Here is a 72,089-nt window from a genome sequence, read left to right as displayed (position 1 = left end):
TAACAGAATCCAGTTGCAATGCCTGTCTCTAAGCATGAGTAAGTGAGTGAGTGAGTGAACGAACAAAGCATGTAGGAGGAAGCACATTAGGGCAGGGAGTTGCATGCCTACAGGGGATGTCTCTGCACTGTTATGGGTTATGGTCCCACCCAGTTTTGGTATGTGATTAGCAATTTGTTTCCCCAGATTTAATTCAAGCCTTGGGCCAAAATAGGGCCTTTCCTTTTGTTTGCTGGAAGGTATATTGTTGGAGAGAAAGGGGGCGGGGGACCTCTCTTTGACCAAAATGAATAGTACAAAACAAAATAGGACTTGCATATAAATAGGACCTGCAACAAAATGTTGTGCAAACTGTTCCTGTTCAGTTTGTGTGCCAGTCAGCCATGTCCTCTTCCAAGTCACTACATTCCATTCTCCTCCCCATGGTTTCCTGTCTCTCCGCTGCTGCTATCACTACTTTGAGCATTGTACTCTCTTTTTTTTAAGGCCACTGAACATTATCAGTCCTCATCAGTCTGTTTTTGGATCTCTTCCCTTAGCAATTTTGCCTGTAAGGTTATTTTGTATTACTGCAACCCTTTGGTCTTAAAGTTTATGGATGTTCTCACGAATTGCTTTGACTTGTATTACCAAGAAATGTAATTTGTTATACTTTCTTTTGTTTGCGAGTACCATTTTACAAAAGAGATTCCCTCCTGTGTAAGAGTAAAGAAGAAATTAATCTGATAGATAGACAGGCACCATTGCACTGCAGTTAACAGTTTTTAACTGTATTATTTAAACAAAGTTGTGCCCTGTTTCTTAACCAAAGAATCATTGAAACAGCTATAAAACCCAAACCTGACTTTGAAAAATACGATTTTAATAACAAATGCTTTCCTAATGTTTGAAACCACCTAAAACTATCAACTGTAAAGACACTGAAAGAGAACTATTTAAAAAATTGGGGAGAAAAAAAATTCAAAAATTTCTCAATATCACAGTGTCCTGAACATCACTGGCCAAAATTAAACCTGTATTACATGATTCTATGAAATATAAATGTACCTGTCTGAAAATGTGATCCTCTATGATCACAAAGCCTTTCAAATTTAATGCATGTGGAAGTATGATTTGATAAATGAAGCACAAAAGATTTGTAACCGACCGACACACTGTTTGCAATTGTAATGGATGATGGATATTTTATGTTTTGTTTAAAAATAAAAAAAAATCAAATTTTTTTTTAAAAAAGCAAATAGAACAGAACAGAACAGAACAGAACAGAACAGAACAGGACCTTGGAGGGCTTCTAGTTCAACCCCTTGCTCAAGCAGGAGATCCTATACTATTTCAAACAAATGACTGCTCAGTCTCTTCTTATAAACCTCTAGTGATGGAGCACCCACAACTTCTGAAGATCCACTGATTGATTGTTCTCACTGTCAGAAAATTTCTCCTAGAAAAAAAAATCTATGAAAAAGAACCAGATGTTTTCATTTTAGAAGCCACATCTACATATCAACCAATGGAGCAGTGACTCTTGTCACTGCTCCATCAACATAGATCTATAATCTTAGTGTGCTATGCACTCAATCATAACTAAGCATTTATTTCTGATTTTTATTCAAACAATCAGAATTTTTTTGTCACATATCTCCATCTCTTTTCAGAAACATGTTCTGTATACTGTTACAGGGTTGCTTTCATTTAGTCTGTTCCCACTCTAAAGATTAAACTGATGATCTTTCTTATTAATATGAGACCAATCATATGTTTCATTCTATTCACATACAGCCACATGTCCTTCTCAGAATTACACTCAGCTATTTCCAGCACTTCCATCACACTTATAATAACAAATTCTTCCCATATTCATACATTCATCCAGGTATTCCATGATTTCAGAAGCAAGTACCTAAATATAGAAATCTCAGAATATCAAAATATGAATGTCCATTCTTCTTGCTAAAGCATCCTTCAGTTATACACTATTATTCACACAGAAATCATTGGGGCACCTTATCTTTTTCAAATGGGCAAGATCCTGATCATTCTTTTTACCAAATTTTGGTGGGATATCTAAAAGTTGGAAGTACAGAATGCAAAACAGAACTCTCTCTCTCTCTCTCTCTCTCTCTCTCTTTTTCTCTCTCTCTCTCTCTCTCTCTCTCTCTCTCTCTCTCTCTGTGTGTGTGTGTGTGTGTGTGTGTCCTTCTGCTTGCAAACTCTCCTGGATGTGAAATTTTTTTAAAGTTCCAAATAAATTACCTTTGCTCAAAGGAAGTATGTGATCTGCTCATCTTCATATTCATGAACAGTGTGAAATCAATACATGAATAGTGGCTAATAATAGGAGGTAAGAATACAATGGCACTGGCAGGCAACTTGCCATGATATACCAGCTGTAAGAAGTAAGAATACTAAATGATTGTTCTTCTGTGCATTTGTTTCTTTTTAACAAAATACGGACTGTGCTGTAGTTATTTATTTATTTATATTCTTTTATCCCATCTTTATTATTTTTATAAATAACTCAAGGTGGTGAACATACCTGATATTCATTCCTCATCCTATGTGTAGTAACACTTGAAATGTAAGAATTCAGTATATATGTGTCTGCATCAATACGTGAATCAATAAATAGCAGCTTAATATTGGCGTGATTTCAGACTGCTGATATTAATAGTGTTCATTTTTGACAGCATATATTCAAGTAGAACACACTGATGATTAAACATGTTTTTCAGACAGCTGTCATATGCTTTACCTTTAGCTTATAGACCTTTAACTGCACAATTGCTAACTCAAAATAAGGATTCTTTTCAAACAAGAAATATTTATTTGTCCTTTTATTTAGGATTTTATTTGTATTTTGCATTCAAATAACTCCTGAAGTGTGACACGGTCAAACAAATGAATAATAAGCCAAATAAAATTACAAAATTAAAACCATAAAATGGCACCGCAGCTGTTCATTTGCCACAAAAAGTAATATTTGCCAGGAGAAATCTCATTCTGTACGTACTATTAGAAAGATGTGATTGCTGGTTTACTGGAAAGGTAAGTATCGATTACACATGGGATTTAAAAACATGATAGAAATAGACTAGGTTTATTGTTAGGATAGGTGCCCTTGGCTACTGCCGTCTGTTCAGTGCCACTATGAAAGGATTTTGCAAAAAGTAAGTACAAGGAAGAATCCATATTGCTATCAAAGGTTCCCCAGAGATCCATTTAAAGATGCTTTACATATGAAAGACAGTTAAACTGCTGAGCCAAGCAAATTAACATTGGAAAGTCAATGAGGACTGAACGTAGCATAGAGCATGCTTTACAGCTAGGTTCTCTGCGAAGAAAGGGAAAAAAATTGACCCATGGATACAGGCCGAGTCTGATATTTTATTCTCAAAATTAACAGCCTGTGGCAAATTAAAATTTGGCAGCCTAATGTTTACTCTCGGAGACTAATCTTTCTTTCCTGAGACCATTTTGGGAGGAGGTCCAGTCGTACAAATGTCAACAATACGTTCCGTTGTCTTCCACTGGACTGATTTTCAAGTCAGAGATAATTGCAGATAAAACCCAGCCATTGAAGCAAATGAGAATACCCCGTGCGCTGCAACTATTTTCACTTCATAAAACAATAATATTAGCAATTCGCAGAAGTGATTTAAAAAAAAAAAAAGCTTGGAGACTCCTGTATTAGGAAGAAGCCAAATTTAAATGGTGAAGTGCATGGGCATTATTACATATCCTATATGAAGGGTGAGTTAAAATGGCCAGTTTCCTGGCACCAGAAATGTCATTGACTTTCCTGCTTGCCCCCTATGTTCAATAAAGACCCGCTCCTAAACTCATGTTCCTGCCATAGCCTAGTAGTGAGGGACTCCTTTCCCTTTGTTTGTGCCCTAGGTCAGGGGTCTCCAACCTTGGCAACTTTACAACTTGTGGACTTCAACTCCCAGAATTCCTCAGCCAGCAAAGCAAAGCTGGCTGAGGAATTCTGGGAGTTGAAGTCCACAAATTGTAAAGTTGCCAAGGTTGGAGACCCCTGCCCTAGGTGGAACAACCCCAGCTTTCAGCCTTCATCTGATCCTATGTTCTGGTTTACCCTGACTTCATTTGCCGTTTGGCCAATGATCTGACAATCCAAGACAAGATCACGTTTTTTTCCCGCTAACGCTACCAGGTCTCCTTCAATTGAAAATGAGAGGAGAAGAATAAAAATAGAGAAAGGAGAAATTGAGCGCAGAGGAGAAGATTAAAAAGACAAAGAGAAGGGCAAGAAGGGAGAAGAGGAAGAACATTTTCCACCTACTTTTGACATTGGACGCACAAAGCAAATTAAATAATACCTTTTCTTGGCAGCTTCCACTGTAATAACTTTTTTTTTAATAAGAAAGAAGACCTATTGTTTTAGCTGCTCATTTCCTAGACAAAGGTGTCAAAGGGAAAATCAGCTCAACACATACTTATATCTCTTCCAATATTAAAAAGCTAAAAGGAAGATAGTTTTCTGCAGTAATTGTGATCATGAAGTGCTTTCCTTATTTAAGATCTAAAGTTGTTTGGAAGTGATCCACAAGGATGTTGAAATGTGCTGCATTTCTGTTCCTCTTTTTCTTTTGCAAAAGGGAAGCACCCAGAAAAAGCTCACCATGCTGACACTGTGATCTGTCCAGCGGGGCTGCTGATGCTATAAAGGACTAGATGTCCTCTGTCCATTCAGTGGCATTAATTCTATCTGCTGTATGGGGAACTATGGCTTGCTGCTATTGGAAAGTTGAATTAATGCTCTTCCATACAAAATGTAGAAAACCATGAAGAGGAAGTCCTTGTCTTTTCTGCTTGAGATGCCAGCTCTTTGTATTTCTCTATTTCATCTGATAAACCTCAAAACATGGTTCAAGCTAGTCACATCTGCTAACACCTCATTGAGAATTACCGTACTTTTTGGAGTATAAGACGCACTTTTCTTCCCCCTAAAAGAAGGTAGAAATGTTGGTGCATCTTATACACCGAATACAGCTATTTTTGGCCTCCCAAAGCCCCAACCCATGCATCCCAGTTTTTGCAAAAACAGGGCACGCAGATGCTTTCGGAGGCCTGCAGAGTGCTCCTGTGAGCTGGGGAGGGCAAAAACACCCTCATTTTTGTGAAAAAAAGGGCCCATTCTTTGCAAAAATGGGGCGCACAGAGGGTTTGGGAGACCTGCAGAGTGCTTCTGTGGGCTGGGCAGGGCAAAAACTTTTTTTCCTTGCTTACCTCTTCAAAATCTTGGTGTGCCTTATACACTGGTGCATCTTATAGTCCGAAAAATACAGTAGCTCTTAGATATGGATTCAGTTCAAGGATTAGCACTAAATAACAAAACAACCACCAGAAAAAAATCATAACATCATCTGTCATGACATACGACCATACTAGGCAGGCTCCATTGCAGTCGTATGTTGAAGACTACCTGTTAAAATAAATTAAATTAAATTAAATTAAATTAAAAATCTACATACAGTACTTTACAGCAGTCATGATTTGTACAATGTGCTGCATGTAGCATGTCAAAAATTTGTTTTGATTGCAATTCATTTGGCCTCTTGATCCTAAAGGGATAGATCACACAAAATAAGTAACTAAGACTGAAGCAATATCTGGCACTACCTAATCCTGAGCCAAGATATATATTTAAATACTTACTTATAGCTAGCAAGGGCTGAAGCAGAAGTAATTGCCCAATTGATCCAAACTTCTAAGAAGCTTCAAGATACTCTACAAAATTTGGCATTGTGGATTAAGTACATTTCTAAGGACCATTCAGTACCTCTGTACTTCTTGGAAGCGATCATCATATTGAGATTATTTCTAATATATATTAATTCTTTTTACTCTCTAGCTGTAATGCATCCTTCTGCAAGTTTTTTAATGAGTTTTAACTAACTTTAGTTATAGTATTTGTATCGGAGCTGAAAATCTCTACAAAAAGTACTAACAATATGTAGTCCTTAATGGAACTACATCTACACGGAGAGAAGTAAGCAGTGGGGTACCCCAAAATTCTGTCTTAGGCTCAGTACTCTTCAATATCTTTATAAATGATCTTCATGATTTAGATGAGGGAATAGAAAGAGAACTCATCAAATTTGCAGATGACACCAAGCTGGAAGGAATAGCCAGCACCTCAGAAAATAGACTCAAGATCCAGAAGGATCTCAACAGAAGAATCTTTTGAACACTGGCCCCTATCTAAAAAATGAAATTAAATAGTGAGAAAAGCAAGGTTTTACACATAGGTGAGAAAACCCAAATGTACAAGGTATAGAATTGGTGGAAACTGGCTCAATAGCAGCAACCATGAGAAAGATCTAGAAGTTGTGGTAGACAACCCCTTGAATATGAGTCAGAAGTGTGCTGCACTTCTGCCATAAAAGGCCTCCAATGTCCCTTCCAACTCTATTATTCTGTTATTCCTTAAGTGTGGAAACTGATGGCTCAGTAGCTGGATCAAATGTTTGAAGCATTTTCAAAATCTTACTGACTCTTTCATTACCATATGAACGGTCTTCCCTTAGAAACTTTTTTTCCTTTGACACTTTTTTTTAAAAAATGATAATAGAGACAAGGAGATGGGTCCCAATGGTGTCTACTATGCCAGAGAAAAGTATACTCCAAAGAGCTGGTAACAGCATAGGAAAAATCCTGATCAGAGTAACTATAAGATGACAATGCCATGATACTTAAATAAGGAATTTGTTTAGGGAACATGTAACTTCCAGATCATTTCCTTTTAAAACAAAAATAAACTTTAGAACTTTTTACTTTCTGGCTACCTGAGTTTCACGTGAAATCAGCATCATAATGGTCGTTGCTCAATGGAGCTACTTCCTCTAACCTAGAAGAATGACTAAATCGACTGATAAAACCAAGGACATTTTCCTAGAAGTGCGTGCTTATACAATTGCAATATTCTAACTGCTAGGGCCAAATTAAACGTGACATTTGTCACATACTGTCTCACTTGCATCATTGTTTAACACAAATCATCAAAGTAGGCAAACCGATCGGTAGTGTGCATTCTCCACAGCACCTTCTACTTGTAGTGGGGGTTGGGGAGCTAAAATTTTGCGAAAGAGAGCTATCTTGTGCAAACAACAGATGAATCCAATCAAGCCAGCAGTAGGCAGTGTGCATGTAGAAGAGCATTGAGGGAGAGTTTGGGCAACACAGAGTTTCCCCAGAGATGCCTGGATTAAAAGACTGAGCAGTCCTGAGCTGGAAATGGTAGGGGGGAAGAAGTTCAGGGTAACCACTCCCAGTGGTGAAATGTAAAATTTGTTACTACCGGTTCTGTGGGCGTGGCTTGGTGGTGGTGGGGGGGTAATGTGACTGAATGGGCGTGGGCAACTTTTTTTTTTACTTTTAAAAGCATTTTTTCTACAACTTTAAGAGGTTATAGAAAAAAATGCTTTTAAAAGCCTCTGACGATCCCAGCTGAGCCGCGCGATCGTCAGAGGCTTTTTTTTAACTTTTAAAAGCATTTTTTCGGCCGAAGAGGTTGTAGAAAAAATGCTTTTAAAAGTTTAAAAAAAAGCCTCTGATGATGGTGCAGCTCAGCTGGGCATGGGGGGGGGGCAGGGATTTTTGCTACCAGTTCTCCGAACCACCCGCCGCCATCGCTACCGGATCAGGCGATCCGGTCCGAACCGGGAACATTTCTGTTGCAATGTTTTCAGGATCAGACTCAATAAATCATTTAAGAGTTAAGAGTTCAAATATATCTCTCTTTATTTACACAAGGCATTCTATATTCACTGAATATTCACAGATAGAAGTGAGGAATGGGTGCGTGCAGCTCCTTATATATACAATGGGTGGAGCTAGATATGGGAGTGGTAAAGTATGAATACATTAAGAAGTGAAGAATAAATTAACCCCTGATATCCTGTTCATATACTATTTACATATTGGAGAATAAGGCATTTACTTGTGACAATTTCACCCTTGACCACTCCCTATAATCTCTATCTAATAGCTTAGAAGGTGATAGCTGTAGTTAGGCAAGATTGATGTCAGGCCCAAGTCCAGAGATGGTAACAGCAAAAAAATCAATTGAGTTCAGTTCCTTATTTGCTTACATCTAATCTTGCCAAAATAAAGGAATACGTTTCTACCCTGAGATAGTATAAGTTCTCCTGCTTGAGCAAGGGGTTGGACTAGAAGACCTCCAAGGTCTCTTCCGACTCTATTATTCTATATTCTGATTCATATACCTGACTAGACATATTTTAACATCTAAATGAAACTGTTGGGTGAGATCATTCATCAATTCAGGGTTCAATATCAGTACAGGTAGTCCTCAACTTATGACTGATCATTTAATGTCATAACAGCCTCAGAACAGATGTTATATGATCCATAAAGCATTTCCAGCCACCATAAAACACCTGCTTTCCCAGGTCACATAAATATAGTATATCTGAGGTGCTTGGCAATTATGATCCGTTGCCACCTGTCCTGCAATCATGTGATTGCCATTTGTAATCTTCTTTGCTAGAGAGTCAATGGGGAAGCAGGCAGGGAAGGTTACATGTGGAGGGGATGTTAGATTTGAAGTCCATTCCCCCAATGCACAGAGAGATCTCTCTTTCCTCCCTCCATCCCCCTGTGCACTAGAAGAACAGATCTCAAATCTGATAAAACCCTGGTGAACCCCAGTGCTCTGAGCTTTTTAGTATGCTGGCATTTGCTAGTGTTTTCCTTCCAAACACCAGCATTCTCAAAGATTCAGACCTCAAAAATCATGCATAACGGCTTCAATGGAATGATTCAACTCTAAGCATTTATTGCTAGGTTTAAATGTTCTTACTATTGCAGTGATTGTTTTGATTCAGTTTTGCATTGATCTGGTGTGTTTTTAATTTGAAAAAAAAAAACCTGGCACCTTTGTTTCCTGAAAACTGATGAACCTTGGGATTCTTGTGCTATCTCAAGCAAAGTTTGAAATCAGATTACATACGGTTCAAATTAAAACCTGAGGATTTCATTTATTACTCCGGAATGCTGCTCTTAATATGATTCACAGCGTTTGATAAAACCTACTAATTTGGGATTGATTACAAGATGTTCCACATGAGGAACCCTCTCAGGTTAAGTAGAGATTTTTTTGAAATGCAGCATGGGTTTTTCCTCTTATTCTTGACTATAAACCTAGCTATTATGCTAATTTATACAGGCATTTTAACAGATGTCACATCAGATTGTGCTTTTTTTCTCCTAATGAGCAAATTCCCTAGAGAGACAGTGCCATTCCCCCATTCTCCTTGCATGCTGTTGGCATAATCAAAACGAAGCCAGATCAGTCCTACTGTTAAACCATATTGCTCTTTTTTTGGGGGGGGGGATGCTGCTTCTTTTACCAGCAGGGCTAATAATAATTTTTAAAAAGCATCAGCACCTTCCCATCTGTTATTATACACTCTCCTTACGTGGGCAGCAAATAAAGACCCTGGCTGTTTTAGAGAATGTCACAAGTATCTTAATCTTCACAAGCAAGTAATCAGTTTATTGTTGTGACTGCAGGTTATAATATAACATAGAAATGCTAGGTGCAAAATTACTAAGCTGAATTAAAACCAGTGCTACAATTTAGTCATAAAGGCATATTTCTGAATTTAAAAGGCACTGTGGGAAAAGTATCAAGTCGACTGCTAACAAATCCTGTAGGACCACGTCCTCAAGAAAGCAATTCAATCATTCTGCGCCTGATTCCTTATCTGAATCAGTGTTTTCCCGATTTCATCATAGAAAGGGCAACAGAGAAATAATGGATGACGTTGTCCATTGCATTGGCCAGTGCCCCCAAATCATTCCAAAAGTTGCCATGGAACATTTTTTCTTAAAAACACAAATAAGATGAGGAAGTTGAAGAATTCTGTACTTCTTCATTTTTAATTTTTTAAAAAAAGTAATGGTGAAATCTCGATACTTGGAAGAATCATGACAGCTGAGAAGCATGACATCACTTTCTCCTCAGAATGAATGCAGAAAAAGGAAGTAAGAGCAGCATAAGCACAAGACACCTTTAGCTGTCCAATGTAACCTGCCAAGGGACATGTTAATCTTAGACTCTTCTGTAGAGGTGCCTATGTGATCGTTCCAAGTTCTGGAGTTTCCTGATAGTTCTTTGGCTTTTTGGTTTGTTTTTATAATTTTTTTTTAATCAGGAAGACATTGGGTCAAACAGGTTTTGACTGCTGAATTTGGGGAGTTGTTGGGATATCTGTTCTTTTTATAACTGTATTTTTAATTTCTTTCAGAATATGGATTTCATTGTTACCTAGTTGCAGACTGATGTATGGATCATAGCATAGTTATTCATTAGATTTCACATAAGTGCATACTTGTAGAATGTATCAAAATTCGTCTAGAAATCTATGTTTTGAGCTGAGATCATCCATTTAGTAATATACCTGTTTAAAATAATGTTGAATGTTTATCATAGAATGCCGATGTTGATTTCTTAACATGAAGACTTGTGAAAATAGTCTCACATCTTTATGTTCTTATTATTAGTAACTTGTCTAAAGGGCTTCATTACTTGGCAACATATCAATAAGTAAGATTTCTGATTTAAATATATTAAGCATGTGGTTAATGTTTAAATATAAATGTTCTTAATGATTTTTAAAATGATGGTCACAGAACACCAGAATAGACTATAACTTTGCCTCTTTCTAGGTTCCTTTTGCTCTCATTCTCTAAGTAAGCAGGATAATAGTTCAAAACACTAGCATCATTTTATTTGCTTCTAAATGAGACAGCCCTCTGCATCTGACTGATTTTCTGTTGCATTGCAACTGTCATAATTCACATGGAGGAAAAAAAATGGGGGGGGGGGAAATGCAGGAAAGAAAGCCAACAAAAGAGAAGTTACCAGATCTAATAAAATGTATTATTTAGTTCCATCTGTATCTTGGTAGCTATAGTTGGGTAATAACTGGAGAGCCATATGATTTCAACTCCTTGTTGGAAGGAAAATCCGGTCAGGTTCCAAACCGGGAGAAAGACACTGGAAATAAAATGGAGACTGATTGGAAAGAAGGATTCTGTTTATAGATGAGCAGAACCAACAACAGCATGTAATTCTGGGACAGCTGACAAATTGGTTTGATGAGTACATGGATTTTTTTTTAGGGTTCTGAGACGCTGCAGGAGGTTATGCAATATAGTGAACCTGGTATCTTTTGCTATTCTAATGGTGGTGGGTTAATCCTATTATGTCCTAAAGATCATGTTGTGTTCTTAGAATTTGGACAGGGTGGTGGTGGTGTAAATTTTAATCCCATCACTGAAGGTGTAGGTGTTTTGTTTGTGAATAGGCTGGCCTGGATTTCTAAAGGGGCACAAAATATCCATCTTTAAAGACTTCAGGCATCTGCAGGTTGTTTTACTATGCAGGAAGACTGGGGTTGCCTTTAAGAACATGTTTCTCCATTTCTCCTTTGGGGAAATATAATATCCTGCCCAGTGGTTGGATTCAGTTGGTTCTGTCCAGATCGCATGAACCATTAGCAGCGACTGCAGGAGACTCTGTCCATCCGCATGGACATAATGTGTGACTACTGTGCATTTGTGAATCGGTAGGGAAGGCAAGTGAATCCTACCTCTGATTCTGCCTCTTTTAATATTCCCCAAAATATTTCATTCTCTGGGAGGGGGAACTTCCTACACCCTCATGTCCATGATCAGCTCCTTGATCTCTCTCTGTCTGCTCCAGAAATATTAATTCCAGCGAACAGAACTTGTTCTTATCCATGCTGCATCTCTCTCAGCTTTATATGTGTTCAACCATGTGTTGTCCACAAAAAGGGAGGGCTGTGAGATGCCCAGAGATAGTATGTACTTGGGTGGCAGGTGGCACCTAAATTGAATGAATAAATAAAAGATTGGAAATGATTGATTCTTGGTTTCTAATTGTCTTACCCTCATTACCCTCATTTTCATTTCTCTTCCTTCTCTTCCATAGATTGCATGAAATGTCTTCATCATCACTTTATAAATAATGGACCGTATATTTGAGAGTGGCATGCTTAAGATTGGCAAATTTAGAATTGGCATGCTTAATGTTTAAGTCTTTATCAATATGGCAAATTGTCATGGAAAAGATTGGTACAAGATAGCTAAGGTTGATACAACATTGTCAGAATCCATTTTGGCAAAGAGATAATTTTTGCCCAGTGTTATTTAAACAAAGGCAATTTGGAGGAACCCTGGAATATCAAATTATCCTCTTTGATTAGGCTGTGAATCATGCACAAACACACGCACAAGGGATTGACATTAATGGTAGTGTGTAATGCATTATAGTTAGTCACAGAGTGACTACCTACCTACATTGTGGAAGTATTTTCCTTTCTGTTTTCATTCAAAGGGAGTTGTAGCAGATGGCAAAAATTTCAATCTGAAGCAGGTTGTAGATCTTCAGACAAATGATTAATTAATGATTCTTCCTTTTCCTGCTGCAAAGGCTGAAACAACAAAATTGTTCTAATTATATATGCATTTTATGTAATTCCAGACTCCTGCTAAAAAAAATGATCTTGCTTATTAGTTCTACAACCAGTAAGAGCCTTGCTCTGGAACAGGCTTCATCATCTACAGCAACCAAAGTGACAGTAAATATAATAACTGGAGATTAATAGAACTGTGGTCTATTCCATTAGGAAGGCAACATATTCAGTAAATTTTATGTATGCTTTTTGTTACTTCGCTATGTCAGATTGAAGTGAAGTTTCCATACTGGTATTCTCCATTCATTTTTCTTTTAAATAGTCCAGGTATTCTCCCAGCAATTGTCCATGTAATCCAGGAATCAACTATAAGGAGGAAAAAAATAGAGGCTCAAAGACTTCAGAACGCACTTCAGAACTTTTTTAAATTATTCAACGTATTTTATTTTTAAAGAAAATTTCTCTGAGCAGGATGCTCCCAATTTAGATTTCAAATGATGGACCTTAATTCAAATAATTTTAGAGGATTTCCTACTTTTAGGAAAATAAGATAAGAGTTTTCCTGATCCCTTTTTGTTGCTCATGAGTGTAATCAAGGATAATCTGTGCTAATTCAGGCAAATTTTTATTTAAAAAAAATTAACAGAAGAAAAATGAAAAGGATGCAGAAGTTACTTCTTCCGTTTGCCTAGTAATGCAATTTGTCAATTTAATTTAAAAAGAAGGGTTAGAGTAGAAGTGGAACAAAGGAAGGAATCAGATTCAATCATATCCAAGCAATGCTGAACACACTAACCTGGTTTACACTTACTTGTAAGATATTAACTATGTTATATTGATAGCACTACTATTAGCTGCATGCCCGTAAAAAGCTAAGCTGTAAAGCTTAGTCAACAAGCAATAATAGCTAAAATACATTGTGCTAAACCAAATAAATCAGAGTATACCTAACTATGACGAACAAACTCCAAGCATCATTTCCTTTTCCAATGCAAAATGGAAAATAACCTGAGTGCAGTAGAGCCTTGATAAATTAAGCTGCTTCAGTTTAGATGGCTTGTTTTGTTTTCACTTAGCCACTCTAAACAAAATTTATGGTCATCTATGTTTTTTAACCATGTCAATTGTGATTTAATCAATAAACTAATAAAACAAATGATGGCTTAATATTCCTGAATCCGCTATCCATTTTTGATTCTCCCATCACCTACTTTGTTTGTAATAATTTCAGAAACAAGGACTATTATAAAGTAAGATTATTATTTTAAATATCAATATTTTAAAACAGAAGTTATGTGATTCTGAACAATTTCCAGAACACAAAGTACTGTATATACTCAGGAAAAACTTTAATCTCATCAAACTACTTCAGATTATACCACGTTGATCTGGTGAACTGTAAATCTTTCAAAGCATATAATCCATTATTGACTATTTCATTGATTGCTATACTATAAAGTTATTACCTACATTATTTTGAATCCTGTTTCTTTTAGAACTGACGTAAAAAATACCCCTGTAATATATTGTTTTCTAATGAATTTAGTCTCTATACATAGCATTATTGCCCTAAATAACAATAATAAGGGTTTCAGTAGATGTTTTATGTAATTGGCACTATGTAACAAACAATGGAAAATTTCAGAATATTTTTTACTCAGTATTTCCATTTCAGTTGCAGTATTTTTCAGCTGTTGGCATTGTAAAGAATCTGCTATATCGGTGTGTGGTGATGTTTCATTTGAATCAGATTTCTATCTGTGAAGCAAAAATAAAAGCACTGACTTTTCCATTTATAGTGTTAGCAAACTAGAAAATATCAGATGTTTAAATCCAACAATCCTCATTATTCTTACAGCCATTTCAATTGCATTAAAGTTCACAATGAGTTCTACTCATTTATCCCAATTTAAAGTATACTATAAAATGTATAAACATGGAGACTTATATATGGATTCCCTTCTCAGTTTAATCAGGTAAGAAGCTCAGCATTCATATAGATGTAAACATGATTTTGTGTTCCTTTAATTAACAGAATAAAAGTGGGCAAATCATGCCTGAAATATGTATCTAGATACCTATAAGAATACTGTGGATCCTGAAAGTAACAAAAGTATATTCTACATATAGCTGACTCACTAAATATTGTTCTTGATAGAATTATACAATTCTTGGTACAATTATACAATTCTTTTCATTTTCTCAGTTCTCAGGAAACACCTGCTCATATTTGAGAGACATTCAGAGCAAGTAAACATCCTGAAATTCATTTTCAAAGAAGAAGATGGCATCTTCCTAGGAAAAAAAACATAAACTAATATGACGCTAGAACATGTGGGGAAAATATATGTAATTTATTTAGTTACACTTACCAAACCAGAGGGGCAATTCCTCATTCTGGCTCATATAAGATTTTGAAGGGAAAAAACAACAACAGAAAAAAATTGATAAACCAGTTCTTTGTCCACTTAAATTTTTAGATATTGCCTTTCTACAGGTATGAGCCCTGGAGGTGCAGTGGTTAAAGTGCAGTATTGCAGACAAATTCTGCCCACAGCCTGGAGTTCGAACCTGATAGGGCTCAAGGTTAACTCAAACTTCCATCCTTCCGAGGTTGATAAAAAGAGCCGCCATATTGTTAGGGGCAATATGAAATAATGCTTCTACATTGAAAACCATGCAGAGAGTGTTGAAAAGTGCTGTGGGGCAGTATATAAGACTAAATGCTATTGCTATGTTCCCTCTAGTAAAAGACTATTGATTCTCATTACATTCCTCTCATCTATTTTAAAGTCAGCTACAATGAAAAGGAGCCATGTTCTTTAAGACATATTCTAGGTTGTCTTCAGATTAAATTGCAGTTAAGGAGAGGCCTTTATCCAAAATTTGTAATCACACATTACAGCACGCCATACATTAGCGCTGCAGGCTTTGCTTGTCAACCAACCATAGAGGAGTTTCTATATTATTCTGTAAGAGAAAACTCCTGTCTGGTGCTATTTAGAAATACAAAGAGATGCACTAAAATGATGGCTGGCTGGCTAGCTACCTTCCTAAGCCTATTACATTATAGGTAGTCCTGGACTTGCCATCACAATTAGAGCCAGAATTTCAGTTGCTAACAATGCGGTTGTTAAGCAAGTCATCACATGTCTGGACCCAAATTGATTACCCTTTTTACCATGGTCATTAGGTGAATCCCCATGGTTGTTAAGCAAATCGTATGGTAATTAAGCAAATCATATAGTTGTTAAGCAAATCTTTGCTTGTCAGATGCTGGATTGGAAGGTGACAAATCATGATCACATGACTGCAAGACCTTGCAACAATCATAAATGTGAGCTGGTTACCAAGCCTCCAAATTGCAATCACATGATTGTGGAGTGGTATGTCAGCCATAACTTTGAAGATGAGTTGTAAGTCACCTTTTCCAAAGCCACTATAACTTGGAACCAGTGGTGGGATTCAAATTATTTTACTACCGGTTCTGTGGGCGTGGCTTGGTGGGCATGGCATGGCATGACTTGGTGGGTGTGACCTGGAGGGCAGGGGAAGGATACTGTAAAATCTCCTTTCCCACCCCACTCCAAGGGAAGGATACTGCAAAATCCCCATTTCCTCCCGATCAGCTGGGACTCAGGAGGCAGAGAATAGATGAGGACAGGGCCAGTCAGAAGTGGTATTTACTGGTTCTCTGAACTACTCAAAATTTCCACTACTGGTTCTCCAGAACTGGTCAGAACCTGCTAAATACCATCTCTGCTTGGAACCATCATTGGTCATAAGTCAAGGACAACCTGTGCATGAGCTTAGGGAGACAAACAAAAACAAATAAGGCAAAAAATTAGGAGCACCAGAATGCAAAAGCCTACTTTTTCTCTCTTGTTCTTCCCATAAGGAACAGTTTTCCAGCTACAACTTCATAACTGTTCATAGTTTAATCTCTGAGGCACATAGTACATAACATTTCACTGTAATGTTTATATACAAGGAAAGTAAATAAAATAAATCAAAGCTGTATGGTCCCAGAGCAGTGTTTCTCAATCTCAGCAAATATGTGGACTTCAACTCCCAGAATTCCAGTTGGATAGGGAATTCTGGGAGTTGAAATCTACACATTTGAAAATTGCTGAAGTTGGGAAACACTGTCCCAGAAATTTGATCATATTGTCTGTGACCTAATTTAAAAGACAGGAATAATTAGAGTTCACACAGTCCACAGATAGGAACCCATATTTGTCATTCTGCACCATACATATGGAGTGAATGTTATTTAAAAGTATAGTGTGGTATTAATACTGAAGCATGAAACTATATCTGGCCCTGCCCAGGTAAAATTAAATTGCAGCAGTGTCCCACTGAAACAAATGCAACAGGATTTAGTCACTCATGAGAATGAAGGATGTGTTAATGCAAAAACAGGTTACAGCAAAGTCTCCAGCTGTTTGGCCTTGCAACTAAGATGAAAAATGTGCGTAAAAGGGAACTGAACTATGGCTCAGCTGACAATCTTATCTACCTGTCAGACTCAGGTAGACTCGTTGTTTTTTTGTTGGTAATGATATTGCAACTTTGTAATGCTATTGCTTTTACCCATTGTTACAAGGGTTGGTGGATCAGGCCCAATAAAGAGGCTTGAGTCATCAGGTAAAATATCTCTCTTTTATTCACAGGTTCATCACATCATCACAGTTCACACTAGGATGAGCAACATGGAGGAGTGTGCCCACCTTTTATACCTGTGGGCGGGGATTCAGGTAAGGAGGGGCCTATGGGAGTGGCTGACCAGGTGGGTGTCTGGGTTAACCCCTGCACTACCGAGCTATAGCTAATCCCTGGCACGGGTAGGGCATTTATACCTGACAAATCCCCCTCTAAATGCCTGACCTGTGTCTGTAAACCTGACTGGTTGTGTGGTACCTTGAGGCGGATGTTGAGCTTAGAAACTAAGTGTGAGTGTTGTTTGCCTTGTAGGGGTTTTGTAAGTATGTCTGCGGTCTGTTCTTCTGTGTCGCAGTGTATGGCCTTTATGAAGCCGATCCTAGAGAGCTGCCTCACGTGTTTATATTTTATGTCTATGTGCCTTGACCTTTGCCCCACAGCGTCGGACATGGATATTTCTATGGCGGCCTTGTTATCCTCGTAGATATTTATTGGGTAAGCTGGTTCTCTCCACACGCTGGCGAGTAGGTCGTCGAACCAGATGAGGTTGTTGGCGGCTTTGGAGAGGCATATGTATTCGGCTTCAGTGGTCGAGGTTGCCACCAAGATTTGTTTGCCTGTGTACCAGTGCACGGGACTGTTATTTAAGTAGAATATGTACCCAGACGTGCTCTTCCGGCCTTTGGCATCTCCGGCCCAGTCGGCATCAGCGTAGCAGGAGAGGATGGGTTCATCGGATTTTTCAGGCTCTAGGGTTAGACATGCATTGGCACTTTGTTTCAGGTATCTTAGCACTCTTTTCACCGCGTCCCAGTGGTATGTGGTGGGTTTGCTCACGTGCCTGGACAGTAAATTAACGGATAGAGCAATGTCCGGTCTTGTCCAGTTAGCGATATACAGGAGGGAGCCTATGACTGACCTGTACAGCGTGTTGTCTCCAAATTCGGGTGATTCATCATGCATGTTTTTTAGGAAGTCCGTCTGCATGGGTGAATCACATCCCTTGGCGTCTGCCATGTTGCACTTATGGAGTAACTCTTCTATTTTCTCTTTCTGTGACAGTTGGAAACCTTTAGGGGTTTGGTTGACCTGTACCCCCAGGTACCGGTTTATCCTTCCAAGGTATTTTAGGGTGAAATGCTTGCTCAGCCTGCTGGCGAAGGTGTTGCGGTTGGCTTCGTGTTTGCTGAAGTATAGAATGTCATCCACGTAAACTAGGATGTATTCTGGTGAGTCCCCCTCTTTCCTGGTGAAGAAACAGTTGTCAGCTATGGTCGCCGTGAATCCCATAGACTTCAGGGCCTCTACCAGGCATTCGTACCAGCGTTTGCCTGATTGCTTTAGCCCGTATAGGCTCTTATGAAGTAACCAGGTGTCTCCTCTGTTGGTTTCTTTGCTGTGGGGGGCTCTGATGTATATCTCTTTGTCTAGTTTGGCGTGCAGGTAGGCGGTCTGCACGTCGAACTGGTGCACCTCCAGCCCTAGCAGGGATGCGATGACCAAGGCGCTTTTGACGCTCTCTGTTCTTACGGTGGGCAAATAGGTGTCTGTGTAGTCCTCCGGAAACCTTTGAGCAAACCCCTGGGCAACTAATCTTGCTTTGTATAGGCTTTGGCCGCCCTCTAAGTTCTTGACTTTGAAGATCCATCGGGTGCCTATTGTGTTCTTGCCCTCTGGGACTTTGGTGGGGGTGTATACCTCCAGCTTCCTCAGGCTGTCCAGTTCTTTGGCCATGGCTAACTCCCACTTTGCCCTCTCCCCCTGGGGTAGTCTCAGTACCTCCTCGTAGGAGTTTGGCGTAACGTGGTTCGTGTGCACGTGCATCACGTAATCATTTAGCCTTTTTGGCAGCTGATTTCTGGTTGACCTGACCGGTCTGGTTGCTGTCTGCTCGGTGTCATGCAGATATCTGGCCTCTCTTTGTGTCAGTGATTCGACACTTATCTTGGGATGATTCTCTTTCCATCCCTCAACCTTGATGCCTTGGAGGTCGGGCTTGGGCCTGCTCCCTTTCTGTCTACCCACTGTCTCGTTTTTGTTTTGAGTTTGCTCGATTGGACTATCCTCCCGCTCGGTGGGTACCTCATTTAAGTGTATTCTGGACCAGTTGGCTTGTTCATGGAATGCCGCTGTTCTAGATACCACGAACCTATTATTGCTGTCCACAAACCTGAAGCCCTTGGTTCCTGGTTCGTATCCCATAAACCTCAGTCTTTTGGATACCTTGTCCCCTTTCCTGCGTAACTGCTTGGGTATGTGTACATCAGCGGTCACACCGAACACATGTAAGTGTGCTATCTGAGGCTTCTTGCTATACATGAGCTCGTATGGTGTCTTGTCTATCACACTGGACCATGTTCTGTTAAGTGTGTAATTGGAGTAGACCAGGGCTTCAGACCAGAAGTGTTGGCCAATGCCCGCGTCCTCTAAGGCGCACCTGATCATTGTTTGGAGCGTGGAGTTCCGTCGTTCTGCGACCCCGTTCTGAAAGGCAGAAAACGGGGACGACGTAAAGTGAATCACGCCTTTGGACCTGAGCCAATGGGAGAAGTCCTTAGATAGAAAATCAGATCCTCTGTCGGTCATGATTTGTTTGATTCTGGCGTTGTTTTGGGTTTCTACTCTTTTATAAAACTCTTTGAATTTTTGGAAGGCCTCATCCTTTTTCCTTAAGGTGTAGACGAAGCCATATCGACTATAGTCATCTACTATGGTGAGAAAGTATCTTTTTTTGTAATTTATGGATGGCCTTAGGGGTCCCACCAGGTCCATATGGACTAAGTCAAATATTTGTTTGGCGGCACGTAGCGACTTCTTGGGCCTGGGTTTTACCTTTAATTTTGAACATTTGCACACCGAGCACTCGAGGTAGTTTTCACAGTTCTTTATTTTGATGCCCTCGGTACAATTGGCCATTTTCTGGATCACGGGAAAACTGGCGTGCCCTAGCTTCCGGTGTAGCAGATGAGCGCAGTTGTCATGCATGGGTTTGCCTATTGAGGGCCTCCCTTGGGTGTGTCTGCTGTGTTGTTTTTCTTGTGTCGTGTTACCATCATTATCTATCTCTCTCCCTTCTGCCTGTTCTCCCTCAGTCCCGTCTTGTTCAGTGTCCTCTGTGTTCTCTAAACTGGTGTACACGCTGTGGGTGTTATTCTCACAGAAACTTATGTAAGGTAACCCTTGGTTGACGGTTACTCTTCCTATATCTTTTCCACCTTTGCTAACTCTAACATTACCTCTTGTGAAATTCACCTCAACTCCTGATTCTTTGCTAAGCTTTACTGCGGCTAGGATGTTGTGGGGTATCTCTGGGACTAGCAGTACCCCCTCTATTTTCCCTACCCCTGGCAATGTAACTGTCCCTTTTCCGGTCACCCTAACCTGATTTTGGTCTGCAACTTTGATAGAAAAATCTTCCCTCTTGAATGATGAGAGTAGTTTCTGGTTGTATGTGGTGTGGTTGGAGGCTCCCGAGTCCAGGAGCCACAAGCTGGCATCTTTGTCTTGGTGTGTGGTGTGTGTGTGCTCCCCTATCCCATATAGAGATCCTGTCCTGCTGTCGCGTGAACTGTCTCTGTTCCCCCTTCTGTCCCTGGGATTGGGTGAGTCCCTACGCCTATACCTTTCTTCGGATGTGTGCCTTTCCATTTGTCTGTATTTGTGCTCTGGCCTGCCTCTCTCCCTATAGTTCTTGGGGCAGTCCCTTTTGATGTGTCCCCTCGACCCACAGATGTAGCATTCTGGCATGCTGTGCTGTTTCTCTTGGAAGACTACTCTTTTTTCACTCTTATGTTCTCTGGGAGGGCCGGGGTGGCTCCTCCTCAGATTATCTTCCGCGATGAGCTTGTTGGATAGCTTCTCCACGGATAGCATCCCTAGGCTAACGGTGTCTAAGTGTGTCAGGAAGTTATTCCATGAGTGATCTAGAGAGTTGATTATCACACTCTTCATGATCTGGTCGGAAATAACTTCTCCCCTAAGGTGTAGCTCTGCTCTGGTACCGCTTAAGGACACTAGGTGCTCACTCATGGGGGTCCCTGGCTTAAGTCTGGCGGAAAAGAAGTCTTTGGAAATTTGTGTGGTGGTGGACACACTCTCACTGTAAAACAACCCAAACATTTTCCCTATAATTTCTGATACTGTGAGGTTATGGCCAATACAGTGGTAAATTGTGGGGGATATACTGGCAATTAAAAGATAGAATGCCCTATGGTGCATGCAATCCAGCTCTAAAGTCCATGGTCTCTCTGGGGGGTCATTAATAAAATGAGACATGTTTTCTTTCAGGAACACCACCTGGAGCTGCTGTGACCACTCTAGGATATTGCCCCCATCCATCCTCAACTTGGGAAAGTCTACTGGTAAGTTTCCAGCACTATTAGCAAAGTTACTTACTGCTGGCTGCTGTCCATGGTTCCTTATGTGCCTATAGCAGCAGTAAGGCATGGGAACGCTTGCCAGTAGTTTAAAAGTCCCGCTTTGTAATTTTTTTCTTTTTTCTTCTTCTAGGCGGAAGAGCGCATGCGCGAAGTCCATTTCAGCTCCGCCGTTGCCGAGGAAGGACCTGTTCATCGCGGCTCCGCTGTAGAGGCCTCTATCGGTCGGGTAGGCCTCGGCTTCGGACTTGGGGGTCCAGGTGTGCTCCGGAGGGCGTCGTCCAGCAGCTGCTTCTCCGGAATGAAGATCCTGGCGGCGTTGAGGCTCCGGCGATGGCTGTAAGTAGCTGCCCCAGTCCACGCGGTCCGGGGTGTGCGGCCTGGGCGATCGGAGGCGCGGTGTCCCTGGTGGGCTGGCGGACTGGCACGGGCGTCGGTGGCTCTCGGGTGGGTGCTTCGTTGCCCCTCTCCTTGCCTTCCTTTCTGTTTTGGCCTCTCCGGCTTCTCTTTTGTAATTTTGAGGCCTGGGCCGAAGGCGGCGGCAAGGGTCTTCATGGCCCTATCTACTTGCCGCTCGCTGGGGATGTACCAGGGGTCAGAGTCGGATTCGGTCCCCTCTCCCCGGTCACTTTCCTCGTGGTTCATGGTCCGGCATTTTTCGCGCGCCGGCCATTTTGAACTCTGGCTTTCGATTGGTTGGAGGTCGGCCATCTTGTCCGAGCACGTGGTCAAAGATGGCCGCCGTTTCAAATTTAAAGCGGGGCTTTGGGGCTCGGTGGCCGTTGGAAGTGCCCTTTTGGGCGATCCACTCACCGAGTCCAGCTCCTCGAGTTCTGAGTCCGAGCCTTCTTCGCTCCTTGCCGCCTCGCGATCGAGTATGAAGCTCCGCAGGTCGGCAAGGAGGTTTTTGTCGCCGGCTCTCTCCTTCAACAGCTGCAGGACGTCGAGTCGCAGCTCCTCTTCTTCTTGGTCGCCGTGGTGGCCCCTTTTCCCTTTCTCGATCTCCCCCTTTTCTTCCGTTGCGGTGGTTTTGGGGGTGGTTGAGGTTCCTGCCTTCCCTGGCGAGTCCGGTGGGTTGCTTTCCCGTTGCTTCGGGGGTGTCGCCATTCTGCAGGTAGGTATGGGTCCTTGTCTTGCGGCTTGGGATCTCTGGGCCTTACCAACCATCCTCTGCTACCATTTTGTTACAAGGGTTGGTGGATCGGGCCCAATAAAGAGGCTTGAGTCATCAGGTAAAATATCTCTCTTTTATTCACAGGTTCATCACATCATCACAGTTCACACTAGGATGAGCAACATGGAGGAGTGCGCCCACCTTTTATACCTGTGGGCGGGGATTCAGGTAAGGAGGGGCCTATGGGAGTGGCTGACCAGGTGGGTGTCTGGGTTAACCCCTGCACTACCGAGCTATAGCTAATCCCTGGCACGGGTAGGGCATTTATACCTGACACCCATTCACTGTTTTTAAAACATAAATCTTTCTTTTCTTATTTTTGAAAGTTATTAACACAATTCAAAAGTCACATTTTCTGCATATTAAGAGCTTCACTTCTCATAATTATCAGATCCTTAAGACCTTACAAATAGTTTTTTAAAATGAGTTTTTATTCTGTTTTAGTACCAAACTAGCATACATTTGAGGATAGAAACTGGAATCCTGCTATTAACTAGGAAAATCCCTTAACCATCCTACACATAGCAAAATGCCTCTTTTGATTATAATCAACCAACTAAACTACAATATGTATTTTTCTCTCCTTCAGATCTGATGAGCAGCCTGGCATCTAACTCCAGATGTTGGCTTAGCACCCATCCAAAAAAAAACCAAAACCCCTTTACCCTGTAAGTGAAGTCTAACTTTGTCAGTGTTAATATTTTATGTGATCATTTAGTGACCCAGGGGACAAAAACAGAAACTTTTCTATGAGTTATTCTTACTCTAGTCTTTCTAATCTAATATATAAATCAAGAAATGTGGAAAATCATGAATAAATGTGGATTTTGGCAATCCCCTGTTTCTGAACTTTGGTTTCTAGTGTGCCTCAATTTGAATTTGTCATGCGTGGCCCCTTGCATCCGCCCCCCGACATGCACGCATGGGGCCCCACACATGCCCCGCCCACCGCACATGCACTGCAGAGACCCGAAGATCAGCTGGCCAGTGGGAGGCGCACGTGCATACACAGCAGAGCTGAACTGGGGTGACAGGTCGCGTGCCATCAGAGAAGGCGCTGTGTGCCACCTCTGGCACGCATGCCATAGGTTCGCCATCATAGCCCCAGGAAGTAAAACATCCAGCAATATGCAAAAACCTACCAATTTCAAATAGATCTCAATTTTCAGAGTGTTAATTATTATAAAGTATGTCCCATTCATAATAGAGAAATGTATTAACTTAATGGCTATACAGAAAAGTTGGATGTTATTTGATGAATATGGCCTTAGTCCCTTGGAATGAGACTAAATGTAGAAATGTTCAAGTTTTTTTGTTTTTTGTTTTTTCTACCATTGAAAAATAACCAGTGCTGTCAATTCAAAATTATAATTCTAATCTCTTACTTCTACACCTAAACATGACATTTTTTAAAAAGTCAACTTTTCAGAAAGGGGAAAGATAGGTAATTAAAATAAGTTCCTGGCCAACAAAAAAAAAAAAACTATTAAGGGACCACTATTTTTGGTTTATGTTGTGTTAAACATTAAAAAACTGCAAATCTTTCTCTGTTTTTTCTATTTAATTCTAATTTTCATTATCTAATTACTATTTTTCTTTATTTTCTTTACTTCTCCAAAATTTGTATTGTTTTTATCTTGTTGAAATTCTTTTAATAAAGAATCAAAACTTATAAGGTTAGACTCCCACTGGGGAACAGAAGGACGTGTCTTCAAGCTGAGCTCAATTGTTTGTGACTTATTGACATATGCTCAGCTGCAAATACTTAGTTGCAAGGTCCACCATCTTGTTCCTATCTGTCAGCCCAATTTCTCTCACAGGGTGTAGCGGCAGTTAAACTAAGCTCTAGGCTAGGAGGACAAAAAGAAAAGAAATCCCAGAAGAAAACAAACCACTTGTGTACTGCCATTAAAAAACAACATGGATATTTTCAAAAGTCATATGCTATAGTGGTGATTTGACCATGATTGTAATCTGTATCAAAGTTTATTTTAAAACATTATGATGGGCTTGAGTAATTTCTAACATTTTCTGAGGTAACAAAAAAACCTAAAATACCAAGCTTAGTGAGGTTATCAAAAGATTGTGAATTGCCCTATCTTCGTCCTCTATTTCTCCTGTAGCCTCATACTGCTGCTTCAGCGAATGTAGGAAAGTAAAGGCCATTGTCACTGCTGGCATCTCTGCCATGAAGAGCTACTCTGTGCTCTAGTGACTGTAATTGCTCCAGCAAATATAATGTTGAGCTCCACTGATTTCAGCATTTCAGGTCAAACGCTATATTAAAAAAAAGAACTTTACTGCATGATAGTTATTTATAGATGTTCTCTTGATCTGATTTTTTTTAAAAATGAAATTGCATAAAGGAGTCTATAATATGAGAATAAATGTTGGCCTGATTCTGGATAGTATTGCTGCATCTGCAGAATAAAATGCTGTATTCTGATCTATGGGGGTGAAATGAATTCAGGAGAGGCAAAGCAACCTGAGATTAGAGAATCACCCCCAAAAAGAACAGAATCCAGGCCCAAAGAAGCAGATGGTTGGAATCAATAATGGTAACACTCCACAAACCACAAACCCAAGATGTTAGATCAGGCGCAGGAACAGAAGACGTGACCAGCTCGATACATGTAACAACTTTATTTACAATGTAACAAGTAAAAGAAGACTGCTGGCGCGCTGCCGGAGCTCTCCTTATATTCGCTCCCGGCAGACGCACCGCCCCTAGACAGGGATTCAAATCTCCCGCCCGATGGCTGGCAGCCAATCAGGGCGGATGCCCTTATATGGACATAACACTCCTCCCCCCTTAGTCTGAACTGTCAATCTCGTTTACAAAAGTCACGTAGTCGCGCAGGTACGTAGGATGCCTCGGCACCCTAGCTGACCTGCGCAGTCTCACTTGTTCTCCGTCTCCGACCTGGATGGACGGGGCTCTGTCGTCTCCGGGCTCCCTCTCCGGAACCGGGCTTGGTTCGGCTGTCGAGTGAGCGGGGTCACCCCCAGCGCCTCCGGCCGGACCGCAGACCTTGGATGGCTGGTTCTGATGGTCTTCTTCCTGGCCTGTGGATCTGTTGCCTCGTCTCGGTGGCTCGGTTCCGACCCGGGAAGAGCGTCTGAGTCTCGGTAAGTCCACCGTTTGCTCCTCCCTGGTCTCCCGGGTGCTGCGGTTCGGTTGCGGTTCGGCCTGGTGCCGGGTGGGTGGTGGTTCTGTTTGGTGCCCTCTGGACCGGCCCGCCGGCTGCGGGTGGTGCTGGCCCGTGTTGCGTTGTCCGACCTCGCAGGGGTGGCGTTGGTCTGCTAGGTCGGGCTGTTGTTGCGGTACTACCTCTGCGGGGCGGCGGAGGTCTCCCCTGCCGGGGTGGTGCAGGTCTACCTGGCCGGGTTGTTGTCGGCTCTCCCTTCCCCCTAGTCCCTGGTCTACCGTCGGGTGGTGCCTGGGGTCATCCGGGTCGGGGTGTCGTTTGTTGGCTGTCTTCTGTGATGGGCGGGGGTCCCCCACGTCGGTGATTCGTGTGCCACCCTCGCCCGTGGGTCGTGGGGTGCCCCTCTTGGCTGGGTCCCGGTCTACTCGCCTGGAACTGCAGTCTCCCTGGCTGGGCTGGCATAGGCTGCTGTAACTGGTGGGGTGCGCTGCTCCTCCTCTGGGCAGGTCCCGGTCTACCTGCGGGCTGGGTTGGTGGTCCCTGGCCTTGCCGTGCCCGGTGCCCACCTGGCTGGGTTGGTGTTGCCATCCCCCGTGCGGTTGGCCCCGGTCTACCTCGCTGGGCTGCCGGTGTGACAGCATTTGGTAGTGGGCAGGGCCAACCTTGTCGGGGTGGTGCTGCTCTGCCTCGCAGGGGTGTGGTAGGCCTACCTCGTCAGGGTGTTGTAGGCCTACCTCGTCGGGGTGTTGTAGGCCTACCTGGTCTGGGTGTGGTAGGCCAGCCTCGCCGGGGTGTTGGAGGCCTACCTCGTCGGGGTGTTGGAGGCCTCCCTCGTCAGGCTGGTTTTCATGTGCCCCCCCCACCTTTTTCGGAGTTGGTCGATGTGGCGTCTCGTGAACTGTCCATCTTCCAACTCAACGATGTAGGATTTGGGCCCGGTTGTGCTGGCAATTTTCCCCTTCAGCCACTTAGGGGAGCCACTGAAATTCAGCGCGAAGATTGAATCTCCTTTGCTGAAGGCGCGGAGCGGGCGGCTGGCGGTTGCGGTCACTTCCGGGCTGTATTGGGGGTGTAGCCGGTCCAAGGGTGACCTCAACCTTCTGCCCATCAACAGTTCGGCCGGGCTCTTGTGGGTGGTGGCGTGTGGCGTGATGTGCTGGGTAAGGAGGAAGTTGTCTATGCGCTCTTGCCAGTCCCCCGGGCCCATCTTGGTGAGGGCCTCTTTGGTCAGTCGGACCATGCGTTCGGCTTGTCCGTTTCCGGCCGGCCTGTAAGGGGCGGACAGGGCGTGGCGGATGCCCAGTCCTGCCAGGAAGGACTCCATGGCCAGGGATGTGAGCTGGGGGCCGTTGTCTGAGACCAGCACATCCGGTAGGCCATGTGTGGCAAAAAGGCGGCGCAGGGCTCGGATGGTTGCTTCAGTTTTGGTAGATGCCATGGGCACCACCTCGAGCCATTTGGAGAAGGCATCTACCACGATGAGGAGGTGTCGCCCTTGCATCGGACCCGCGAAGTCAATGTGGATCCTCGACCAGGGGTTGCTGGGGGTCTCCCACTTCGCGACTTCGGATTGCGGCGGCGCTGGGCGAACTTCTTGGCACGGGTCACATCTGGAGACCCATTGTTCAATGTCTCTGTCCATGGAGGGCCACCAGACGTAACTCCGTGCCAGGGCCTTCATGCGGACGATGCCCGGATGCCCCTTGTGCAGGGTTTCCAACGTCCGCCGTTGCAGAGTGCTTGGAATCAGCACCCTGTCTCCCCATAGCAGGCAGCCCTTTATGGTGGACAGCTCCTCCTGCTTCCTGGCGAACGGGCTGAATCTTTCCTCTGGCTTTTCTGCTGGCCACCCTCTGAGGATCCAGGACTTCACTTGGCGGAGTGTGGGGTCCTTTTGGGTGTGGACGGCCACATCTGCGGACGACACCGGGCAGCTGGCGTCGTCATCAATGTGGAGTAGGTGGAGCGTGGGGGCTGGGTCTTCAACTGGCTTCTTCGATGGGCATCTGCTGAGAGCATCAGCGTTCCCTATGGCTGTGCCTGGCTGGTGCACGAGCCGATAGGAGTAGCCAGCTAGGAAAATGGCCCATCTCGTCATTCTTGGGGACATGAAGGTCGGGGTTGGTTGGTCGCCTGCGAGGAGTCCCAGAAGAGGCTTGTGGTCTGTGACTATGGTGAAACGTCTTCCGTAAAGGTATTCGTGGAAGCGCTTCACTCCAGCCACGATTGCCAAGGCTTCTTTGTCCAGCTGGCTATAGTTCCGTTCTGCGCCGGACATTGTCTTTGAGAAGTACGCGATTGGGGCTTCCGAGCCGTTGGGCAGTTCGTGGCTGAGGACTGCCCCCACCCCGTAGGGCGACGCGTCGCAGGTCAGTCTGATGGGGAGCGTCTCGCTGTATTGGATGAGGACGCTTTTGGACGTCAATAGTCCCTTGATGGCCCGGAATGCTGCTTCCTCTTCCTGGCCCCACTTCCAGGAAACCGATTTCCCCAGCAGGCGGTGGAGTGGCTCAGCAACTGTGGCTTTCTGTTTTAAGAAAATGGCGTAGAAGTTGAGCAACCCAAGGAAAGCCTGAAGCTCCGTTTTGTTTTTTGGGCTTGGAGCTTCATGGATTGCTTCCACTTTTGATTTGGTGGGGTGTATGCCTGTGCTATCAATGAGGAAGCCCAGGAACTCGACTTCCTGTACTCCTATGATGCACTTGTCCCGCCTGACCCTCAAACCCTTGTCCTTGAACCGCTGCAGGACAAGCCTGAGCCTTTCAAGGAGTTGGGGTCTCGAGTCACCGGAGATGAGCACATCATCGAAGTAAGGCACCACCCCTGGAACGCCTTGGAGAAGGCGTTCCATCATGGATTGGAAAATGCCAGGGGCAGCGCTGACTCCAAATTGGAGGCGGTTACATTTAAATGCCCCTCTGTGCGTGACAATCGTTTGTGCCTCCGCCGTTTTGTCATCCACTGGCAGTTGCTGGTAAGCCTGGGCCAGGTCCAGTTTCGCGAAAATTGATCCAGATCCCAGGGAATGCAGCAGGTGTTGCACCACTGGGACTGGGTATGCGCTTTGTGCCAACGCCTTGTTGATGGTACAACGGTAGTCAGCACAGATGCGCACAGACCCATCATGCTTCAGTGGGGTCACAATGGGGGTCTCCCATGAGGCATGATCGATCGGTTCCAGTACGCCCTGGGCGATCAGCTTATCCAGCTGTTCATCTACTTTAGGCCGCAGGGCAAATGGAACTCGGCGGGGCTTGAGCCTGATTGGGGTGATTCCCTTGTCCAGATTAAAGGAGATTGGCCTCCCCACAAATTTCCCCAGCTTACCATCGAAGACTTCTTTGAACTCTTCGATGATGGAGTCGAGTTCGTCCCTGCGGATCTCGTGGATGCCCTGAAGTGAAAGTCCTAGAGGCTTGAACCACTCCACGCCCAACAGGTTCGGTCGGCTGTGCTGCACAATGGTGATGGGTAGCTTCCCATCGAAGTCGTTGTATTTCACATGGATGGTTGCTCTGCCTAGGATTTCAATGGGGTTTCCGTTAAAGTCCACAAGTTTGTCTTTCGGGGCTTTCAGCTGGGTTCTTTTGTATGCCGGTTTCAGCTGTTGTAGGTGCTGCCAGTCCATGATGGAGAAAGCGGATCTGGAGTCTACCTCCATCTTGCACGGAGACCCCTCTGCTAGCAGCGTCACGTGGAACTTGGTGGTTCCCTCGTCGCTTGTGTGAGCGATGGTGGTGGTCTGGTGCACCGTTCTGTTTCGGGGATATTCCTCCTCCCCGCGCCGGGACTGGTTTGAGGACCGTTTGGATGTCCTCTGGTTATCTTTGCGATTTTCCCGGAATCGCGGTCTGGGCGGCTCCGGGGCTGGGTCTGTGGCTCTGCAGGCCTCGGCGATGTGGCCCCTCTTCAGGCATCGGCGGCAGGTCGCGTCCCTCCATCTGCAGGTTGCTCTGGGGTGGTCGCCTCTGCAGCTGCCGCATCGCTCTCCCCGGTCGCCATGCTGTGGTGTTTCCCGCCTGGGAGGGCGGGACACCTTGTGGACGGCCATTTCCTCATCAGACTCGGATTGAGTGGTTGCCTCGTCTGATGAGGTTGGGCCCGACTTGTGGATCTTATGGATCCCTCTTGCTTTTACCATTGCAGCGGCTGCTTGTTCGGACGTCTCCGCCGCTGTTGCCTCGTCGAGGACGTCTTTAAGCGGGATCCTCTTCCTGCTGAGGAATTTCTTTTGCAGCCCCACATCTCGCATTCCAAAAACAATGCGGTCCCGGATGGCGTTGTCCACATTGTCGAACTCACAGTTGGCAGCGAGTTGGCGGAGCGCTGCCACAAATTCTTTGATGGATTCACCTTCCCGCTGGTTTCTTTGCTGGAAGGTGAACCTGTTTGCGATGGGGGTGCCTGTAGGTGCATAGTGCTCCTGTAAGACGTCCTGCAGGTCGTTCCAGGACATCTCCTCGATGTCCCTAGGTGCCACGAGGTCCATCGCCATCTCTAGGACGTCCGATCCGCAATGAGCCAGGAAGAGGGCTCTTTTCCTCTCATCATCGAGGTTCTGGTATCCATTGCCTCACAGGAACTGCCGGAATCGGACCATGTATGACCTCCACTTCTCCCGGGATGGGTCGAACGGGTTCAGCGCGGTCATCGGGGCTTGCGGGGTAGCCATTCTGGAAGTCGCTGTGGTGAAGTGACTTCAGCTCTTTGGGCGATCGTGCCGTGAGTCTTTCTCAGGTTCTCTTCTCTAGTCCTTCGTCGCCAGTGTTAGATCAGGCGCAGGAACAGAAGACGTGACCAGCTCGATACATGTAACAACTTTATTTACAATGTAACAAGTAAAAGAAGACTGCTGGCGCGCTGCCGGAGCTCTCCTTATATTCGCTCCCGGCAGACGCACCGCCCCTAGACAGGGATTCAAATCTCCCGCCCGATGGCTGGCAGCCAATCAGGGCGGATGCCCTTATATGGACATAACACAAGATGTTTTCCAATTGCAACAGGGGTGATTTAAAGAAAGGAAGGTAACAGGGGTGAAATCCAGCAGGTTCTGACAGGTTCTGGAGAACTAGTAGCTGAAATTTTGAATAGTTCGGAGAACCGGCAAATACCACCTCTGGCTGGCCCCAGAGTGGGGTGGGAATGCAGATTTTACAATATCCTTCCCCCAGGGGGGAGGGAATGGAGATTTTGCGGTATCCTTCCCCTGGAGTGGGGTGGAAATGGAGATTTTGCAATATCTTTCCCCTGCCATGCCCACCAAGCCACGCCCACAGAACCGGTAGGGAAAAAATTTGGATTTCACCCCTGGAAGCAGGGGTGGGTTCTAAATTTTTTTACTACCGGTTCTGTGGGCGTGGCTTATTTTGTGGGTGTGGCTTGGAGGTCATGTGACTAGGTGAGTGTGGCTAGCTGGTCAGAGTCATTTCTGGAAGGTCGTCGCAGTTACGACCAGTCCTCGCACTTATGACCCGACTCATTTGTTTGCTTTTAACACTGATCAGCTGTACGACGGCCCTTTGAAGCCCTGCAGCAAGAGTTTAAACAGTTTTTTTCCCTCTAGTCATCAGCTGGGACTCAGGAGGCAGCAATAGATTGGGGGTGGGACCAAATAAAAGGTAAGAATAACGTGGGGGGTGGGAGGGCGGGGGGAGAACCGGTTTGGTGACGTCATATCGTCACCGCTACTGGCTCGGCCGAATCGGACCGAATCGGAAGGAACCCACCACTGCCTGGAAGGTAATATATTTTGCATTCTAAAAGCCAGGGTTATAAGAGCATTAAGCGTATAAAAGAAAGTCAGGTATGGTAAAAGCAGAATGAGACCTCTGGGCCACCGAAGGAACTCTAAATTAAGTAGTGCCAATGAGTCCGACATCTACATATGCCACCTCCAGTTAAACTGCTGAGAACATAGTGTCCCTGCAACACTCACTGTGAACATTTGTCCAGATGTCAAGAGTCCCCTGCATTAAAGCAATGGGATCTGGGAATTGCCCCCTTCAAATTTCCACAGTGCCTCCAATACCATTCTGTTATAATAAAGGCAGCCCTCCTTCATTGCACATTATGTTTGTTTGTTATCTATGCTTTATGTCATTATGCTTTAATAGTTCTTGTAATAGATGAGTTATTAGAAGGTTGAATTGGATTAAATCAATTATTTATGTAGGATAATCACTAACATAAACTATTTAAATATCATAAACAGGCTGTTTGGATCATTAGAATACAGACAATACTATTAAATGAGAAGAAGAGAGTAGAATTAAATCAGAGGTGAATGGCCTGTAAATCCAAAGCACCGCCAAGCATTCCCTATCACAAGGGCTTCAAGTATTACTTAATGTTTTTCTCTGAGCTTTAAAAAAAACCCTCAGCAACAACAGTAATGTTTCCTTCCTAAATCTCTGAAAGAGGGAAATGTATTATGTCAGCTCCAGCTAGTAAAATCCTTCCCCGAAACTTAAGAGATATTGGATGAAATGCAGATCTTTCTATTGATAGATTTTGGCCCAATGACTGTGAACTTTTATACCATTATGGCAAGTAATTTTCCAAAGAGAAATCTTCTCTTTGGCCCACATATAAAATTTGTAAAATTCCATGATTCCTGGTACATTGTAGTCTTTTGAAACTTTTAATAGATTGATATTTAATAGATTAAAATAAAATAGAACAAAGGATAATTCTTAGAAATACTGTTTTTGCTGCCATTAGATAAGATTTGCTGTCAAGATTTGCTGGCCCGTATATGAGGAATCCACTCATGTTCAAAGTTGCTATTAAAAGAGATTTTGTTATGGCTTCTTCAAACCTGAAATAATGCTTGGACTCCAAATGTAAGATTCCATTAAGAGACTGAGCCCTGGCATGGTTCAACCCATCCATTTTACAAACCATTCCACTTCTTCTCCACATTGTCCCCACTCACTGCAAATCAAACAGGTTATTGTGGCAGGCTCATGCGGAGGAGAATGTCAGAGGATTTTAAACTGATTTCCTCCCATTTATCCTCAGGCTGCATGGCATGGGTAGAACAGATGTCAAAACTCCCAAGAAAACCAATACCGAGAGGAAAGAAATCATACAGTTCTGAAGATGGAGTTTAAAAGAATTTCAAAATTCTAATTTTGAACAATCCTGAAAGCAGCAATTAGTCTTGCAAAATACAATCTTATAATGCTCTGTGCTTCTTTTGGTTCACTTAATTTAGATGATGTACATGCCTAATACCTAGGAGAGGGGGGGAGAGGGATTAGGATATCAAGTATATCCTTTTCAAACAATATATAAAGTTTTTCAGCAGAATTAAAAAGTACTAGTAGACCTGTAAAAAACTCATAAACTATGTTTCACATTAAGCTGTTTAATCAATATGTGGATTATTTAATAGAAACGAAGAATGGCTTACAGGTATTTCTCAGCGTATGACCACAATTGTCTGCCTGTCACACCCAATTTTATGACCTCTTTGTTGCAGTTGTTAAGTGAATCACACAGTGTTAAGCAAATCCAGCTTCCCCCACTGACTTTGTTTTTCGGAAGCCAGTTAGGAAGGTTTCAGATGGTGATCATGTGAGTCCAGGATGCTGCAACCATCATAAATACTTGCCAGTTTCCATGCCCCTGAATCTTGATCATCTGACAGCAAGGATGCTAGGATAGTTGTACAGACCGGTCGTAAATTACTTTTTTTAGTGCTGTTGTAACAGCTGCTAAACAAATAGTTATACGTAAGTCAAGGAGTAGTGGCAGCAACATACACTCTGGAAAATGACCAAATCATTTCATACAAAATCTATTTTAATCATAATGTTTTAATGCTGCGATCACTGAAGTCGCATCTCTTACTTCAGCCAGTCAAAGGAACTCTGTCGATAATGTATAAGGTTATCTTTGATTTGAAGGTCAAAAAGCCTCTGATGCATTCCAGACAGGCTTATAAAGTATGCTGTATCAAAAATAGCATTTTCTTCTTTGGCACCATAATTTATTAATTTGGAGTGGGCAGGTGGGGGACAAATCTATGCTTTATATCCATCTTTGCCTGGTGCTCTTCAGAAGAACTGGATTAAGTCTGGAAGTTCTGAACCAACATATCTGAATAATAATAATAATAATAATAATAATAATAATAATAATAATAATAATAATATTTTATTTCTATACCGCCCTTCTCCCGAAGGACTCAGGGCAGTGTACAGCCTATTAAAACACAAAAATATACGGATATCAATTAAAAAATAATTAAAATTATTAAATAATTTCGGCCTAAATTAAAACCCAAAAATTTAAAACACCCAATTTAAAATCATTTACTTTGATAGCCCGGCCTGGTGGAACAGCAGGGTCTTAAGGGCACAACGAAATACATGGAGGTCGGAGATCTTGCGCAATTCCGGGGGCAGTTCATTCCATAGGACAGGAGCTCCCACAGAGAAGGCCCTCTCCCTGGGTGTCACCAGCCGACATACTTTGGCCGATGGCACCCTGAGGAGCCCCTCTCTGTGGGAATGGACTGGCCGGTGGGAGGCTACTGGTGGCAGAAGTCAGTCTCGAAGGTACCCAGGTCCTACGCCATGGAGCGCTTTAAAGGTGGTAACCAACACCTTGAATCGCACCCGGAAGACCACTGGGAGCCAGTGCAGCTCGCACAGGAGAGGTGTCATGTGGGCACAGCGAGTCGCGCCCATAACCACCTGCGTGGCCGCATTCTGGACCAGTTGGAGACTCCGAGTGCTCTTCAAGGGAGCCCCATGTAGAGAGCATTACAATAGTCCAGCCGGGAGGCGGCCAGGGCGTGAGTGACCATGCGCAAGGCGTCCCAGTCCAGAAAGGGCCGCAACTGGTGAATCAGGCGAACCTGATAAAAAGCCCCCCTGGCCACGGCCGTCTTATGCTCTTCTAAAGACAGCCATGCATCCAGGAGGACACCCAGATTACGAGCCCTCTCTGTGGGGGCAGAAGGCAGTTTTATTTTCTTAAACATGTGAGTATTGGGATCATGGCAATTCCTACACCATCACCCCCAATTATTTGTTTCAGCCTATGTTAACAGTTGGGGATTTATAAATGGGGAGACTATTATATACAGTTAAATGAGCATATGACACTAAACTAGAAGGCTGTTGTAGGATAGCTTAATTACTGTAAATCAACAAATCCCTTTTACTTGTTAACAAATACAGAATAAATTTGCTGGCATTCACAAAACAATTTTCTTCAAAATTTAAAAAAACGCAGAAGGAGTAAAGCAAGCTTACAGTACATGTGTCTCCTCAGGGGTAACTTTTATTGATTCCAGCAGACTTATAAATTAGAGGAGATAAAATTGTAGTGTTGTTACATATAAACAGGAGTAGTCTTTTAGTCTTCTTGTAAATCTAACAAAAAAATGGTATGCCTTTGAGTCAATTTTGACTCCTAGCAACTGCCTTCTCTGTCGTTGCCATTGCCTCTTTCCTAAGGGTGAGAGAGACTGGCTGGCTCAAGATCATCCAAGTGGCTTTATACCTAAGATGGGACTATATCTCACCCTCCTAGTTTCTGCTTTGGCACTTTAACCATTATACCTAACTGTATCTTTGTAAATGTTCTAAGATACTTACATCTGTGTGTGCCTGTGCCTCAAATTTAAAAACATTGACTCTTAAGAGGACAATACTGTGCACATTATATAAGATAAGACTAGTTATGCAGGGAGTCCTCAACTTACAACAATTCATTTAGTGACCGTTCAAAGTTACAACGGCACTGAAAAATGTGACTTATGACCGTTTTTCACAATTATGACCTTTGCAGCATCCCCATGGTCATGTGATCAAAATTCAGGTGCTTGGCAACTGGTTCATATTTATGACCGTTGCTGTGTCCCAAGGTCATGGGATCAACTTTTGTGACCTTCTGACAAACAAAGTCAATGGGGAAGCCAGATTTACTTAATTTACTAACGACAGTGATTACTCACTTACCAACTCCAGCAGTGGTGAAATCCAAAATTTTTTACTGCCGGTTCTGTGGGCGTGGCTTGGTGGGCATGGTGTGGTGTGGCTTGGTGGGCGTGGCAGGGGAAGGATACTGCAAAATCTCCATTCTCTCCCGACTCCTGGGGGAAGGATATTGTAAAATCTGCATTCCCACCCCACTCTGGGGCCAACCAGAGATGATATTTGCCAGTTCTCTGAACTGCTCAAAATTTCTGTTCTCTAGAAGCTGTCAGAACCTGCTGGATTTCACCCCTGAACTACAGGGATTCACTTAACAAATGCAGCAAGAAAGGTTGTAAAATGGGGCAAAACTCACTTAATGACAGAAAGTTACATGGTGAAATGCTAAGAAAACATTTTTATGCCACCAAATATATCCTCTAATTAAAATGGGTCATCGTAGCTTTCCAGGGCATGGTGAATGAAATGATACATTTTAATTACAGGCAATTGGAATTCAATCTAGGTACATGAATGAAATTGCTATATAACCAAAAATTCACTCTAATTAATTTGGTTGATTTTTAACATTTGGAGGATCCTGCCTTTATCAAACATGTTTCATTACATGTAATAAGGAAACAAAATGATATGTAACTGTAACATGGAGGATAATGAACTTTGTTAAGGCCACGTGTAGCAAGATTTTTGGAATTACCACAAGCTGAATAAGGGACAATTCTGTAATATGATTTCTAATAAGGCAAATGCACTTTTAGACTGCATCAGTAGAAAGTTCAAATCATACAAAGTAAGACCTCAATTATATTCCTAATTGGTCAGATACAATCTAGACTAGTTCTATCTAGATATTACTAGATGTTACAGAGAAACAAAAGGACAATGAGGATGATTGGGGGATTGGGAACGCAATGTTTGTGTTTCAATGTTTATGTTCAAGGTTTATGTGAATTAGAAATTTTTGACCTTGAAAAAATATTACTGAGACATTATGCTATTTTTCAAGTACTGAAGGAGTGTCAGATAGAAGATTCCTACTTTTTTTTTAACTTCTCAGAGTGCAGAACCAGAAATAATTAATAGGAAGCCAGATTCCATTTGGATGATATGAAAACCTGTATAACTCTATGTATACAGAGATTGGGCAACCATTCTCCACTGAACAGGGTGTTGGACTCTGTGATCTTATCCTGTGATTGACTTGCATTTTTCAATTAATACCTGAACGAGACGCTGTTTAGACAAGCTAACTCTTTCTGTTTATTCTTATGTGCTGTGAGATAACAAACTTTCTGTTCTAACCTCAATTAGATATTATTTCCCCTTTTTGTTGTAGCAAGTGCCTTTTGCTTGCTAGATTCTTAATCCTGATTAAGATGTAAGCTTCCTTTACTGGTACCTAAACTTGAGCAACTCAAGAGTGGGGGGGGGAAGAGGGATTAAAACTCGCCCAGCAAAAACAACCCCAGTGCTCTAAATAATTAATGGGAACAAGTTAAATAAACGTGAAGCTGTTTGTCAATACTCATTCTGCAAATTCTAAAATAGGCAGCAACACAAAAATTTCTGAAAACAGGCCTGGACAGCCCCCTCCAACTCTTTTAATTCACTAATTCATATCCATATTCATTTAGAAGAATGCCTTTATCCAGTAGTGAAATCCTCTGCGGTTTGCCACCGGTTCGCTGCCCGCACATGCACAGTGCATGCCAAATGCACAGTGTATGCCAAATGCATGTGTGCGCATGCACAGTGCGCACCAAATGCACGCTTTGCATGGGAAAAGAGCCTTGATAGTACAGTGGTCTACGCACCCTGTTATTAACACAGCTGCCTGCAATTTACTGCTGGTTCGAATCTCTCCAAGGCTCAAGGTTGACTCAGCCTTCCATCCTTTCTAAGGTAGGTGAAATGAGGACCCAGTTTGTGGGGGCAATAAGCTGACTTTGTATAAATATACAAAAGAATGAAGGCTATTGCTTAACGCATTGTAAGCCGCCCTGAGTCTCCGGAGAAGGGCGGCATATAAATCAAATTAAAAAAAAAAAAAAAGAGGCTTAAAATAAGTAGAACAGCGAGGGGGAGAACAACTGTGCCGTGTGATTTAGATTTTAATCGTGTGGCACAGCTGATCATCGGAAATACCGGTTTGGAAGAATTGGTAGCATTTTTTACTACTAGTTCACCTGAACCAGTAGCTCTGATTACTACCGGTTCTCCCGAACTGGTAGCTTTTATTACTACCAGTTCACCCGAACCGGTGCAAATCAGTAGCATTTCACCTCTGCCTTTATCCAGTGAACGAAGGGTTTACCCAAACAGTGCATCAACTTTTAAGGTTCCAATAAAGTTGCTCAGGACAAGGTGACAATAAACCCACCCAAGAGAAAAAAATTAAACAACAGTCATGGAATAATTTTAAGTAAGTGCAGTGAAGCATGAGTACCACAGAAATGTAAAAGCAATATGGGTCTTCAGAACAGATTATATAGTTGCAAAAAAAAATCCTTGTTTACAAAAATTCTTCCCAGCTACAAAACCAATTTCAACATCTTTCTCTCTAAAGATAACATTTATATCTCCTATGGGATGCCTTGCTATATAAGTGAACATATATCTGGGCTGAGTCACTACAATCTATCAAATCACCTGTGTAGCCTAGCTTCATCTAATTATGTTGTACGATATAGAAAATTTTCTCTTCAAAGGAAAGTGGGGATTGGTCTTGGCCTTTAGTATTATATATAAATATATTGACACAGAGAAGTAGTTTGGCCTACTAGTTATTAAAACTGGGGGAAGGATGGGAGAATTTTCCTTATTCTAAAGGAAGCTTGGGGGCAGTACAAATATTGCCGTTTATTTAGTAAGAAGAAACTCAAGGGGAAGTTTCTTTTTCTAATAAAGTTACATTGCCCAACAGTATAATAAACCATTCAGAACTTCAAGAGGAGGGAAGAAACAATGAGACTGGATAATATCTTGATCAGTTTATTACTAACAGAGACTCCAAGGACTCCCGATGTTACTGAATTATAACTTCCAATATAACTTATCTCTAAGATTGGCCACGCTAAGTGGATATTCCAGAGATTGCAATTCTAAAACACTGAGAGGGCCACAAGCTTTCTGTATCATATAAATAAATGCATTATTATAAAACAATAATATTAAATATTAATAACTGATATTTAATTTATCCTGGTTGGTCGCGCAGTCAAATCCAGTTAGACTGAATTTGGCATTTATTATCTATCTATCAAGTCTTTCCCAAGGACAAGGGATAGGGAGATAGTATTGTTTAATAATATTAAGGTATCGTCACAGGACATAAACAGTTCCAGGAAAAGCTGCCTTGTGCAAATCACTGATGGGTATCTTTGTCAATGGCAATGAGTGTTCAAGCAAGTGCTCCACACAGCTTAGTATTTTGTGATTTTCTCTAGTTCTTTCTCTTCTCTTCTGCTATCTCTAAGAACCACCATTTCTACTACCAATAGCCAGACTATTTTTGTCTTTATTATTGACAGTTTTTAAGTCTTGAGTATTATTTGGCAGGTGCTTGTCTGTTTGAATTCTAAAGTCCCAGAGCAGCTTCTTCATTTTCTATCATTTTGTCCATGTTATGATCCCACCAGATTTTGCTTGCCGGCAAATGGTATTTCTTGCAGCTATTCCAATGCACCATTGTTGCAATTTTGTCATGCTATTGTTTGTAGTCAGTCTGTGTGGTTTTCTTGCAAGAGCCAAGTGGTCCAATGTTTGAAACCACCAGCATTCTCCATGCTGCCTAATGTATCTCAGCACTTTCAGTGATAAAGATAGGAAGGAGAATTATGAGTAAGGATTTCTGTATTTAATCTTGAGAGTTACAATTCCTGCTCTTCCTACTAACATGTGTCATTTAGTAAATCTCTGCATCAGTGGTGGGTTGCTCCCGGTTCTGTCCGGTTCTTTAGAACCGGTAGTAAAAGCGGTGGGAGGCTCTGCCCACCTGCCTGGGCGTCAGAATTGACTATCTGCGCATGCGCAGAAGGAAGCACATGCAAGCAAGCGAAGCAAGCGCGCATGCACGCTCCCATTGCAAACCAATAGTAAAGGTAAGTAGAACCCACCCCTGCTCTGCATCACACTGAAAGCTCCCAAACAGGAGTTAAAGCATAGTTCTATCAATAGAGGAGAATATTTGTAGTTCAAGTTTGAAATGAGGGATTAGCACTCTCTTGAGTTTAGTTGTTTTCTTGCAGATGTTTCATTACCAAACTAGGTAACATCATCAGTGAAGTTAGTGTTGCTGCACTCTCCACTTTCACATAATTCAACCGTTTCCACAACTGGCAGGTAATTATAACAGTTGCAGCATCCCATGATCATGTGATTGCCATTCACACACTTCACAGCTTCTGATGATTTTATTTAGTTTGGTAGTGAAACATCTGCAAGAAAACAACTAAGGTCAGAGAACCCCAAGGGCCCCTCGTAACTCTCTGCTGCAGATACCTGAAAGACCACAAGATGGCAATAAACCTGCTCCTCTTTATTTGTTGCTATCAAGTGATCATTTGTATTTTTGCAGCCCAGATATGATGTGACCATTCTCTCTCCCCTTGTTCTTTCATACTTAGGAAGGTGGATTTGATGAGATCAGTCAGAAGCTGCCAACATCTTACTTGGACTAGCAGTAGAAGAAGTGGTGACAGCAGCAGTAGCATATAGTTTTACATGTATAAAGGCATAAAGAGTTAAATCCTGATTATTTTTTCCTTCCTTCCTCTACACTGGAAACCCACATTACCATCTTTTTCTGCATAACATTTTTATAATGTTCTCTGTCCCCAGCTTTCTCTCTTTCCACCCTGCTAACCTCAATCCTGACAGATACATAGTCCTCTACAGCCAACAAATGCATATGAATATGATGAATCACAATTGCACCTCAGGATATGACCATAACCTCATAGCAGCATAATCAAAAACCTCAATTTATCAATTTATCGACTAGTGCCAGGAAGAATGCCCCATACATTGGAAACGGCATTGGTCGCGTTGGTTGATGATCTCTGGAGGGCTCGGGACAGGGGTTGCTCCTCTGTTCTGGTCCTGTTAGACCTCTCAGCGGCTTTTGATACCATCGACCATGGCATCATGCTGCACTGGCTGGAAGAGTTGGGGATGGGAGGCACCGTACTGCGGTGGTTCTCCTCCTTTCTCTCCGACCGGTCGCAGTTTGTGTTGGCAGGGGAGCAGAGGTCGACCTCGAGGCCTCTCGTCTGTGGAGTGCCGCAGAGATCGGTCCTCTCGCCCCTTCTGTTCAACATTTATGTGAAGCCGCTGGGCGAGATCATCCGTGGCTTCGGGGTGAGATACCATCAGTACGCTGATGACACCCAGCTGTACATCTCCACCCCAGGCCACCCCAACGATGCCCTTGAAGTGATGTCTCAGTGCCTGGAGGCTGTGCGGATCTGGATGGGGAGGAACAGGCTCAAGCTCAACCCTTCCAAGACTGAGTGGCTGTGGCTCCCGGCATCCCGATATAGTCAGTTGACTCCATCACTGACTATTGGGGGCGAGTCCTTGGCCCCCACAGAAAGGGCTCACAATCTGGGAGTCCTCCTGGATATGCAGCTGTCCTTGGAGGAACATCTGACGGCTCTAACCAGGGGGACCTTTTATCAGGTTCGCCTGATTCGCCAGTTGCGGCCCTTTCTTGATCGGGATTCCCTGTGCACAGTCACTCACGCCCTCGTCACCTCTCGCCTTGACTACTGCAATGCTCTCTACATGGGGCTCCCCTTGAGGGGCACCCGGAGGCTCCAGCTGGTCCAGAACGCAGCAGCCCGGGTAGTGATGGGAGCAGCATGGCGCTCCCATGTAACACCACTCCTGCGCGAGCTGCACTGGCTCCCGGTGGTCTTCCCCCAGAGATAAGGAGAATCCAAGACCTCAGTGCCTTCCGCCGTGCCCTTAAAACCCACTTTTTCCAGCAAGCCGGGCTGGCTTAGGAAGAAATTTTTTTAAATTTTTAAATGTTTAATTGGTTTGTGGTTTTTTAAATTTTGGGCCAAATTTATATAGATTTTAATTGTTTTTAATATTTGTATTTCATGTTTTTAATTCTGGCTGCGCACCGCCCTGAGTCCTCAGGGAGAAGGGCGGTATATAAATTGAAAATAAATAAAATAAAAAATAAATACATAGCGTATGGTAGGTTTTACTGCACATTAGAATCTATTTACACCTTTATGTAATCAATATATGGGTTTAAGGATGTAAGAAGAATGCAGGCATGGCCATTCAGTGTTATGTTGACCATTAACACGCAATAGAGAAATTGAGATAATTATTCTGCATAGTACAATAGGGTTAGTTATGACACGTGAATTTTATACACCTATTAATCAGTCTTCATGACAGAGGATTAACCACTCAACTAACTTTGAATGATCAATAACTTTTTTTTTACATATCAACCACAGACTTTCACGCAGGAAATTAAATCCAATAAATAAATTAGGATGCACATTTTTTACAAAATGGTCCATTTTTCTCTCATGCCATTTACATGGTTAAAACTGTATCTGCATATATAGATCTTTCTTCTGGGTATTATTTCTGAAGAAGAAGAAGAAGAAGAAAAAAGAAACGTTAAGAGACTGCTTTGGGCAATGCAATGCTATCTCCATTGGAAGCATTATTTCCCTACCTTCCCCCACTTCCCATCTATTCTCCTTCCTTAGCAGCTGGCCCAAAGGAACTAAACTTAGCAAGGCTGAGGTGTAGGAAACTAGATAGCACATTCTAGCGCCTGAAAGGAAATGCAAGGCTCAATGTGTTTGAGGTTAAGATTAATACCCAACTTCCTCTAGAGCTATTTTAAACAGTGGTAAAGGATGGCTTGCTTTCTTATAACAAAATGACAGATGATCAAAAGGTTGACTATGATCTGTATGTTAGGCATCCATGCTCCTATTGTAGCCCTTTAGCTGACAGGAGCATTTGAACTCGGTGACTTCTACTTCCGCTCTTCTTTTTTTCTGCAAAACATTCCAGGAACTGGTCATAGCAAAGCATCAGCAAGGAATGAGTAGATGATTTTGCACAGGAGGAGAGAGAGAGAGGGAGGGAGGGAGAGAGAGAGAGAGACAGAGACAGAGAGAGAGAGACAGAGAGAGAGAGAGAGAAACAGCTGTCTTTGTTTTAGATGAAGTGTGACATTGTGAGAGGCTAGAAATGTGGCTGTTTCACTACCGACAATTATTGCAAGGATATATTCCTCAGCAACAACCCAGGAAGTTAAACAGTTTGAAACCTAACCTCCCACACTGAACAGCAGGAAGGATGTGTCCAAGGCAGGTCATTGCCTTCTCCTATCCTGGAGGAACTAATAAGTCTGTTGACACATTGATGTTAAGGCTGGGCTCTCTCATTCTGCTAGTGGGTCAAATCCAGCAGGCAAACCATGATATATGCTGGCAGCATTTTCTTTTGAAGTACGTAGCCAGTTTCTAGACCATGAGACATGGAAACGGGCATAGACCAAGAAGGAAGCAGGAAGGTTTTCCTATTATATTAGCAAAGTACATGTTTGTGAAGAAGGTGGGAGAGATAAGATAGCATGCCAATTAAATTATAGGCTGCATTTGCCTTGCTTGCACTTTCTTTCTGCATAATGTTTTCATTAAAAATCTGGACCTGTTGGTACTTTCAGTAGAACATACTAACTTGATCAATGGGAAAACATGTGGATAAACGGATTGAAATTTACAATATGCTATCATCTCAAAGAGAACATTTACAAAATGATGAATAGATGGTGTTTATCCCCAGTCAAACTAGCTAAAATGTATAAAGACTCTCCAAATATTTTCTGGAAGTGTAAAACTTAACAGGACTTTTTACTACCTGTGGTGGACTTTCAAAAAAGCTAGGCAATATTGGGTTGAAATTTATAATTTAATTTTTAAAAAATGAAAATTAATATACAATTCAGACCAGAGATTTTTATGTTAGGGATATGGATAGTGCTGGAAAAATCATATAGTATTTTACTTTTATATATGATAATAGTGCTGCTACTTCTGTATGTTCAACCCTGGATGGACTCTGTGATACCTACAATAAATCTAGTAAAGGGACAGAAATGACAACTGTAGCTAAATTAATAGGTTTTGTGAGAGAAAAGTCACTGAGGAAACTCATCTTTAATTGGAAAGCTTTTCTGGAGGGTTTTTTTTTCAGAAAATGGAAAAATATCAAATTATTACATATGGATATGATAATTATTAAAACTTATTAATGTGAGGACAAAATATTATAGTGTTAAACCAAAAGTTGAATTTAAATGCTTCTTATCTTTTTGGAAGAAGAAATCAGAAGTCATTCTGTCTGAGTGTGTGTGTGTGTGTGTGTGTGTGTGTGTGTGTGTGATATATATATTAATATATCTTTCTGCTCTTCTATTTCTTTTTCTATCTCTCCTCTTTATCTTTCTAGTTGTTAGTTTCTGTTAGTTTTTATTTGTATGTTCTGTAAATAACATTAATTTAAAAATGCTGGATCTGTTGGTGAAATTATCTGAAGTGAGAAAGTAAACAAAGCCAACTCCATTTTATATGTCTCAGGGACAGGGGTGGGTTCTAAAATTTTTTACTACCGGTTCAGTGGGTGTGGCTAGGTGGGGGGGCGTGACTGATTGTGCGTAGCCAACGTGACATCACTCATGCACTCAGTCACATGACCCCCCAAGCCACGCCCACTGAAAAGGTGGCTAAAATTTTTGGGACTTTTTGAAACTTTTTTTGACACTCCAGGTCGGGACACATGGGGTGGCAGTGTTCATCTCGGCTTTCCCTCCGTTGCCCTTCCTGGCCGAAAAGCGCCCCTTCTCGCTCTGACGGGCCTTCCTTGTGGTTGCAGCCGAAGCAACCCACTCCACTAGCTCAGGGCAGCGGACTCAGCTGTAGCCCAGACGAGCCAAGGAACTGCAGGGAGCCTCCCGCATATTGCACCCCCTCCCAGCCTTCCCCCCGCACCTCCACATCATTTTCGGGGACCCAGCTTACTGGGCTGCCCCCATCCCTGTCGCGGCTCCAATGGTGGTGGGCTCCAGGAGACGCTGGCGGCACAGAAGCGCAGGCGAAGGCTGGGAGGGGGATGCAACATGCGGAGGGCCAAGTCCCCTCCCTTCGCCTACCCACACTGGTTTACCTGTTCCAGAGAGCTTGGGCTACGCCTCCCTCCGACCCAGCTGCCTTTCTTGCTGGTGACGCTCCTGAGCGAACTCTTCTTTCCTCGGCTGTTGTGAAGAAGTGGCAGCTCTGGGTGCGCCACGCCTGCTTTGTTCTCTTTGAGAGCCGCTTTGCACCTTGTTTGCAAAACAGGTCTCAAAGAGAAAGAAGCAGGCATAGCGCAACCAGAGCTGCCGCTTCTTCGCAACAGCCAAGGACTTCTTCTGCTTGGAGCTCCAAGCTGCGGGGAGGGGGGGGGCGGCTGCAATGCCGGCAGCTTCAGTGGGCTCCTTCCCTCAGTGGTTTGTTTTCTTTTACCTCGTCTAGGCGACTTTGTAATTAAAGACTGCTCTGCGCCTTTTGATCTTTCTCGGGCGCGGAGAAAAGTAAGCCTGTGCAAAGGGACTGAGCCTGCTGCTGAACTTGGAAGCCGAGAGGCTTCTTTTCCACCCAGCCACTGGCGCACAGCGCCGGAAAGGCCTCCGGTCGCTGTCGCCATCTTCGCACATGCGCAGCTTTCTTCTCACTGGCTGAAGGACTTTTCGGCACCCTGTGGCCAAGCGCCTGAGAGGCTTCTTTGCTCCGGTCAGCTTCAGGTGGCGAGCAAGCAGCGACTGGGGAACCAGTTCAGGGGCGTAGCCTGGCTGCCGTTACTACCGCCTTTGGAGAACTACTTCCTAAAGTTACTACCTATTCGGTAGAGTAGGGCCGAACCAGGAGCAACCCACCACTGCTCAGGGACTGTTTCAAAGCTGCTTCAAGACATTTTATTCCTTGAGACAAATTGCAGGTGGCTTCCTGCTCCAATTTTCCATGTACATGGATGATAGGGACAGGACTGAACCAGACTGGGAAATTCTGTGTTAAGGATTGAGATGTACCCTGCACTATGGTGATATCCTATATCAGTGGTGGCAAACCTATGGCACGAGTGCCAGAGGTAGCATTCAGAGACCTCTCTATGGGCACATGCACCGTCGCCCCAGCCCAGCTCCATCGTGTTTCTCCCGCAGGTGGGAGAGAGAGAGGAAGGGAGGGAGGAAAAGAGAGAAAGGGGGGGAAAGAGAGAGGGGGGAGGGAAAGAGAGAGAGGGGGGAGGGAGGGAGGAAAAGAAAGAGGGGGGAAAGAGAGAGGGGGGAGGGAAAGAGAGAAAGAGGGGGGAGGGAAAAAAAGGTAGGGAGGGAGGAAAAGAGAAAAAGAGGGGGAAAGAGGGGGAGGGAAAGAGAGAGAGGGAGGGAGGAAAAGAGAGAAAGAGGGGGAAACAGAGAGGGGGAGGGAGAGAGAGAGGGAGGGAAAGAGAGGGGGAGGGAAAGAGAGGGGGAAGAGAGGGAGGGAGGGAAAGAGAAATGATATTGTTGCTAAACTTAATATTTCAAAAGCAGAAAAAAAATGAAAGGGCATAAAAGTGCACTTATCACGTTTCTCTTAGAACTCTGAACCCTGCATTGCTTATCATTATTTTAGGTAGTAAAACCTCATTATTCAGGTAAAATTGCCATGTTGGCACTTTGCAATAAATAAGTGGTTTTTGGGTTGCGGTTTGGGCACTCGGTCTCTAAAAGGTTCGCCCTCACTGTCCTATATCATAGGAGAGTAGATTTAGTAAAGGGCCATGTGGCAGTTATGGTTCAGGAGTGCAACAGAGGCAGCCCTGCCTCTGAAGGTGGTTATATTCATCTTGCATGTTTTACACAGCAGCTTGGTTTATCAATTCTGCAGAGATATTATGTGGGAACAAGTGTCACATATGATGTAAGCAAATGCATATTTATCTACAACAGTGGCCCCCAAACTTTTGGGCACCAGGGACCGGTTTGCTGGAGAGAGGGTTTTCCACGGACCGGGGGGGGGGGGTGGGCATGGTTTCATGTGCTGCCTGTATCCTTGGATTGGGCCTTCACTTGTTTGTGAGGACCGGTGCCAATCCATGGACCGGGCATTAGGGACCTCATGATGCTGGAGTGGATAGAAGACCCAGATTCAAATCTGCCCACTGCTATTGAGTGTCTATGGGTGACTTTGGACTTCTCACTCTCTCTCTCAGCCCACTCATCTCACAAGGTTGTTGGGATGGGTGGAGGGAATGTTATTTATATAGTGCCTTGAACTCCTATAGCAGGCTATAATGGTAATAAATAAAATTATTATTATCTACACTATGGGAAAGCACAGCTGCCAGTTCTTTAGCTGGTGTTGGCCTTCATACACACTGAGTTCTCCCCAAGGATGTCATAAAGTATCAGCATAGTATATGTGCAGATCCAAGCGGTGTAGCCTTTTGTAATTGAGAGACGGACATTTTTGTCAATGTGCAGATTTTTCTAAGTGCAATCCAAGATTTGTTGGTATGGCACCCTGTGTGCCGATTAATACTGGGTCAGCCAAGACCAGTTCATATCATAAATTATTATTTTATTCTAAAAATCTAACAAATAAATTAATCTCTTGAAAGTTTTCTTCCACCAGCTGAGCAGGGATGCAATCTTGATTTTTAAAAAAAAACAACAGTAATCTTCCAGGATTGTGTACTTGTGATGTGTGAAAGAACGGAAGATTGCCAGTCTGAATTGATTTTGAGCTGCTTTTGCTCTTTTCAATCCTGCCTGATCCAAAAAGAAAACAATTGATTTTGCTGGGGAAACATCATCATTCTTGTACAATGTCTCCTGGTGAGAAAGATTCCCTGTTTGATCAGCAGAGCCAATTTCTACATACGGCTTTATCATTTCAGTGCAATTTTCTCAAAATATAATGGCTGCCTATATAGACATAAGATCACACAAACCTCTTTTGCTTTTGCTTTCAGAAATCAAGTTATTTATGGTCTTTGATTTTTACAATGACTTCCTATGTTGCGAGCCAGGTAAAATATTAACCTAGCCTCCTAAAGAGCACGGTTGTCCAAGCTGAGCTTTAGAGCAAAAGTTCAGTCTCAGAAGAAGTCCAAAAAGGCCCTCTGAATACAGCAGTGCAGCCTTGCCCCATTTTGAGGTAAGTGAAATAATACACAGTACTGTCCAAAAAGCCTCTTTCTTCTCCCTCCCTCCCTCCCTAAAACCATTAAATTCAGAGTCTAAAATTACATACTGACTTACTGACATCAACAACCACAAACCTAAACTAAAGTTTTTCTCCAACATGAAACGGTATTTTTTTTTTAAACTGAACAAACCTCTTCATCTTGATGTGCATCTTTCATGGCAGAGATGCTTCTTTGGGGAACTGTCTGTTCTCTTCCTTCTCTCTAACATCTGTCAGGTCTGGGCTGCAAAAATCCAGATGGCTATCAGATGGCAGCAAAGAATTAGGATTTCCTGTCTCTCTTGGCTGCCATCTGGATTTTAGCAGCGTCAGCCAAGTAACCTTAACTATACTACAGGAGCTCTAGAAGCCACAACTAATTTGCGTCTGTTAGATCGGCGCAGGAATGGAAGACGCGACCAGCTCGTTACATTAATAACTTTATTTAGTAACAGTAGCAAGACTGACTGCGCGCTGCCGGAGCTCTCCTTATATTCGCTCCGGCAGTCGCACCGCCCCTGACAGTGATTCAAACTTTCCCGCCCGATGGCTGGCAGCCAATCCGGGCGGATGTCCTTATAAGGACATAACAGCATCACTTAGGAGTAACAGTAGTGTGGAATTCACAGATCTCCTGAATTAAAAGTAGAGGGCGATATATATCAATGGCTCACATGGATGTATGGCCCTTCCTTTTACTGGATTCTTGTTCTGTCTAATGCATTATCTATCAAGAGAATTGCTTTTCAACTCCCCTAAGCTCCCAGTTAAATATGGTATCTGACAACAATACTCCAGAGTTTTAAGGCTGGAGTTTTTCTCTCAGATTTATGTGGCAATGCCAGAATCTTGAGTTTTTATATACATGCAGTGTATGCATTTTAACAACTGTGGATGTCAGTCCACATTTTAAGATGTCAGTCCTATAAGGTAGGCCAGACTAAGAAACCAGTGCCACAAGAGACTCTTGCAAGTCTGAATGTGCTTCCTGCCCCTCCCTTCGTGAGAAATAGGAAGAGGTCTGTCTGAGACATTTACTCAGACTAGTTTCTTGGAATGGGCTGCATTTGTGTCAGCCCTTCGATGTAGTCCAGACAGGAAGCACAAACCACGGGTACTAATATTCCTTTATTGTAAATTTACAGTAACAGAATCTGAAGTCTCTGGAAGCACCTCTCCCTTTCTTTACTTTTCTTTCCCAGAGAATTAGGGAGAGTCCCTTATCAGATGCTTCTCATGTTGGTTGAGATACCTTTTGCATGACAGTTATTTAGTCTTTGGCTTTTTCTCCTGCCTCCCAAAGTCAATCCCACATACCATTATAACTTGTATGATTGTTTGCCTGGACTTTCAAGGCCATGATTTGCTATGCTCACATCATGTAATGGTTGAGATTATATAACTAGCTGATGGAGGGATGGAGGGATGGACAGATAAAGATGGTTAGACATGCACTGATACACTTATACAGATACTTTTCTTCCCAGTCTTTAATATAGGAGTTCCCAAAATCTGAGACAATGGACATAACTTGCATTTGGACAACTTGTTACAAATGCTGTCAAAAAATGGCTGTTACAATGAGGGCTTGTACATTTAGCTGCAATGGTAGGCATGACCAGATTTTTAAAAAAAGAATAGAAAAAGGAAAGCTTTCCGCTGCCCAATCGTGTCTGGCTCTAAGGGTTAAATGCTCATCTCCATTTTCTAGCTAAGGAAGCCAACATGGTCTGATGATGCTTCTATAGTCATGTGGCCAGCATGTCTATACACCGAGATGCACAGAATGCAGTTATACCTACCCACCAAAGTGGGTATTTATCTATGTTGCAATATTTTCAGGATCAGACTCAATAAAGATAATAGAAGTTAGAGATTTAAATATATTTCTCTTTAATCATAATAGGCATTCTATATTCGCTGAATATTCAAGATAGAAGCAATGAAAATGGGGAGGATGGCTCCTTATATATACAAGGGGTGGAGCCAGGAATGGGAGTGGTAAATTATGAATACATTAAAGTCCAAAGAATAAGTTAACCCCTGATGTTCCATATATACATTATTTACACATTAGAGAATAAGGCATTTACATCTGACAAATCCCCCTCTAAATGCCGGTTCGTTATACAACACCAGTTACATTCAGATTCAGGACAATATAATACATATAATTTAGAAGTTAAATATTTGTGTTGTTTAGAAGGTAAGGGTTTTGTTAATATGTCAGCTAATTGTTCAGAAGTATCACAATGTATTGCTTTGATGAATCCGTCTTGAGATAGTTGTCTCACGTGCTTAAATTTTATATCAATATGCCTGGACCTTTGTCCAATTGCATCGGATCTAGATATTTCAATGGCCGCTTTATTGTCTTCATGCATAATAAATGGTAAAGTAGGTTTCTTCCAAATATCTGTGATCAAATCATTGAACCATACAAGGTTATTTGCAGCTTTAGACAAGCAAACATATTCCGCTTCTGTGGTAGAAGTGGCTACCAGTTCTTGTTTACCAGTATACCAGTAAACTGGACAATCGTTCAATAGAAAAACATAACCAGAGGTACTCTTTCTGCATGATGTATCACCAGCCCAATCTGCATCAGCATAACAAGTAATTTTTGGTTCTTTGTCATTATTGGGTTCCAATATTAAACAAAAATCTAATGTACTTTTTAGATATCTTAAAATTCTTTTGACAGCTTCCCAATGATACAAGGTTGGTCTGCTAACATATCTTGACAATAAATTGAGAGGTAATGCAATATCTGGCCTAGTCCAATTGGATATATAAAGGAGTGAACCTATAACTGATCTGTAAAATGTGTTGTCTTTAAACTCAGGGGAAGATTCATCAATGTTTCTGAGAAAATCAGTTTGCATAGGTGTGTCACATGTCTTGGCATTATTTAAGTTACATTTGTTTAGGAGTTCAATGATTTTATCTTTCTGAGTAAGTTTGAATCCCCTTTTTGTTTTGTTAATTTGTACACCAAGGTATTTGTTCACTCTACCTAGTGATTTCAATGAGAAGTGTTCGTTTAACTTATTTACAAAGATTTCCCTGCTCTCTTTATGCTTTCCAATATATAAAATATCATCCACATAAATTAATACAAATTCAATATGATCATTACTCTTTTTTACAAAGAAACAGTTATCAGCAGTGGTGGCGTTGAAATCCATGGTTTTAAGTACTTTTACCAAACAATCGTACCATCTTTTTCCAGATTGCTTCAATCCATACAGACTCTTATTTAATAACCAAATTTCGTTCTTATTAGTGTATTGACTGTGTGGTGCTCTTACATATATTTCCTTATCTAATTTTGCATGTAAGTATGCAGTCTGTATGTCATATTGAAACACGTCCAGATTGAGTGCAGATGCTACTACAAGAGCTGTTTTGACACTCTCTGTTCTCACTGTTGGTGAATATGTGTCAGTATAGTCTTCTGGATATTTTTGTGCATAACCTTGTGCAACTAGTCTGGCCTTGTATAAGGTATTACCTCCTTCTAAATTCTTAATTTTATAAATCCACCTGGTACCTATAATTGTTTTATCCTTAGGTGCGATCGCAGGTGTGAATACATTTAATCCTTGTAAACTTTCCATCTCTTTTTCCATAGCTAGTTCCCATTTTTCTCTTTCTTCACGGGGAAGTTTCAATACTTCCTCATATGTATTAGGTGTTATTTGTTCTCTATCCATATGCATTATGTAATCTTTGTATTTATTTGGTATTTGGTTTCTATTGTTTCTAATATTTCTTTCAGGTTTGCTATGGTTGTCATGCAAAAATCTAGCTTCCTTTTTTGTTAATGTGTCTGTCTTTATTTTATGCTGACTGTTTGTCCAAGTTTTGGTTTTGTTCTTACTTTTGTTAATACTTTGAATTTCTGTTGTTCCTTCCTCGCAAGATATATTATCTTTGCTTTTATTAGGAAATATTTCATTAAGGTGCAATTTAGACCAATTGGCCTGCTCATGGAACACTGCTGTTCTGGATACTATAAATTTGTTATTATTATCAATGAATCTGTACCCTTTGGTTCCAGTTTCGTATCCCATGAATCTTAATCTCCTGGATACGTTTTCACCCTTTCTCCTCAATTGTTTAGGTATGTGTACGTCTGCAGTAACTCCAAATATGTGCATGTGTGCTAATTTGGGTTTTCTATTGTACATCACCTCATATGGTGTCTTATTCACAATACTGGACCATGTCCTATTTTGAGTGTAATTTGAATAATGTAAGGCTTCTGACCAAAATTGTTTGCCTAAACCAGCATCCTCTAATGTGCATCTAATCATGGTTTGTAGTGTGGAATTCTTTCTCTCTGCAATCCCATTTTGAAATGCAGAAAATGGATTGGACGTGAAATGTAGCATCCCTCTATCCTTTAACCATTGGGAGAATTCTTTAGACATGAATTCACATCCCCTATCTGTCATAATTTGTTTTATTCTAATATTATGTTGTGTTTCTATGCGTTTGTAGAATTCCTTAAATTTCTGAAAGGTTTCATCCTTGTGCTTTAATGTGTAAACAAAACCATAGCGACTGTAATCATCCACTATTGTTAGGAAGTAACGTTTTCTATAGGTAATTGATGGAGTTAATGGACCAACTAAGTCCATATGTACCAAATCAAAAATATTGTTGGTTGATCTGTTAGATTTTTTTGGTCTGGGACTGGTTTTTAGTTTGGTGGATTTACATACTGAGCATTCCAAATAATTTTCACAATTTTTTATTTTGACACCTTCTGCGTGTTCAGTCATTTTTTGTACTACAGGAAAGCTTGCATGTCCTAACTTCCTATGTAAGATATGAGCACACTCATCATGAATTGGTTTACCTATTTTTGGTTTCTTCTCATTGTGTGTATTTTTGTTATCATGAGTTATTTTACATTCATCATTGTCACTGTTACTGACATTTTCATCATCTGCTTCAATACAATCTTCCATATTTGAATCAATGTTATGTAACCATCTTTCTTTGGTTATCAGATATGGTAGACCCCCTTTTATCATCACAGTGCCTACATTTGTTTTGTTCTTTTCTATAGTTGCTTTCCCCTTTGATAAAACTATATTGATGTCAGATTCTCTGCTTAGTTTTATGGCACTCAGTATGTTGTGAGGTATTTCTGGGATTAATAATACCCCCTCTATTTTCCCTAAACCAGGCAAGGTCACATTTCCTCTGCCTAATACTTGAACCTTTTCTTGATTAGCTACCTTTATCACAAACTTATCTTCTGTAAATGAAGACAATATACTTTTGTTGTTAGTGGTGTGATTTGTTGCACCAGAATCAATAAGCCAATTATTGTTCTCATCTTGTTGTGTTCTGGTGCTGTCTTGTTTATTTAGCCCATTTAGTGACCCAGATTTTCTCTCTTTTGAATTTTCTCTACCCCCTCTACTTTCTCTGTAATTTGGTGGACTTCTATATTTGTGTCTATCTGTGGAAGATTGTCTGTAATTGTATTTGCTCCTGTATTCTGGCCTATGTCTTTCCCTTGGGACTTTGGGACAGTCTCTTCTACTGTGTTCCCTGGATCCACAATTGTGGCATCTAAAGGCCTCATTATATTTATCTTGAAAGACTACTTTCCTAAAAGATTTGTGTTCTGTTTGGTTACTGAAACGATTTTTTCTTGAATTGTCTTCTGCTATCAATTTGTTAGATAAACTTTCTATTGATAAATATCCCAAATTAATGGTATCTAAGTGTGACATAAAGCTATCCCATGATGGATCAAGTGAATTGATAATAACACTTTTCATTGTTTGATCTGAAATCACTTCCCCCCTCAATTGCAGCTCTGCTCTTATTTTGTTTAGATTTATCAAATGCTCACTTATAGAAACCCCTGGTTTCACTCTAGAAGAAAAGAAATCTTTAGACATTCTTGTGGTTGTGGCTACGCTATCGCTGTGAAATAGATTAAACATGCATTGAATTATTTCTGATACAGTTAGGTTTGGTTTGATGCTATGATACATTGCAGGAGACACGCTAGAAATTATTATGAAAAATGCTCTATGATGTAAACAATCTATTTTTAAAGTCCAAGGTCTTCTTGGAGGACTAGTTATAAAGAATAGTAAATTTTCTTTCATAAAAATAACCTGAAGCTGTTGGTACCACTCTTGTAAATTAATGCCATCAACTCTAAGTTTTGGGAAGTCACTGGGTAAATTCCCTACATTATTCTGTCCATTACTTACAACCTGAGGCAGTCCGTGGTCTCTCAAGTGCAGGAAATTACAGAACGGCATTGGGATGCTTGTAACGAGTCTGCGCGGTTCTCTGGCCAGTTCAAGTCTTTCGGGGCCGTCTACGTAGTTTTGCACATGCGCGTTGCTCATTTCTTCTTTGGCGCCGTTGTGGAAGGTTCTCTCCATTTCAGCTCTCTCGATCCGCTCCTCTTCAGATGAGTCGGTCTCTGGCTCGGTTTTTGGGGCTTTGGTGATGGCGACGGTTCTTTTCTTTCTCTTGTGTGCGCTGGCACTCGATTCTGTCTGCGGTGTAGGACGGAATCGGCATGGCTCTCTGGGCTCGGGTGTCGTCGTTTTCGAAGTCAGGATGGGAGCGTGCAGGTCTTGAGTTGTCGGTTTGATTTCTTGCTTCTTTGTTGATGTCTTGGAAATTTTCAATCTTGGCCCAAAAGCAGCAAAAAGCGTTTTCATTGCTGACTTTACTTGAGACTTTGTTAAATCGTCTTCACTTTCTGATTTTGGTTCATCTGAAGAGTTTGAGACTTCTTTTTCACTTTCTTCGTCTGATAGCGTTTTTCGCGCCAGAAATTTTGAACTGAGCGTTTTGATAGGCTCCGCTTCACTCTCTTTTGAAGTTCGTTGAAAACAAGATGGCTGCCATTCAAAATTTCGCGCGATGTCACATCTTTTCTTTTTTACAACTATTTTCTCAGTAGTCATTTCACTCACAGTTTTTTGATCTTTGGGTTTTTCTTTAATGACGTTTTTCTCTCTCGCTGCTCCGCTGTTTCTCAGCATCTCCTGGAGGTCCGCGATGAGGCTTTCATCATTCTTTTGGCTTTTTAGTATCTTTAATATCTCTGACCTGAGTTCGTTATTTTCTATCTCGATTTCTTCCTGGTCGTTATTTTCACTCATCAGTTCTTCTTCTTCAGTGGTGTATTCTTCGGATTCTCTCGAAATCGCATTAGTGGATTCGTTGATTGTCTCTTGATCAGTTTCTATTTCTTTGCTGTAGGCCCTGGTGTTGGGCCTATCTTTCTTGGACATTTTTTATTACTTATTGAGTCAATTAACCATCCTCTGCTACCAGCTTGTTGCAATATTTTCAGGATCAGACTCAATAAAGATAATAGAAGTTAGAGATTTAAATATATTTCTCTTTAATCATAATAGGCATTCTATATTCGCTGAATATTCAAGATAGAAGCAATGAAAATGGGGAGGATGGCTCCTTATATATACAAGGGGTGGAGCCAGGAATGGGAGTGGTAAATTATGAATACATTAAAGTCCAAAGAATAAGTTAACCCCTGATGTTCCATATATACATTATTTACACATTAGAGAATAAGGCATTTACATCTGACAATCTACTTGCATTTCCATGCTTTCAAACTGCTAGGTTGTCAGGAATGGGGCAAGAATGGGAGCTCACCTCATCATGTGGTGCTTGGGTCTCAAAATGCCGATCTTCCAGTTAATAAGCCAGTGTCTTAACCACTAGGTCACTGCACCCCCTTTAAATTTATCTGAAGGCAAAATAATATGAATGTTCTCCAGGCACCGTCCACCACCCCATCACTTTATTTTTCTCTTTCTTCTGGACCATAGTACTGCTCAAAATAAATTTCTAGACTGGAGCTATCCATTATTTTTATATTTCCTGCTCTAGGAGGCATAATCATAAAATTACCATCACTACCATTATCTAGAAATGCCAATGGGACACATATATAGAAATAAATTTTTTTCTTTATAAACTTTTTCATTTAATTTCTTTCAGTAACAACAAACACACACACACACACAAATGCATATATACAAACAAAGGTCTATTTCACATTTCTTTAGATAATTCCTCTTTCTGGATTTAACTCCCTACTATACGCACACCTGTATATTTATCAATCAGTTTAGGAATTTCTTTTTTAAAAGCATTGTTTTTCTATTTTACAAATACAGGTGAAACTCAAAAATTAGAATATCGTGCAAAAGTTCATTTATTTCAGTAATGCAACTTAAAAGGTGAAACTAATATATGAGATAGACTCATTACATGCAAAGCAAGATAGTTCAAACCTTGATTTGTCATAAGTTTGATGATTATGGCTTACAGCTCTGTGAGAGACTTGGGCAGTTTTAAAATTGGATAGATGATAGAAAGATAGAAGATAGATAGATAGATAGATAGATAGATAGATAGATAGATAGATAGATAGAAGAGAGAGGGAGAGTGGGAGAGGGGCAGAGGGGAGAGAATGGGAGAGAGAGTATGTGTGTCAAAGCTGTTTTCCAGAATATTCTACTGCATTTCCTGTCCTTTCTTCTCGGTGATCCTGCATTAAGTCTTCATATCAAGAAGTAGTATGAGTTTAACTATTATCTGCTAAGAATAAACAGGAAGCAAACATCTCTGGATGCCTATTATTCCTCTCTAGTTTCAAGATCAATCAATTACTGGTGGGGATGCTACTTCTTTCAAGAATGCACACACTCAAGAGGCCTATTGAAGGTGACAGTGGCATTCTGCAAAGGTCAGACATGAATTACAGATCACACTGATATTTCCTTTTGTAGAGCTCTTGACTGTCTGAAAGTACCTGCAGCAGTTTGAGAATTTACTCTCAGGAAAGCAACAGAAGATTCTCACCCCCGGTGAGTCAGTCTTGAACCACTAAAGGTCAATCCTTTGTATACCCTAGTTGACAGCTAATTAATATCCACTACTTTTTGTTTACCATGGGTCTTCAAAGGGGCTCTGTTTTGAAACCTGATTACCAGAAGCTTAATTAAAATTAGAAATCTAGGAAAGGCCAAGTGCTGTGGCAGCCCATTTCCCTGCACCCCCAAAGAACAAACTCATATATTTATTAAATTGTTGAGTATTAACCATTAATCCATTTTTGAAATTGTTGCAGAACTTTTGTGTGGGCCGGGGAAGGATCACTCACAAACTATGTGGCATTTCTCATGTTATGGCTTGAGGTCTGACCTCTCTGCGCGCATTTACTGTCAATCTTTTAAAAATAAAAATGGAAGAGGTTTTGTCTTGTTTTGTCTCTGCTTCCATGAATTACAGATGTTTAGAGTTCTGAGGAACCTATGCAACAACTCAGAATGAAGCTGTTTGGTTTTTCAGAGTTGGTTTCAAATATACAGTCCTGGTTTTTCATTTTTCATCTCTGCACAAAGGAACTGTTGCCCAAATAAAAATGTAACATTTCCCGTAAGATTAACACAAACAGTTCATCTTACTGGAAGTGTTATATTTTAATCAGAGCATCAGGATACACAGACAAAAAAATGAAGAGCCAAGCCTGTATATTTCATTGGACTGCTTACAAGCAATAGCATAAACAAAAATGGAATTCTATCCTTGCTATTGGACCAAAAATTGTGTGAGAGGAGAAGGGAAATTACTAAATAATTCAAATCCTGAAAATGCAGTGTTCCATTAATACTGTAAGTGGAAAACCCTAAACATTTTCAAAAGAAATGTTATGAGTAGAAAGACATCAAATTCATTTTTAATAGCCAGTATTTCAGTCAATTTATTGCCACCCGGAGATGTTTAGGCTAATGGCCAGGTGTGCTTTCTGCCCCAAAGGGTTTATAAATCAAATCGTCTCTTCTCAGTGCTTCCCATCTTTGGTCAGTTGTTCCCTTTCTTTCTTCTTTCTTTTTTTTTTTTTAAAGTTTATATTACATGCTTCAGACACAAATTACTTCCTCCCAAGATAAGGAAGAATTCATGGGCAATAGAGCAAATAGCATGCACAAGTCTACATTTTGATATTCTGGTACTCAAAGCGTGAGGTTATTTTATTCAGTTAATACCTAAGGATTCTTTTTCAAACAGGTATTGATGATCAAAAGATTATTGCTTAAATTAATATTGAAAGGTTCTGTTGGCTAGTATCTACTATCTATAGACAGTTGACCTGCTTGGATGTGTGACATTGCAAAAGAAAAAATTGGAAGTCTTGAATTTAGTCAGCAAAGAAAGAAACCTAGCAAACTTCAGCTGGATGCATTAGGCTGCTGTTTAACTTTGACAGAACTGATGCTGCTTTAACATTAATGATTCACACCATTGATTATTCATGCTAATCTTCAGGCACTCCTAAAAGGAATGCACATAAAAGAAATGGGGACACATTTTCTGGTATTTCTGCCTCACTGCCATCACCACATTGATGGAAAAGTTTTACTGTGAGACTATAGTTATATTTTGGTGCAAGGTGGCCTGGTGGCACACTAGTTAAAGTGAAAAACTGTCTGTCCATAGTCTGGCATTTGATCATGACCAGCTCAAGGTTGACTCAGCTTTCCATCCTTCTGAGGTCTGTATAATGAGGACCCAGATTGTTGGGGGCAATATGCAAATAATGTGTCTACCTTATAAATCACACAGAGAGTGCTGTCAAGTGCCATGGGGTGACATATAAGCCTAAATGCTATTCCTATTGCTACATTTTGTTGAACATGCATGACTACAGGTTTTGATAGGATTAGAAATTAGGAAGTTATCTTTCCAAAAGGCAATGGGACTTTCTCGGTTTTTTTCCTTGAAAATGTTTCCCTTCTTTTCTCATCCAAGAAGCTTCTTCAATTCTGACTGAATGGTGGGCAATGGAAGGATTTGTGCTCTTAGCAATCATCTGGTCATTAGCAGTCTGAGAGTTGCTTCCATTCTTCTATTCCCCACCATTCAATCAGAATTGAAGAAGATTCTTGGATGAGAAGTGAAACATTTTCAAGGAAAAAAACCCAAGAAATTCCAGTTGCCATTAGGAAACTTTGGGACAAACATAACCTGGATGATTGAGAATCTCCATAGACACATATGATTAGGAACCATTCACAATTATGTTTCCAGATCCCCAAAACCCTTTAAAGACATTCGCCCAATGTGGCTACACCCTCATGTCCTGTCAAGTACATCTGATCAGACCTCAGGTGAGAAGTTTTATGAGATATATCAAGTAGAATAAAACAAATGTTCTCTTAAAAATACATGCATTTTTATTTCAGTCAAGAAAGTCATTTGGCAGTTAGAAACCCCAACTGAGGTGTTTTATTGCACAATCACTTATGCTTACCCAGAAAATTCAGTTTGCAATTATATCTTCTATTTCCAATTACAATGTTCCTATGTTTCCCAATCACTTTTCCAAAACCTTTTCCTGATCAAAGGAAGATGGAGATTGTTACACAGTGTCTTTTAATTTATAGACCTTGAAGTCATCTATTGCTAGTGCAACTTAAATCAAAGAGGTGGCCCATGCACCTTGTTAGGAATACAACTGCCATCCCTTTTATCCATTCACTGAAATATGGTATAGCAATAACTTTCAGGATACAAACACACTGAAAGAGAAATTAAAATGATTGATCACATCCAATTCACATCTAAATTTATTCCAGCTCCTCAAGCCAATTGTTCTTCTTTTAAGAGGATGTTTGAAGCAAAAGCATCTGTCAAAATCTTCAAGGTGTTATTCTAATTTTATTGGAAAAATGCAGAGAAACAGATTTCTCATTAAGATTGCCATACTGTATCCCCTTTGACATCATTTATTTTATAGTTTATACCTATATAAACTGTTTTGTAGATTTGAGGCAAACTGAAAACGAATATTTTCTTAATTTAATGTAAGCTCGTGTTCTCATCGACTAGCATAAAAGAAATAAAAAAGACATATCCAGTTAATCTTACTGGAATATTTAGCAAAATGTTGAGCCGCCTCAATAATATTTGTTAATGAATTAGCGAGGTCATCTAAAATTGCTGAAATATCCATTTTAGCATATAAAAATAGTTTATAATCAAAGCCCAACAGTGTGATGCCAGTAACATCATTAGACTGCCTAATTAAAATAGCTAAGCATTCCAAGATTAATTCAAACACAGCAGAGAAAATAGATACCCCTGACAGGTACTGCAGTGTAACTCAAATGGCTCTGAAACAAATTGGTTTGTTATAACTTGCACAGAGGTTTGTTGGTAATAAATTTCCATCCATTTAATAAAATAGAATGGAAACCTATACTGCCTCATTGCTTCCTTAAGAAAATTAATTAAAGCTTTCTCAGCACTTAAAGATAACAGCAACATGGGGTCAATGCTATGTCAAGCTGTATCCAAAATATTATCAATAAATCTAAATTATCGGATCCTTTTCTGTCTATCTACTACCAAAACTCTCATTCATGTTGCTTTTAACTGGGCAAAACAGTGCACTATAGGGCAAAACTTGTTGAATCAATGTGCCTCAAATGGGCTAATTTACAGAATGCATCCAAAGTCCAGGACTCATGATTCCTGTGGAATTGAAACTGGGAAATTTTATAAAACATTTTATGACTTAAACATGATCATAAAACAGTTTATGACATAAAAATGTCATAAAACATTTCCTGGGCTGATGTTTGACCATACTATACAGTTTGACATGGTCTACTTCCAAGGCAGATACATCTCTGAATGCATCCCATCTTTTCCACTTTTGAAGGAATTGAGGAATCTGATAAGGAAATATTACGGAAATGATAACCCAGGGGGTCATAGGTTGTCTAGTTTCTAATAAATTCAGACTGAGAGCCTGATGAATTATATCTGAGAGATATGAATTATATCTTGTAGAGACCTACAAGATATAATTGGCAGATATAATATTTATTGGCAAATACCTAGCCAATAAACAAGTTGATAACTTTGTATCAACATTAAGAAATGAAATAGGTCTCTAACATGCAAAATTTGATAATTTTATCCGGTTTTAAAATCAGTTATTACACGTAAATCTCATAAAATGATTGGAGAAGTTTACTTGATTTAAAAGTTTTTATTATAATATATATGCCAAGAGCATGTGTTATCTCTCCCCTCCCTCCCTCAACTCAAGCTGGCAAAATACTTAATACCTGCCTCCTATTTATCCCACAACAACTCTGTGAGATGGGCTTTACTGAGAGAGCGTAACTGGCCCAAAGTCACCCAGCTGACTTTCATGCCTAAGCCAGGATGAGAACTCACAATATCTTGATCTTTAGGCCAGCATCTTCACCAATTCATCAGCTGGGCTCCTACTTATCCTAAGTATGGATAAGAATTAGGCATTTCTAAAAATATAGGAGCCAGTATGCCAGAAAGGATTTATACCACTTAACTGGCAAACCCTCCAGATGTGGGGCTTTCCCTTTTTTTTTTATTAACAAAGTGGACATTAATATTTCTTAGAGTGACAAAGGTGTTTTCAAACCATCAATATTATCCCGTGATAATGACTGAATATTAATTTGACTTAAAGTGATTAATAGATTGTTCTTCAATCTTATCTTTCAATTTATATAATGACATAAAACTTGGGGGGGTGGGGGAAATCTGTTTAACAGATTCAGCACATAATGCGAAGATTTGGCTTTGTAATTGCTACAGATAATATTAAGTACCTAGGACTTTACAGTCCTAAAACCAGGGTTGAAATTCAGAAGGTTCTGACAGGTTCTGGAAAACCGGTAGCGGAAATTTTAAGTAACCGGCAAATACCACCTCTGGCTGGCCCCAGAGTGGAGTGGGAATGGGGATTTTTCAGTATCCTTCCCCTGCCCCACCCACCAAGCCACACCACGCCCACCAAGCCATGCCCACAGAACTGGTAGTAAAAAAATTTGAATTTCACCACTGCCTAAAACTAACGCTAAGAGAATTATTTTAAGAAATTGGGAAAGTATGATATTAACAACTGTTCATTTGGTGACCATTACAAGCACTGAACAAGAAGATGTAGGCCTGATCCTCCAAGTTGCAGCCATCACAGCATCCCTGCAGTCATACGATCATGATTCAGGACTCCAAAGTACAAAGGTCGCACTGTCTGCAGCCATGTCATTTGCTACCTTTACTGTGATCTTCACTGGTGACAAACAAAGTCAAATGGGAAACCGACAGGAGGTTGCAAATAGTGCAAATGGTGATCATATGACATTGACCTAACAATCAAGCAGGATTCACTTAACAAGTGAAACTGCTACCGATAGAACTACTATGGTAAATCGGTATGCTTATGCGATGTTGCACTTTATGTTGCTTAGTGCTGGAGTTCCAGATTCCAATTATCACCAACAACTGAGGGTTACCTGTATTAAGGATTTTATTCAAGAGATGCATAACTTATCTGTTTTTGAAATGGCAATTTTATCTGCTACTCAAAAAATGACTCAACGTGTTACTCCGTGGCATAGATTTAATAATATTTTGCAGTGTTGGAGAATCGTTAATTACTTTCCCATCCAAGGCAAATTTAAAAATGTGTTTGACATTTATTAATATGTAACATATATAAATTCCCTCTTTGCTATTGGTTTGATTTGGTATTTATGAGAGAGAGAGGAGGGGAGGGGGAGAGAGATAGAGAGCCTTTATTGTCATTTTTTACTGTGGGAACACTGGCACACATTAAAAATGAAATTGTTGCCTGCTCTCAAAAGTGTTCACATATATAATACACATATACACATGCTATATACATACATACACATGTATGTATGTATCAGTTGTGGGTTGCCCCCAGTTCGCACTGGTTCTATAGAACCAATAGTAAAACCGGTGGGAGGCTCCACCCACCAACTCCGACATCATCAGAACGCTTCTGCGCAAAGCTCTCGCGCGCAGCCGCATTGCAAACTGGTAGTAAAGGTAAATAGAACCCACCCCTGGTATGTATGTGTTTATTATATATATCTTTTATATATATAATATACACATATACATTTTATATATCTTTTTTTGTATTTTCTCCTTTTTGTATTTCTCTGTAAAATTTGCTAAGATAAAATACTTACCTGTTTTTTAAAAAATGCCTTATTGGAGACTTCCGGGTTGGCTCCGCAGCACCATTGACGGTCTTTTTAGACCGCCGCCCCCGTGATTCCGTTGAGCCGTTCTGACAGCGTTAATCAGCTGTCAAACGGCTTGAAAATCTCCCCTTCGGGAAAAGAAGGGGAGGAGAGCAGGTGGGTGAGGGTAGAGCTCCCTGAAAACCCCTGGATTAATTCCAGGGGTTAGGAGGGTGAGAGCTCCCCGTTCAGCCCACTGAAGCTCCGGATCCGGGGGGATTCTGTTTTTTTTTACAGAGCTAGGTGTTGCGTCCAATTTCTGCTGTCAAACAGAAGATTAAATGATTTCAAAAAAGCAGGCGGAACAGAAGCAGGAGGACAAGCTTTTTGCAAGTATAACACTTAACTCCGGGGATACAATGTTTCTAATTGGATTTTCTGAGCTGGAAGTTAAGATGGCGTTTCTTTGTTGCGATTTTAAAAGGGAAAGTTAGAAAAAGTTTTTGCTAATAGACTCGTGCTCAGAGACTGGCTTTAAGTTGCTGGAATAGATTTTGAAGAGCTGTTTGGGAAAAGATTATTTATAAAGAAATTGCTGAATGCTGCTCAAAAGGATGGCTCTGACTTTATGATTTTATGGTTGTGGGAAGAAAGAAAATTTCTTTAAAATAAAATGGCTTCTAAGAAAGGAGATCTTGAAAGTGCTGGATGTTATTTGGAGGTGTCAGAAACGAAACAGTTGTCTGATTTACAGAGTTGTAAGGATTTTGATGCAGAACTTACAGAATTTATAAAAGAAGCCATGAATAATCATACTGCAGCTATAAGTAACCAAATAGCAATTCTTAAAGGGATAACAACAGAAATGACTGAGGAAACCAAAACAACTACGGAGCATGATGACAACTCAGGAGATATTGCAGCAGAGAGGGTGGAAGAATTTTCTCAAGAATTTTCGAGCTTACTCTCTGCTCTTTTCGGAAAAATTGATAGAATCCTTCAAAATTATGACTTGGTTTGGAAAAAAGTAGTAAATGACCAGACTTTCGAAGTTTCAGAAGATGAAGGAGACTTGTCAGTGGCATCTATACATTTAATAGAAAAGAAACAATTGAACTTTTCTTCACAAACTCTTGACAAACTTTGGTTTTACAGACGAAGGAATGAACTGATTTATATAAGCATGAAGAGGCGATTTGGGGGCTCTAAATCAGAGGAAACTTTTTTAAAAAGGGGACAATTTTTGCAGTTATATCAACCTCAAATTAAAATGAAAAACCTCCTCAAAATAGAAGTAGGAGGGATGCAGAAAGATTGGAAAAAATATAAAAAGAAAGCAAGAATGGAAGATTAACCTTTTCTTTTGGCTTTGTAGTTGTTCTACTCATGGTTAAAAATGATTATGTTGTAGGTATTATAACTACTGAGGGGGGAAAAAGTATAAAGTTAAATATTGATTTTTAAATATGATGTACTAATGGTTGATTAATCCTTTTTGGTTTTTTAGTTTATGTATTAATGGTTAATTATGTTGTTGATTATCTTTTAAATTTTAAAAATTGGAGGGAGGAATAATGAAGGGGGGAAATTTAGAAACTTAAAAAATGTAGAAATTTAATTAGTGAATATCTAAGGTTTATTTTTTGTTATGAGATTTCAAAATAAGAAACCAAGAATGGAAGATTAATTTTTTTTTTTTTGGCTTTGCAGTTGTTCTATTCATGGTTTAAATTGATTATGTTTTAGGTGTTATAACTACTGAGGGGGAAAAAGTATAAAGTTGAATATTGATTTTTAAATATGATGTATTAATGGTTGATTAATCTTTTTTGGTTTTCTAGTTAATGTACTAATGGTTAATTATAAAAATGTAGAAATTTAATTAGTGAATATCTAAGGTTTATTTTTTGTTATGAGATTTCAAAATATCTGAACTTTGAGAAAAATAGGAGGGGGAAAATGTTTTTAGGTTTGAATGTTTAAGATTTGTTAATGGTTTTAAAATTCTTAGAGTTATTGGATTACATGTTACTTTGTGTTTATATAAAGGGAGGTTGATGAAATTGTAAAAGGGGAGTTAAGGGGTCTTGGGAGTTATTAAATCTTGCAGTTAGCTAGTTTATTTTAGCGAATGTTTGGTGAAATCTATGCCCTGTTTTTGTTCTGGGAAGTCGGGGGTGGGGGGTGGTAAGGAGGGGTTGAAGATTGAGTTTACCAAATTGATTTTTTTTTCTTTTTTTCTGATGATAGTATGAATGATTGTTTATATTGTATACTTGTTTGATCAGAAAATAAAAACTTTTTTATTAAAAAAAAAATGCCTTATTGGTGACATGTATGTGATAAATACCAACATTACTTCCAATAACTAACCAACAGGGTCTATGACACAGCCTTTCCCAACTGGGAGCCTTCATAAACTGTATCATCATCTCTTCATTCTCATTCTGGAGGAGAGGGAATGGTAAATGGCAAATATTAACCGAGAAACAAATGTAATGGTGAAAGTGCCAGGCAGCCCTCTTACAGAATAACAGAGTTGGAAGGAACCTTGGAGGTCTTCTAGTCCAACTCCCTGTTCTGGCAGGAAACCCTATACTATTTCAGACAAATGGTTGTCCAATCTCTTCTTTAAAACTTCCAGTGTTGAAGCATTCACAACTTCTGGGGGCAAGTTGTTCCACTGAAGTAGGAAGGATACTTGCATCCTGCAATTTCCTCTTAGTACGACTCTGGTTGTTGACACCACAATACAAAGATTTCTGTGGTGTTTTTTTTTTTTACCTTCAAAGGTAAAAAAGGTCAAAGACAAGTTTTAGAATCCAGAAAATGAGCCAGGGGTATTACTGGATATTTCAAAAATGTCAAAACTAAATTGAAATTACAGATGAGGAATTATGGATAAAAAAACATGACCACAATTCTTGTTGTGAGCACTATCTTTCTTTCCTAAACTTTGGTTCTCAGCCTACATATACTATGTGTAGCAAGAATATAATGTTGCTCATATGCTTTGTATAAATAACCTTCCTACAGGTCACATCTTGAACTCATCAACGCACAAGGGATACTAAAAACATAACCTATAATCACAACAGACTTTGTCCTTTGTCACTCCCTCCTCTCTTTTTTTTCCCCCTCTTTGCAAGCTGCTGAACTTCAGAAGCCTACAGGAGTGCTCAGAAAATGAGCACTGGTGTAATCAAGAATGCTTGCTGGTCCCCATGTGGAAGCAATTTGGCACAAGCAGCGCGTGGATGTTTTAAATTTGCTGTGTGGAGAGCAAGGAAGCTCATCAGTTGGCTGGGCAATTAGGGAAACATAATTATCCCCATTTTTTCACAGCTAAATCTTAAGCAAGCCTAAGAAAGCAGTTGCAATTCCATTTGGTTTACAAGGGCAAATGATGGTTTATAGGGTCAGAGTTAATGCTTTCCTATTCTCTACTGTAGCATTCAGCACAGTGACTACTAGCATAAAGCTGAAAAAACAGGTTTAAATAACTTACATTAATGCAGTGTCTTCCCTCAATAACACAAAATGCATTTCAGAATTCAGATCCTTTGAGTATCACGTTTTCCAGACAATAAATTAATGATGTAATCTAATTGCTAATGTTGTATAAACTGTATTCAGATTCATATTGGATGTCTGAAGTTTTAGTGGCATTCTCACATCCATTCACTTCAGTTGGCTAGGAATGCTAGGATGACCAAACTGATCATTCAGGAATGATTTTTTGATGTCTTTGAAGCTAACCAATCAATGTCCTTATTACTCATCCACAGGTACATCCCAATTGGCTCTGATCATAGGCAGATCCTGACCAGTTGAAACCCCTTCTCTGCAAAGAGGGGGATGGCAGTGGTAAAATTCAGCCGGTTCTATCCGGCTCGGGCGAACCAGTAGCACCAGCAGCAGGAGGCTCCGTCCACCCACCCGGATGTCATCACGGCCTGTTTTTGACCCTCTGTGCATGCTCAGAAGGCTCTGCGCATGTGTGGAGGAAGTATGTGCGCTCACATTTGTGAACCGGTAGCAAAGGTAAGTGAATTTCACCCCTGGAGGGCAGGAAATCTAGAAGTTTGAATCCTCACTCTTCCTTCATAAATCCATTTGTTTACCGTAAGCACAACACAGGCCCTCAGGAAGCTAACTGGGAGATTAAACAAGGAAAAAATGGGCAGATGAAATATAATCAAGGGAACATCTGAATGAAAGCACTTCTGGAATATGAATCTCATTTCTCCAGGAAGAGTCCTAACATCTAAATAATGCTGTGGTGCCAGAAATACATTTCTGAAGAGGAAAATATTACCAGCAAAATATCCATTCTGGGCAATGATGGGATTCAGCCAGTAAATAAGTAAATGTGATATTCTGTTACTGAAATGAAATATGGAAGTCATCTAGAATATTGTAGATATGTGCACTCTGGTCAGATGGCAATTTGCCATGAAGGTCTGACTTGTAGCACCAGACACAGGATAATAGCTTTGGCTTTAATATCCTTGCTTAAACAGCCATTGACACAGAGTTAGGTTTTCTCTCTTATGGTATTTTTGCAACATGTTCCAAATATTACAAGATCTAACTTCTGCCCCCTGATTAACCTACTGTTGAGTTTTTCAGCAAACATTTCATCTCATTCCCAGCAATCTTTCTAACTTCAGATATTTTAGTTTGTCATTAGGAATTTACTATAAACTGTTGAGGCAAATCCTGTTTTATCTTGTTCCATTTCTTGACTATTGTATTGAATGACATTGTCAAGGGAACTTTAAGACAGGAGAGATAAGGCTTCCTTTGATTTAAAAAAAAGCAAGTTTAATCTCAGATCAGTCAATCTAATGTAAGGCACTAGCTTAATTGAGGACAGGCAAAAAAGAACACATTCACTGCAAATCAAGATTTAATTGGTTCCTCTGATTTTTTTTTTCTCCTGCTCATTTAATGAGTTAAAATAAGATAAAAACAAGTACAAGAAGAAATTAACTTCCTCCAGTCCTTCTGACCTAATCTAAATGAGGAAATAAGGAAATTGTAGCAATGTGTGGGTTTTACTGTCTGTATTCCAAGAATTACATGCTTCTCAGCTTTGATTTGTTGGCATGGGAACGAAGGTACAGCCTGAACGATAATGGTATGTTACAGCTAGTCTGAATATTATTTTAATTTTGTAGAAATTCTGATCAGAATAATTAAATCCCTAGTATTTCAAATTCACTTTTGTAAATCCTATATATTGGATTTGGATTTAATGAAAATTAAAGGTGCTTTATTTCAATATAGTTGAATTGTAACTACATTATGATATGAATTTATATCATGTTGTTGGTGAATAAGCCTTGATTTATAGAATTTTATTTGGATCAGACATTTTTTTCTTTCCATTCATTTGTGAATGAGTCATGGAGACTGCCTGGACAAGTCCCTGCATTTTTCTTGACAAGGTTTTTCAGAAGTGTTTTTCCATTGTTTCTTTCCTAGGGCTGAGAAAGAGTGACTGGCCCAAGGTTTGTGCTTAAGGTGGGACTTGAACTTTAAATTCCCCATTTCTTAACCATTACACCAAGCTGGCTCTCAAAGTCAACATTAGGAAGAGTGTAATAAAGAAGACTTTTAATACAATATATTATCTAAAACTTATTTTCTCTGATAAAAGTAAAGGAAAAACCATATATGGATGAGATCATCCACAGTATAATATGCAACACAAAAGAGAATTGAGGGGATTTCTCTCTAGACTTTATGTGATGACAACACCTTTCATAGTTTCCATGTACTGCATAGATAATCCTCAATTTACAACAGTTCATTTAGTAATTCAAAATTACAACAGCACTGAAAAAAGTGATTTATGATCGTTTTCACATTTATGAGCATTGCAGCATCCCCATAGATACACAATCAAAATTTGGATGCTTGCCAACTGGTTCATATTTATGACGACTGTGGTGTCCAGTGGTCATGTGATCTGCTTTTGCAACCTTCTGATAAGCAAAGTCAATGGAGAAGCTAGATTCATTTAACAAATTTAACTTACTAATTTAACAACTTCAATGATTCACTTAACAACTATGGCAAGAAAGGTTGTAAAATGGGGCAAAACTCACTTAACAAATGCCTAACTTAACATAAATTTTGGGCTCAATTGTGGTCATAAGTCAAGGACTACCTGTACTAACCACCTACTGATTTGTATGCTCACACAGAAATTTATCCACAATATAGGGAATCAGTAATTGCACCTGAGAATCAGATTTTCAGGGAATGATTTAATTTTCTTTCTCAAACTAGGGCTGTGCTTGAATTAGCAGTAATTCAAAAGCACATTTGGCCATGCACAAACACTACAACAGTGTGCTATTAAGTAGCCCAACTTTTTTCAAGCTTTCTTCCACTTGAGTATGAAAAAATTGCTGACACTGATATCTTAATGTTTGAAGGTTTTTTTTAAGCAGCAGTAACATTTGTTCAAATACCCACAGAAATCTGAAAACAGCTTATTTACTGAATAGCAGAAAAATACTGTGCCTGGGTAAGGCCTGGAACACATTTTCCATAGCATTTTTAAAGAACGCACAACCCCATCCCAAACAGAAGTCAATAATACAAGGACTGAATGTATTCAGGAGAAATTTTCACTAGAATGCTTAACACTCTTTTCCTCTAAAAACTGAAAAAGCTTTCTAAGGAAATAGTCAAATAACCAAAAGTAGCTGGGTCCAACACTATTTGATTTGGGAACAGCAAATTTTGGGGAGATTTAAAAATGATTCATCCCAAGTGAATGAATAAGTTTCTCATACCCCTTTATTTGCTGTAAAAAAAAAACCAAGCCAATCTTCTCTATCTACAAGGATTCAGACATGGCAAATTGATTGATTTCTTAAGTATAGTCGCCTTTCAAATTTGATGCCTTTCATATCAAGGAGAGAACCAACCTAGAACTAAAGAGAAATTTCCTGACAGTTAGAATAATTAATCAGTCCAACGACTTGTCTCCAGAAGTTGAGGGTGCCCCAACCATGGAGGTTTTTTAAGAAGTGATTGGTCAACATTTGTTTGAAATGATATAGGATTTCCTGCTTGAGTAGGATGTTGGATTAGAAGACCTCCAGGTTTCCTTCTAACTTTGTTATTCTGTTGTTATTATTCTGTTATATGTGCTATGGTTACAGCCCCATAATCCCCATCCAAGAAACTGCAATGATAGAAGTTGTAATCTATTATACATAGAGGAGAGAGCTCTTTATAGTTTTACATTTCTTCATGGGAAATATGTCAGTTGCATTTGGGTTATGTAATTTGTCTGCATTTGTTTAATTTTTTTTTCTTCAAATCTCCACATTGTTAACTTCTAAATTAGTTTTTAGCCATCTGTCTGCCTACTCACTAGTTCAAAATGGGGCCACCGTGGGTGTTTTGACAAATTCAACAGTCTGTTTTGTTATTATAATTCATAAGGATGATGATGTACCTGTGGGAAATGTCCATTTGGACACAAAACACAGTTTCTATCAAGATGGCTTATGACAACAATTGATGCTCATAAACAGAAAGCTGCCAAACCTTATCATGGGGGTAGGAGAATGAAGTCTTACTCAGTGTTTAAACAAAATAAATAAATAACAGATTTTAATTTTTTAAAGACTTCCATCTTATCATGGTTTTTAATTGTCAGTTTGTAAATGGAATAATAATCTGGACCAACCTGCTGGCATACTGCCAGTCAACTGAACAGATGAGTTTCACAGACAATAAATTTGTATATGTAAGACAAACTATCTGAACAATACAATGTGTGTTGATGGAATCATATAACTCACTAGTAATAAATTGGACAAAGGCAGGGGTGAAATGCTCCCAGTTCGGACCGGATCACCCGATCCGGTAGCGATGGCGGAGGGCAGTTCGGAGAACCGGTAGCATAAATTCCTGCCCTCCCACCCCATGCCCAGCTAAGCTGTGCGATCATCAGAGATTATTTTTTTTACTTTTAAAAGCATTTTTTCTTCGGCTGAAAAAATGCTTTTAAAAATAAAAAATAAAAGCCTCTGATGATCTCGCGGCTCAGTTGGGATCGTCAGAGCCTTTTAAAAGCATTTTTTAACAACCTCTTGGGACAAAGAGGTTGTAGAAAAAATGCTTTTAAAAGGCTCTGACAATCCCAGCTGAGTTGCCTGATCGTCAGAGGCTTTTTTTTTCTTTTAAAAGCAAAAAAAATGCTTTTAAAAGAAAACAAAAGCCTCTGATGATCAGGCAACTCAGCTGGGATTGTCAGAGCCTTTTAAAAGCATTTTTTTTACAACCTCTTCGGCCGAAGAGGTTGTAGAAAAAATGCTTTTAAAAGTAAAAAAAAAAACAGTTGGCCATGCCCACCCAGTCACATTACCCCCACCACCACCAAGCCACACCCACAGAACCGGTAGTAACAAATTTTACATTTCACCACTAGATAAAGGGATAAATTTTTTAAAAGGTGTATTTGAGCAGAAGCTAGCCAAGATTAAACCTCAATCAGATTTCTCTTTATAGAATAAGCAATCACGTAGGACAGAGACTAGGCCCAAGTCAAGGCCCCAGTATAGACTGGTATATTTCTATATGAAGCTTATAGTACAGTCTCCTGTTCATACTGGTAGTAGCTGTCTCATAGAAATCATCACAGTCTTGGAGGTTAAAATTTCACAACAGATAATAAACTTATTCAGTCCAAAACAAAATACAACAAGTGGTTAGGGTTAAGCTTGTTGAAAGTCCAGTAATATATATGCAGACAAGCATTGGACAAGTTATTCTTAAATAAGACCCAATGACTCAAATATTCCTGCCATTTTATTTTCAACAATGTGCCATCTAGTAGATTGGGGGAGGGGGGGAGTGACCAACTTTTCTACCTTTAATTCAATAGTAATTTAAAAAATTAGGATCACAAGAATTCAGAAGATCTGTT

This window comes from Pituophis catenifer, unplaced genomic scaffold (assembly GCF_029215685.1).
Source record: "Pituophis catenifer annectens isolate HBS135680 unplaced genomic scaffold, rPitCat1.0.hap2 SCAF_3, whole genome shotgun sequence".
Taxonomy (NCBI): Eukaryota; Metazoa; Chordata; class Lepidosauria; order Squamata; family Colubridae; genus Pituophis; species Pituophis catenifer.
This window is presented reverse-complemented; position numbering follows the sequence as displayed.